Source organism: Chrysoperla carnea, chromosome 5 (assembly GCF_905475395.1).
Source record: "Chrysoperla carnea chromosome 5, inChrCarn1.1, whole genome shotgun sequence".
NCBI lineage: Eukaryota > Metazoa > Arthropoda > Insecta > Neuroptera > Chrysopidae > Chrysoperla > Chrysoperla carnea.
In genome coordinates, this window is record NC_058341.1 from 57388823 (window position 1) to 57460911 (window position 72089).

The following is a 72089-nucleotide window of genomic DNA, read 5'->3' on the forward strand; positions in this document are numbered from 1 at the left end:
GTGCAAGATTTTCTTATAATTAAAACAAACGTTTTCAAATCATTTGGTCGGTGTAATTTTAATATGATAGTAGTTACTTCATTCCGAACCGAGGTTATATAGAAATATCCCAAACACAACCTTCTTAGAATAAACTCTTGATTAAAAACTCTCTTACCATTTTTTAATACTCAAAACAGAGATTTCTAAAACGGAATGCGATCTTAGGTGTTAAGAAAGATTTTTTTTTTTGGTAAGGGATTAAATTTATATTAGAACGTTATTCTTTGTAACATAACAACTGTTTCGAACATATTTGGTTCAAAACATTAATTAAGTTTACAAAAAAATATTTCGAGCAAAATTTGTATTTCGAACAAAACTGTCCCTCACGTCCGTTAAGAACATAAGCTATTTTTTAGCCACCCCTACGTTATGTAACATCTACGACTGTATCAAATTTTGCATTTCACACATTGAACTGTCATTATTTTCGGTTTCGGTTAAAAGAGCAGACTGCATTCCGCTACTTGATTTTTTCTGTAAAAATCCCCCGATCTATATATATGGTTAACTTGTTGGTGGATGTCGGATAATATACCGACCAAACCGAACGATTCTCGCTTGCACAGTTGGAGATGAAAATTATGTACAGATGGGTACACAGATATTTATGTATATATTCAGATATCTCTCTGTACAGAGTTGTTTTTATTTTTTTAAATATTCATCGATCATAATGTCTGAAATTTTTTGTATTTTTTAGTTTCAAAGAATTATAATATTATTAATATATTATTTATATTGAAATCGAATCTGAAAAATTATTGAATCTTTTATTGTGTTACAAATCTAAAGAATTTTGCATTGAGGCTTAAACCATTTTACCATATAAGGTCAAGATTGTAATTGTATTTCGATTAATGGAATAATCAAGGATCGGACCAACTCTACCCAATACTGAATCGTTATTTAACGGTCTACTCCAATGGTGTAAGAGAAAGAAGATCTAAATCTGATTCGTACAAAGCCATAGATTTGTCAAGCATATGACTAAATGAAAAACTAGGTGCAGTCATAAAACTGATGTAGCCAGAACAAGAGATTTGATTGGGAGACTCCAGAAATCGCGCTACTAGTTTAATTTCACTCTTTCTCGACTTTCTAGTTCATCTCCCGACCCTTCGAAACTTTAAAATGGTGACCTTAGTGTAATCATGAAATGTGACCATTTGAAAACGACGGTTTAGTCAAAAACAAGGTTCTATCAAGTTGACTAAAAAAATTTTTATTTACAAAAAGAGAATGGGCCATTTTAATCTATAATGGCTAATAGCTCGTTTGGCAGTTTACCAATCAAAAAAAAAATAGTTAAACATATACTGTAGAGTTTTATGAAGGATCATGCTCGGACATCAGATTGGACCTAATTTTTCGGATTGCTTTCATAGATTCTAAATAGTATAAGAGATAGAATACCATTTTAAATTAGTAAGAAAATTCGAATATCGATATTCGAATATACGAATGTTTTCTATTGGCCTTGACAACGTTTGGCTAAAGCATTTTTCCCTAGTTTCGTGTTTTCTTTCGATTAAATGCAATAATGGCATATTTAACTTTCTAATTTATAGTGTTATTCTATCTCTTACCATTTAGGATTTAAATTGGCTATCAAAGATGTGCGAAGAACTAGGTCCAATATGATTTCAAAACATGATATCTCCTATCCAACTCTGGGACTTTTGTTTATGTTATTTTTTGATTGGTTAACTTCAAAAGGAGCTATTCGCCATTACAGATTAAAATGAGCCACCCTGTATATTGAAATTTCGACAATTTGTATTCAAATGTTTCCCAAAACTGGGATAAATTTCTGCGTGTGCAGCTTTTCTTTCCAATATCCAGCTTGGAAATGGTTTTCAGATTTTTAAGAAAAAAACAACAACTTAACAAAACAATTATTCCTCTTTATAAATAAAATAAAATAAGTAGTCATGCTTTAAAAAAAAAAAACATATCAATTCGTTTGCTTTTCGTAACCTAAGATTTTTGTTGAGTTGAATTATAGTTGGATTCGGTAATCTAATCATCGTATCATCATCGATTAATATAATTATTAGTTAAATAAATAAATTCAATCGGAAATATTCTTTGTAAAATCATTCTTTCATAAAAAAAACTTACTAAAATTCTAAATTCCTGAATCAAATAAATATTTATAGGATGCCCTTTACGTTTTAAATAAAATTGTTTAACCTTAGCCCTTGAAATAATACAAGTCATTTTTATACTCCATGCCTTTTAAAATTTGAAATTAAAACAAGACCATACAATATTCTTGCAATAAAAATACAATTGAATCCATTTGGATAATGTTAAAGACGTTTTTCATCTTCTTGATTTATGGGCTTGATGCTCTTAGACATCTTGAAAGCATTTGACCTGATTTCGGTTTTCAGAGACGATTTCATTCACAATAAGATATAAATCTAGGATTGTTGCTCTAGAAAACTGTGACATGTGGGATAATGAAAAACACTGAAAAAAAATTAAAATAATAACAATCTCATCCAGAAGTTGCGTTTAATATTGAAATAAAGTAAAAATACTTTCAATTTCCTAATGATTGTAAGTAGAGCTAAATGTTTGTATTTACAATAGAATGGGATTAAATTTAAAATATGAATTCATTGATACAAAATCACTGAAGTTAAATAAACAAAATTATAAATTCTATGAAAGAGATTGATTTTAGTTTAAGGGCATTTTATTGATGGAAAATAAAATTGTACTTCGTTGGAATATATAATCGTGTAAAAAAGGCAAATCAATGAATAAATAGAAAATTTCTTTGCGTTTGGGATTTGGTTATTATAGACTAGACATACACATGTGATTGTGTCAGATACATGAAGATTTTTCATCATTTTGTTAAAATATAATTATTATTAATTAGCTAGACCGGTTTCGATTGCTTGAGCAATCCTCTTCAGTAGCATTAAACCTCTTAAAATTAAAAAATAAATAAATTACAAAAATCCGAAAAAGACCGCAACACCCTGAAACAAATAATAATAAAATATTACCCTTAAAGTTAAAATAAGGTAATTTTAAGATTTTTTAATTTTAAGAGGTTTAATGCGGCTGAAGCGGATTGCCAAAGCAATCGAAACCGGTCTAGCTAATTAATAATAATTTTATAATTTAGCTAAATATTTTTACTGTGGGTCCTGAAGGGGACATATTTTAACAAAATGCATAGCACAGCCCACAGAAATGCTCATCTTAATTTGAATAAGATTTTTCTTACTAACTTCAAGTGAGTTTGAAATAAACCTGATCATTTTTCATATAACAACGATCAGTAGTGCATTCGTTACAGTGGTAGACTTAAGACACTAAAATCAACAGTAAACCAATTGTCGCTGGTTCAAATTCGACTTGAAGGAATCTATTTTTTTTAAATAAACCTATTAAACCTGCTCATGTGTTTATGACAATCACATCAGTATTTTGTTATAATATTTATAAGAAGTAGAACCAATCTAAAAGAGATTGTTTAAAAACTATGTTGCATTTCAAAACAACAATATTTGAAATTTGATAGACAGCATATTACCTGCATACGAACAACTCATGCGTTTGTGTCATCTTCACCATTCAATCCCGCACGGTAGTTGTATCACATTCATCGTCCCATCACTATATTTGATCTCGCGGTGAGGTTCAGACAACCTCATATCGGTTAATATTAAGAATTTTTTTCAATGTAGCCATAAATAAGCCTGCTAGTTTCTAAATCGTTTGAATTTCTGCACTCCAGATAACAAATTTTTTTTCATTATATTATAAATGGCATGTTCGCATTTCTAAGCGCCACTGTATGAATTATATATTGGCATTTATAATTAAACTTTGTTTGATTATTTGTGCGATATAATAAAACTGCTTTGCCCATGTTTTACACAACAACAAAAATCAGTTTCATAACAATTTACTATCAATAATTCGCAAAAATCATTAACGTCAAAAATTATCAAAATTCATTTTAAATAGTTGTAAAAATGTCATCAATACCTTAAAAAACACAAAATCCCTCGTGCCTATAGGTAATCCAAAAACATTTCAATACAAAAAAAGGACATTTTAAAATTATGTTCCTTGTCCATTTATGACATAAAATTATTAGGTCCTTTATCGCTCTGTTAAGTTATCAATAATTTTTTGACAAACTTCCAAAACGATAAGAATCTTTACATTATTGAATATTTTTGACGATAAATATTTTTATGTTATTGTGTTATCCTGCTGTAACTTAAAATGTGTTCGAAAATGTTCTAAAAATTATATTATTATTATTCATTTAGAGATAAATATTTTGTTTGGTTGTTTTTGTTTAGAAAAGGATACCTTGCGCCTTCCTTCGCTTCAATACAGGAATGTCACTAACAAACAAAACAAAAAAAGTCAAAAAAAAGATTATGATCTTTAAACAGTAAATTAAGTATACATCCAACCAAAAGAAATAAAAATATATTATATAACTTTTTAATATTTTGTTTCATTTTATATAAATTAATAATAAATATACATTTTAAAATGTTTGTTTCTCATCCCTAAAACAAAGTTTTCAGCTTGCAAACAGATTAAAATCTATTTATATAATGGGGAGGATTAGTAATCAGTTCGTTGAATTTTGTCGCCAAATGTTTCATTAAGCAAACATGCAAGGGTACAGTTTTGCATTAATTAAATTTAAAACATCCATATTCGTATTACAAATGTCTATAACATGATGAAAGGTATAGATGCCTATTTTTTGTGCTTCTGACTTGGAGCGGAAGAAAGTATACCAATTTTGGCTAGAATGAGGATTAATTTTCCAGTTTTCCAAATGGCACTATCGAAAAATTCCTTTTCTATTTTTGGGATTTTGTCAGGCCTTCAATCGAAAACAATAAGACATAATGGCTAAAGTGTTCTGCCAGTTGAAAGAATGAAGGTGAATAACCTGAAAAAGAACTTTGGAATAATAACTACGAATGGACAAACAACAGCCTGAAAAAAGGTCAACGAATTTTCTGATATTTTAACGACGTATAAAACTCGAAATTTACCTTCATTTCAATCGGCATTGAAATACTTTTCAGCCGCTCTGATTTAGTTAGTTAGCCGCTCAAATGTATCCCCATATTTTGCTATTTACGAAGTTTGTTACTACCAACGGACCGAAATTACCAGGTACCTAAACCAAAAATTATTTAAGGTAGTTCACTCGTAAAATTGCTTTTCTTTAATTTTTAATCAAAATGAGCATAACTAACATGGTGGAGGTAACCCGAATATAAGAAAAATCGATAGTTTTCTATATATCTCGAAAGCGATACTTACCATTTTTTTTTCAATAATAACTTATTGAAACATTAATTTATGATTATCTTTTGGTAACAAGAAAATGGTTCTTTGATAAAAAAAATAAGCAAAAAAATAAATAAGAAAACCAACTTATACATTTGCCGTTGTGAATGAGTGTATTGATTACATATGTATAGATAGAATGTCTTAGTATTTTACATTGTTGCCACAAATAGGGCACGAATATAAAATCCTGTTTGTATCAATAATAAGTAAACTACCTTAACATGTGTTAATTTTATGTAAGCTAAATCGAACTTATATTTAATTACTTCCACGTATTTTTTCTAACCAAAATTTTCTAGCGTTTTTCCCTTCCGTTTCTTATTCTTCCTTACTTTACTTTTCATTTTCATTTTTTTAACAAACATTACGTATCTTAAAGGAAACACGTCGAACGTACCCAAAAAATAAATATTATAATTTAATATAAAAATTAAATACAAAAACTTTCTTCTTAACAAAGTTATTCAAATCTTTAAAAAAATGTATTTAACTAGCGGGATATCTTATGGACTTGGTGTTATCGTTGTGCCTATGCCTAGATAAAAGTCTAGTAGAGAAAAATACTGGTACACGAATATGGTATTGTTTAAGGGCAGCTAGCTATAGCAGCAGATGTGTGTTCGTACCATATCTATAAAAGGCTAAATGCTTGCTATCATAAAGGTACATGTTTTTGATGAACTAAACGCAATAGGCAGTCACTTTTCAAAAAAAAAAAAAAGTTTTTTTTAAACATGAACACGAAATCAAATTGATTGGTACCAAAAACAGTTAGTTAAATTTACCTGTATCTTGTGTACATTTTTATTTGTGTATAAATCTTTAATTTAAATAAAGTTGAACCTCTTTAAAAATTTGTTGTTACAGGATATGATTAACAGTGCTAAGCTCTTTTGACATAGATTCTCGTCACGCTAGCTACAGAAAAACTTTTTTGCCAAAAGTTGTCAAGAGCAATAGAGGACATTTGCCTGTGTACATGAGTTTCAACTGAAATTCTAGTTTCAGGTCATTTGACCTTGGTCTTCAAATTATCTTGAAAATTTACCTGGACTTACAAATTATTAAGACAGACGAATGATCTTTATTTTCATTGATAAATTTTATTTAAATCATTTTTCTAAAGCTAGCGTATTTTCTTTCGAATAAATGCAATAATAACACCTTTTTAAGACGCGTTTCCTCCGAAAAGGTAACGATTTTCGAAAAATATTGAAATAAAAATGTTAATTTTTTATGAGGATCAACTTTTTAATTTAAAGTGTTATTCTAACTTTTAGCTTTAAAGATCCAAATTGACTATTTAAGCAGCCCGGAGAACTATAGATTCAATCTGATGTCAGAACATAAGATCTCGATCACACTCTGCAACTTTTGTTTTAGTTATTTTTCGATTGATTAACTAAAAGAGCTACTATCCATAATAGTTTAAAATGCCACCCTGTATAGATGGGAAATTATTTAATTTTGGAGTCTTATTGGTTTGAAACAGTAATGTATATCAGTTTGTACTAATAACCAATCGAAAGACCATATTCTCTAATTTTAAGGAATTTCTTCTTCAAGTATAATGAGTTATTAACTTCATTATTTCATTTTGCAAAAAATGTCTTACCTCTGGAAATTTTAATGTGTATTACACTGCATAAGGTGACATACCGCTAGATGATTTAGAAAAGATCGCTGATAAGAGCTAAGCTAATGATCTGGTATGCATAAATGGAAGAGTCATCATTGACAATAGTTTCACGATAAGTCACGTAGTAACCTGCAGCCTTTCAAAACGATACGAAGGGTGTGTGTTTCCCAACACAGCTCATTAAACCAACTTGCTTGTTTTGGCGAATCCTACCACCTTATTAATTACTATCATTCTAACGAGTGCAGTTAAATTAAAATGCATCAATTAAGTTATGATGGAAGCGTCATGCAAATTTAGTTTTATTTATACTCGATGCAATAATCTCTCACCAACTTGGAGAAACTTCTTATCCTTTAACTGCGATGCCACAAACAGATAAATAGCCAGACAAACAAAGAATAAAATCATTCACTTTTTTGCGGAAAGGTTTAAAAAGAGAGAATATAGTTTTTAAAACGACCAAATATTATCTATTTACTAATTTTTTTCGAGTTTAATCTTGTGTCAATCCAGTTTTTGAATAGTATGAAAGGTTTAATGAAAAATTCACTTTTATGGTTAAATAAAATTTGTTTCAGACCATCACCCAAATACAAAAATATTCCTTTTTATTTAAAAGCATAGGTATAATGGAAATATTGTATACAAGCAAGGTATTAACATAATCCTTATTATTTGAAAAGGATGTAATAAAGGATTTTTTTTGTATTCATTGAAAAATACATACGTACATACGTGCATTGAAAACAGATATTATTAGATTAGATAAAAAAATTTTTAGTTGCTTTAGAAATTTTTGTGAGTCGTGCAAAATTACATTTTTCGATACAATTATTTTTATTTTAAGTTTTGTCCTTTATGGCATTATATTTTCTGCACAATGAATTTCACTCAGGTAACCTTAAATAGGATTTAACAAATATTCGTATGTATTAAATTTACACTAGAGATAATAATGCACATAGAAGTTTGAGTTTTAATCTAGATAAAATGTATGAAATTACTAAAAAAGGAGAAAATACCACCCAGCGCTTCTACGTGTTTATCATTTGCCAAGCGTGTCATGTCAACAATTAGAAAATAAACATCCAACTGAAATATTCTAATTAAACTAGGCTTCAAATTAATAACAGCAACGATTATATAACAACGGACAACATAATTGTTTCATTCAGTACCGGTGATCATTGATCATTTATTCAGGACGTTGTTTTGATCCAAGGTAAGCGCTGGTGTGGTTCTTCAAACTCTACCAACATTCCACAGTATGCTTAAAACACTACTGCAATGATTCATGTAAAATTGGAATTCAAACACAATCAACAGTACCAAAAAAAGGAAATTCAAATTTTTAATTTTTATAACTAAAAAATTGGATTTTTTTACCCGACTGTCAAAGAGTGGTAATGTTTTTCGCGCGTATATTGTATCATCCTGTATATTTGTTGTAAATTTTGTATTACCTCGTATCTTCCAAACGCCACAATAAATTTTTAAGGTATCTTTATATTAAATATCTTAAAAATGCAAAATGTGTTCTTAGATAAGTGTTTAAAGAAAACAAAACAAAATGATGGATTTTTGTAGCGAGATAGTAATTCGTTATTTAAAGAAAATTAAAAAAGGATTACAAAAATGTATATAATTTATATGTTTTAACTTAATTAGGAATAATAAATTGGTTAAAAGCTTTAATATAGTATAATAAGAGAATTTTTCTAAGTGTCATGTCGGGACACTAAAAAGTCTAAAATAGTATAAATAATTAAAAAAAATAAAAAACCTGCCTGTTTTAAATAAAATCTGAAAAGAAAAAACCAAGTGTAGTAGTTTCCACAGCGACTTTAATAGTCGGAGCCAATTAAAATCTAGACCGACTTAAATCTTCCCATATAATGGGCCCCGACGATTAAAGTTGCTATGTAATTACTGGACTTGTTTTTTTCTTTTCAGATTTTACTTAGCGCTGTCGGGTTTCTTATTTTTTAATTATTTATTTTATTACTTCAAAATCATAGCCAACATTATTTCAAATGAATTCATCTCGGTGGCAAGTAAATTTTGTCATTTTATATACTCAAAGATTTGATATCTATTCCTGTCCTAGCCGGACAATATATAAATTTCTCGCCTCAACATTATTTCTTAAACAAGTGAAAACAAAAATTGACTCAGTTAATTGTTGAAATACCATGAATAGACATCTTTCACGTAATTTACGCCCTCGCGGGTAAGTAAACAATGATGTTTACGAAAAAATATTACAAAAAAAAGTTGTTAATTTTTTTATAAATTTTTTTTTTTTTTACATTGAAATTTTTCTTTTATCTCTAACGGTTTACAAGATGAGTCCTATGGACCCAATGCCGAGTTGACCTATGTTGCTCATTTACCTAAGCACGCTATAAAAATTTCAACTTGATATCTCTTTTCGTTCTTGAGTTATCATCTTTACAGACAGACGGACAACCGAAAATGGGCTAATTAGGTGATTTTACGTATAACAAACTTGGGACTAAACTTAGTATACCTTGATATATTTCATATATACATGGTATAAAAAGTGTTTCATAATTGTTAGTTATCTTAATTTATAATGGTTAGTCATTCTAGACTAAATTCAAATTTATAACATTTCAGGTATTTTATTAACAAATATTTTATAAGTAGCAAAAATATACCTCCCAAAACATAATTTCGTTGAAATATTTCTGACAGTAAAGAAAAGAAAGTTAATACTTTATTTTTGTTAGGAAAAAAATAGGGGTAGAGAACAATATAATGAAGTAATAATCATAATACTAAATAAATGCTGCAACATATCAGCTCTAGTCTATGGCATGTTGTGGGGGGTGTTACTTTTTGGGGGTATTATCGGTTGTGGTATTCATGGTTGTACATTTTTTTGTGAAAGGTATATAATTATATTTTATGATTCATCCATCAAATATATGTCAACTTTTATTACTTTAAATATTTGCTTTTCTTGTATAACTTTTATTTTGTGACAAGAATGTATATTTTGTACATGACATACACAGGCGATAATTGAATAATTGGAAGGTGACCTTCTAAAGCTAAACTAAAAAGGCCAACTCCTATAAATAAATTCAATCAATCATATCCTTTGCAATATCTTGTGCAATTTCTAAATGCCAACACGAGTAGCAAATTTATTACAAAGTCAATTAGTGACTCTATGGAAGATTATTCTAAAAAAAATTCTATCTTAAGGTATTTTGCGAATTATAATCTCGTCATCTGTGAGGTAATTAATTAGTTAATCAGAAATCTTAGTTTGTGATATCGGTAAAAAGAAATGCTTATGCATAAGTACAGAAATTTTTATATGAATGTATGGGTAAAAATAAATATTTATTTGTGATAAGTACTTTTCTGAGTGTTATATATATATTTTATAACTTTCAATTAAAATATAAAATTTTCCATCAAAAAATCAAAAAATTCTCTAATTTCTTATTCAAAATTAATCTTCTTTTTTTTTTTAAATTGCATACTTTTTTCTTATGAAAATGACAAAATAGTTTTGACCGTCGAAATTATTCCATAAAGCTATGTAAGAGTAACAAGGCCACAACTATAATTTTCACATTCATTTTCAGAAAACCCATCGGTAGAAAATTTGTTTGTCAAAACACATATCTTTCCAGATATGTGTTCATTAAATAAAAATCTAGAATTCTTTAAAATGTGGCGAAAATCTAATACAATTTATTTCCAATGCAATAAAACTCTCCGCTTATATAATAGATAATAAAATTTTCAATGGTCAAAACAAAGTAAAATGTTTACATTGATAAAACCAAATCGGTCCAGGTACCGATTTGCAAATTAGGGGCCATTCATTAATTACGTAAGCATTGGGAGCGGGGGGATTGTAATGGTTGTTTTTAAAAATCTATACATGCGCTCCCGTGGAGGAAGGGGGTTAAAACCCATTCTTACATAAGATTTTATAAGTTGAAAATATATCTGATAGCAATATCTGATAGCAATGAATGTGTATATAAAACCTAAATTACCAGTTAAAGAATAAATGTCTAATTTACCTACGTCAAACTATGAGTTCAAGTGTAAGTGATCCTTTTTTATCAACGTTTAATTATTCGCCAGAACGAGATTGAATCTTACTTAAGGAGGAGGAGGATCTTCGGAAAATCTTATCTACGCTTACGGGGAGGGGGGCTCTAAAATTATCAAAATCATACATATTAAGTTAATGAATGACCCTTATCTCATTTTGAAAGAAATATTTGACGTTTAGTTTATTTACAGTGAAATAGCAAAACCAACTGAGCATAAATCATCTGTCAGCTGTTAGATTGTATTCCACTAAAAACAAACGAGATTAGTAAATTCCATTATTTTCTCATCATGCCCGCTTTCCGCTTCATTCGTGCTAGCCATGATTCTGTTAGGCCGAAAATTCTATTTAAACACAAATGGTATAAAATTAACTTTCTTTTTTATATCATGAAAGATATTAAAAAAAGCATGCTCTCATTTAACAAATTTGCTGTTTCACTTCCAAAATCGTCTTTTCGTTTAGGGACACAGAAAATTTAAAAAAGAATATTTACTTTTAAGAGACTATATAGAAATATTTTTTTCCATTTTTTCTGGTACTTTCGCTCCGTTTTAAGTTAGTACATCGAGGCATATTAAACATGTTCAATGATAATACTTTATTCCCGACTCTTCCACCATTTATCAAAAAATCTTTATAAAAAGGAGTAAAACAAACAAAAAATACTACATAACATAATAATAAAAAAAATGAACTAAAAATATATATTTAATTATTTTTCACAAAAATAATAAAAAAAATTAATGAAATTGTTAAATTAATAAAAGAATAATAATATTTTTATGTTAAAAAAAATAATAAAAAATAAATATAAATCATAATTTAATAATAATAATTGTAGGTACATATTTTTTTAATATTATTATATAAAACTTTTTTGAGTATATATATAATATAAAACTATTATATTATATTTTTGAAAAAGTACGCGACTCTAATTCCAGTCCGATATGATAAACATCTAGAAAACATTCCAATACACATACTTATTACATATTATATTATATGTACACAAAGGTTCGTATTAATTATATTACCCTTTTGTTACTACATTATGGAGAATTTCTATAAACCACGCAATTAATCCATATACATTTTTTGTATCATTATATAGGTAAATATATTTATTTTAAAAAATGGGTATAGTTTGAATTAAAATTTTTTAAAGTTTGAATTGATAACACATATATGACAATGTCAGAATATGGCACACAAAAGTTGTCTCAATTTGGCCGGGTTTTCTTACGATATTTTAGGCCTTAAGCAAATTTCGAAAAATCAATAACACTTTTTTCTCTTTGATTTCCATAAAACTTCAGAGAGAAGGTTATATTAGTTCAAAAATTTTTGAAATATTCTGGCAAATACTACGAACAAAGTAATAACAAATAACGCGTAAATTAATAATCAAATCGTTCAATGGATTAGATTTTTGTATTCCCAAAAATAGGACATTCATTTTTCATTTTAATTATGAAAAATCACAACATATCATATTTTATGCCCCACATTAGAGAAATTTTGAAAAACTATTTTTAAAACCCTCTAATTTTCGGATAGTTATAATATTCAACACAAAATTTAAGAAAAAGAAAGTTTTTCCCATCTTTAAATTGGGCTCAACGGTTGTAAAATATTTTGTTCCATATACAAAAATTATCATGAGGAAATAGGATACAAAAAATTAGATATTTTCGATTTTTAACCGACTGCAAAAAAGGAGAAGGATCTCAGTTCGACAGTATTTTTTTTATGTTTCTTACCTCAGTACTTTTGACTGGGTAAACCGTTTTTGATTATTTTTATTTGGAAGCTGATGCTTCCCGTGTGGCTCCATTTCAATTTGGTCCTGTTCTGAGATTGGCATTCATGAGAAAACCATATTAGTCTTAAATTTACATCAAGTATGTGTGCGACAAATGGGCGAATAACTCCATATCACCCCAACTGATTTTGGTTATTCTTTATTTAGTGAAAAATTAGTGTACTTCAGATACTGATAAAATTCACAAAAAGAAAACTTTAAACAAAAAAACACCCGATTTGAAACAAAAAACTATTCCAAAACAAATTAATATGCACTAAAAAGTAAAAAAATAACGATAATATAATGTAGTAAAATTATTGCTATTTTTGAATTAAATTTTTTCTCAATTTTATGGAAATTAAAATCAAAAGCATGTTTTTTTTAGATATCCATAAAACTTGCTTATAATGTCATTTCAAATTAATAAATTCAAAAATTCACTCAGTTGTACGGTTTTGCTAATATTTCTTACGATATTGCTCTAAAATCTTACAAACAAAAGATTCTCAAAGCGATTTTGTTGGCTATTATTTCAGTGTTTTCAAAGATTGATATTCAACTTAAACTCAAAGTATTTAAACAATTTAAACAACTGTTACTTGTTTTATTTTCTTTGAGAATCTGCTTTTTTAAATATGATAAAATTTTCTAAAGCCACTTTGTAAATCAATTCATTTGACTCAGCAGTATATATAAAGTACAAGTTTATAAACTTTAAAAAGTCAACTCTCAGCGAGTGAGCGCGCTATATACTTATACAATAACATATTATATATTATTGTAGTATAATATAGCGCAGTATTTAATAATAAGTATTGCGTGCGCAGCGCACTCTCAAAAAGATCTAAGCTGATCTGCGTGAGATGTTGTGTTATGGTTTAAAAAACTAAAAACGTTACTACAAAGCTAAATAGTTAAAACAGTTAAAATTATAGTTTAACTTGATTTCTATAATTCGACTTAAAAAACACCCCCTCTATAAACTTCTATTCAACATTTGGAGACAACTTATTATATTCCTAAAATACTACGATATAACAAAATTATCACTCTTGTTTTTTACTTTTGATTATAGTTTGGCAAATTTTTGCAAAGTGTAGGAAAAACGTTTAAGGTTTGGGTTTAACCACAGTTGAAATCCATCAAATATGATGATATAGTTATTGGAAATAATATGAATAATTTGGAATAAAAGATAAATGTATTGAAAGTTCATTATATTCTTTGAAAGTTCATTTTCTCTTTTTTGAACCAATTTTTATTTGCATGTATAGTCATGGTACTCATTACTAGTTTTACAGCTTAAAGGGTAATGTGGCAAAATTATGTATCAAGTATCTACTGAATAGGGGATAGGGATGATTTTGTTTTCGAAGGTTGGTTTGACGTCATTTAAAGTTGATAATAGCGATATATTAATACAACTGTTGACACGGTTTTATTGTCATTGCTTGTCGGATTGACATCACAGATCACGTGTGCGGTGGAGCAAAAAAAAACGTTTTAAAATAATTCAAAAATTGTGACTTTTTAACAATTTTTTCATAGTGTTTTTATTGTTAAAAAAACGTAATTTTTGAGTTGCTCTACTCGACCTATATTTTCATAAAAAATTATCAAAAAGCATTTCTGTTTTCATGAAAAAGGTCTATTAGAGATATGTAAGCATTTTAAACTATTAATTAGACGGATAGTAAACAGAGAGATCGTACATAGGATTTGAAGTCATACGGTTTGTTGCCATAAGATCTTCATGCTAAATTCTGTTTTGCTAGAAAGAGGTACAAACAAATCTTTAATTGCTGGTATTTTTGTTGTTTTAATAGTTATTCGAAAAATAAATTATTTTCTGCTGTTTGTACATTTACATATGAATGAGCATTTATCAAAGCAACAACAAAAATTATTGATATTTCCTATTGCAGTGGACCATCTTAAATAGCAAGCATTCCTAAATAACTTTTCTGTAAATGTAAAAAAAAAAAACTTCTGAAGTAATTCACTTTGCTAGGTACAAAGACGGCCATTTTAACATATACACTTTAATATCTCGTTTTTTAGTTAACGAATAAAAAATAACTTGAACCAGAGTTACAGATAGACTTTGTTGGGGGACATCACGTTCTGATATCAGATTGGACATAATTTTTCTTCCGGTTCCTTTAGTATCCAATTTAGATTCTAAACGGTAACAGGTAAAATGGCACTTTTAATTATTATATTCTCATAAAATATGCCATTATTGCATTTAATCGAAAGAAAATACTTTCAATTAGGATCCTAAACTGTAATAGATAACACATTAAGGGGACTTTCCACCAAGACATTTTTGGAAATTGATTTTTTTTTACATAAATAGGTACCGTTAAACCATAGCATTATTATCCTAAAATTTCAGAAAAGTATAAAAATATGTTTTTGAGTAAACATAATTGTTTTCTCTTAAATTTTGGCCAGTCATTACCTGCAAAATAAGTAATTTTACATTATTTTTGATTTTATTCTTTTAGATCATCCAAAATCGAGACATTAAGAAAACCGTAGAAAAAATCCTTTTTTGCGACCTCTACAGGAAAAATATGACGATAAAATCTCCCAAAAAAATTTTTTAATCTTCAAAAAAAAAAAAAAAAATATATATATATATATAATAAAGAAGACTGAATATTTATAACCATTATCTGTTTCGTTAAATTCAAACTCAAAGTTTTCCTTGTTTACTAGCCAAGGTGGAAGGTCTCCTTAAATTAGAAAGTTGACCCTCATAAAAAAGCTAACAATTTTTTTTTTCATTTTTTCGAAAAATGTTAGCTTTCAGAGGAAATGCGACTTAGAAATGCATCATTATGCAGTTTAATTAAAAGAAAATACGCTTAAAACTTATCGATAGCTGTAGGTTAAAGTCATGGACAAAGGCAAATGTTCTCTTTTATCCTTAACAACTTTTGACAAAAGCATTTTTCCGTAGTTTTAGGTGTTTTTATCGATCAAATGGAGTAATGACATAGTTTTAAGTCGTATTAAAGAAACTCGAAGAACTAGGTCAGGTCCAATTCGATATCAGAACATGATGTCACCGATCAAACTCTGCAACTTTTCTTTAAATTTTTTTTAATTGGTTGACAACAAAACCAGATATTTTGGTGTATAGATAAAATGGTCCACCCTCTATATTATAACAAATCTGACGCTCTTATTTGCAAACCTTTAATTAATAACATTAATTAATATTTCCTGCTTTTATGCACACATTTCAAAGCTTTGCACACATTTTCTACGTATCATTACATAACACACGTCATATTTTACCGATATATATGGAATAGAAGTAATAAAAACTATACACATTTACATTAATAATTAATTACAAACACTTATAGTAATTATAAAATTACACAACATAAATTAAATTTAATTGATAAATAAAATTAAAAATAATTTATTTCAACAATAAATTATCAACAACAGTTTATAATTATCACAAGAAATTTAGAAAATCAATAATAATAAATAAATAAATAAAAATAAATGCAAATTATTATTATTGTATAAAGATTTATTTGTGTTAATCAAATCATTATTTCAAGTTCAATATGTGTTTTTAATTTTAATAATAAATTTAATATTTTATTATACAATTTTTTTCTAGTCTGGGTGCCCGTTAGCAAAAATAAACTTGAAGAAACTTTTGTACATAGCCCTAAAAGATCTTCTTCTACGATTATTCACGTACATAGGCTGTGTTTCATGGAGCCCGAAATTTTGTTGATCACAAGCTTATTGTTGACGAATATTCATTTTTTTAATATGAAAAAAAATCCAAATGCAAAAAACGTTTTGTCTAATTTTCGATAAAAGCCTGACTAACATCGAAAATTGTTATAACGTGTCTGTGTATCTGCGGGTCTGCTCAAGGCAGCATAGTAAAGTAAACGGATGAACCTTTTTTAATTTTTTTTTTGATAAGGTTGTTAGATCAGGAGTGTGCTAAGCTGCGTTTCAAGAATATCTGCTCAGCTAGTTAGAAGATTATGAACTTTTTTCCAGTTGTTATCAGATACGAAACCCTAACCACGACTCTGAAACAAAGCTAAGAACACTCTCAATCAAATCACATTTCAAAACAAAATAAAATAAAATCAGAATCAGTTGATACGTTTAGAATATAAGCTGGTTTTGATTGGTTTCAATTTAGAGAAAAATATTTTATTAGAGAAAAAATAAATACTGAATTATTCGTTAAATTTAATCTAGTGACGAAATAAAAATGTTCCGAATCTCCGTGATTGACAATGTCTCACTTTCGGCAATTTTTATTTAAGAAAATCCCAGAATAATTTCTATAGGTATGTATTTATAAATGCTGAATCATATGCTGACGGCCCTGCGACTATTATTTTTATATTAAAACAATTCAAAAGTAATAAAATTTGAATTCTTCTAGATGAAAAAATATTTGAAGTTTATGGTAAAATTTAATTCAGGTTTAAATGTAAAAGTTGAGGATTACTTTGCCACATATTATAAAATGCACCGTTTTCAGGAATATGATTAACCAATTACAACGAGAGATGCGCCCCACTCAAAACATTAAAACGAAAAATCGTGCTATCGTTAAGTAATTTAAAATGGTGAATACGTTTAAGAAGGGAAAATTACAAAATAAAATACACAGTGAATTTGGTTTACCAGAATTCGTTTTATTCATACGCGTAACAATTCTTTTATACTATAAATGTGAAATTGAGTTTGCTTGTTTTACGCTTTAACGTAAAAATCGTTCAATTGATTTTAATGAAACTTTACAATAATATAGCTCATATACCAGAGCGTTGCTCTCTTTTGAAATTTGCATTAAGTCACACGTTTTATTTTATTGGTTTAAGTTGTTTACATGGAATTGGGGTAGTTAATATCAAATAAAAATTAATTAATAATGACAATATATTAAACTTATTTTATGAGAATTTGCGAGAATAATAGACGAAATTGTATACATTGTTTTTTAATTAACTTATGAAAATTTAATACTACTTTCTAACAAAGTATTCGCTTCGTGCATGAGTTTTATTTCAGGAGTTTCCATGGTAAGCACTACTACTTTATTAAGTCTATGTTCTGTATACATATATATACAAATAGCTTGTTAGAATTTTTCAAAATGAATATCTGTAGTAAGAATGTTGTGATATGATTGATATTAGTACTTCAACTGTGACATGTACACTTAATGGCGCTATGCTACGCTCTAGTCTAAGAACGCACGTATATTACGTGTAATCTTTGATAAATAAAATCAACTATAATTTTTATACAATAAAATGTAGTTACATACATATTATACAAAATGTACCTAAAGTTTTATCAATGTTATATGATATACATAACTTTTTATAAAAACATACATACATACATACATATACAAACATAAACGATTCTTGTTGTCTTTGTCTAGACCAATAATATTTATTGAGTATTCACTGTCCTCCATCTTAGACAAGTCCCCAGCACGGAAAAAAATCGGGACGCTGACCTGGACTAAAAAATATTTGTATAGCCTATTCTGAAACTCTAGTTTAGAAAATAAAATAATGGTAATATCCTTCCAGTGAATTTCATACCTTTTTATTTAGTGGCAATAACGAAATGCAAACATAAAGTTCTTTCATTTTTATTACGTCAAGGAATCAGCTAAATAAATAAAAATAAATATTAGTATATTTAAACTTTGTCATGGCTTTAGATAAAACTATAGCACAACAACATTTATGCTTCTTTTTCCTAGCCTTTCTGAAGCACAACATACCTTTTAAGGATACTGGGACCAGGCCATGTCAGGTAATTTTATTGCTGGACTATTTTAAGGGACACTGACACAAATAAAGACAAGAAAACAGCTAAGGCGATTCATTTTTAATATTTTGTAAATGTTGTTGTAGGTATTTTTTGTAAATAAAAATAATTAATATTTTGGAAACGTGACGTGTTAAATTTTTTTGGAACTCACTTGTTAGGACAAAGTACTTTTCATTTAAAGAAACAAAAACCATGTTAACTAGTATAATTTTCATTCACTTTAACTTTGAAAAGAAACGACTAAATGATTGTTTTTTTTTTGTTATACAAATTAGAATCCGTTTAAATTTCAATTAAATAACTAATACACAAGTGATGTATAATGAATTTTTTGTTTTATAATTACATACATGTAATTTTAAAAAAAAATTATTAGAGTAGGCTGGAAAGGTTTTTGGGGGATTTTAACGATTGATGTAAGTTTCGAGTAGATTCATATTTTAGAATAGGGTATGATGTATCTAATAATACTTTAAAATCTAATGTAAATGCAAAAAACTTTTGGTTTGACATGATGGCATGGAAAAATATACTCAGCTGAACGGGAATCAAACTCGTGTTTCAGGATAGCTCTTTAACAGTCACAAAAAGTGGGAAGTTTATAAATGTTACATAAAATAACATTTCTATGAGGTGCATTACAAAATTATGTAAGTAATTTTTTCATGGGATTTTTAACCAATGAACTAATGTTGATACTTTTTCATTACATTTTAAACATCAATTTTTACGAAAGAACATAAGTACATTGATATTTAGAAACATGCGCACTCTGTGTCACAAAAAATGTACGTATATTACCATTCTAAGTGATATAGCTATAACATTATATGTGAATGACATGTACTGTTTTAGTAATATCACTACAGAATAGTTTTTACTTTTTCGTTAATTTTGACTTAAAGTGTGCATTAGGCCAAAAATTACGATGAATCGATTTACAATGGAAATGTAGCGTAAACATTAAAAAACGACAATGCACGAAACTTTTTATCAAATTATTTAATGATGTTTTCTAGAAGAAAATACTGGTGGGCGATGTACTGCATTGATAATTGTCATTAGCTAAAAGCCAACATATTGCGTTGGTGATCATTTTCAAACATTAACCCCAAAATACATTCAAAATGTTTGCCATAACGGATCGATGTTTCTGATGCATTTACATACTCAAATCCACTTTTTGTATTCCACTAATTGCAAAACACATGGATTTAAAACTCTCTAACATTCGTAATGGCAGGAAAAAAGTTTATTACCACCACAATTTCTAAACTTCTTGACAATGTTTTATTGATCCTTTCAAATTTCGTTATGACACGAAAGCTCTTTCCAAACGTTTTTTCAACAAGTTTCATTCTCTCCAAATAAAAACACTAAAAATAAAAAAGACTTTTTACATACTAGCTATAAGTTTTTGATTTATTTAGTTTAATAAAATAAATTGTATAATCATTTAAATAAATCCAGGTCAATTTTTGATATATACCAGAGAGTTTGGTCGTACTACTCCACTACTACTACTCATAATACACACTCTCACACACTCACACACTCACACACTCATACATTTTTTATTTTGGTTTGTACAAGAAGTACTCTTTGAGTTTTAGAGTCTTTGCGCTATGTATGCTATGATGACTGTGTGCTATAAATACATATATTTTATATGTATTTAGTATAGTAATAATATAATACTACTATGGAATCAAGACCCAATCAATACCTATCAATCAAAATTTCAAAATGTTGTTTTTATGTGGATGGAAAGTGAGTTTGTGCAATGTTGAAGGTGTGTAAGGCTTTTGTCAGACTGACTACTTAGATACGTGGTACAGTATGAAGCAAAATTAATTCAAGATAAATCTGTTTTATGGCTATGGCCATAAAAATTCGTATAAAGTTTTATCAGGTATTTTCTGCTATTCATTTGCTTCTTCAGGTAAAGACAATGTCTTAGAATTATTAAAATCCAACCATTTTTTTAGAAAAGTGTGTCGACTCTAGCAAAAGGTGAGTCTTTCCAATCACTTTATTGTGTCTATTGTCAAAACACATGTGAACAACGCTTTCTTTATATTAAATTGACCTGTACATATATCTATTATGGCACCTAAGTTTGGCCCTAGTACATGTTAAACAAAAATTTTTTTACTTACCCCAAAAAAGAGATGTTACAAGTTTGACTGCTATGTGTGTCTCGTATATATGTGGCACCATAGCTCTTGAACGGATGATCCAAATTGAATGCGGTATTTTGTGTGTGGAAGATAATTTAAGAGGGACAGTTCTTAGCTATGTTTCTAGAAAAACAGGGGAAAAATATCGGTATTTTTTTGTAAAATTAACTTGTTAGTCAAAATTCAGAGGAAATACTTTTGTCACTATTTCTCGGAAGTTTCAAAAAATTTCAATAAACCTAAAAATATGATTTCTTGATCCGCTATTCCAAAATACGATCTTTCCACCCGCATTTAACTACGGGAAGAGCAACTTTTGTGGCTTATATTTTATACTTCGGTACCATACCAACACTCTATCGAACCACAAAAGCCGCTTTACAGAGATAAAAGCTGCCAGGAAGACCGCACTTGCGGCTAGCGGATCACGAAAAATAATATACAGCCCACGGCATCAACTTCACGTTGGCATATACATCCGAGAAAAACTTCATCTTTTTGGTCTAAAACCGTAATATTCCTACTATTTAATATACAAAGGCGATATAATTATTGATTAAAATTTACATATTAACTAGAGGATCCGACAGATGTTGTCCTTTGGAAACGTAGCTCCAGTTCATTAATACCTATACTAAGCCTGCTTAACCTGCTCGCTAAAACCCTTCCCGCTAAAGTCAAATTTTACTCCCATTTATTGAACAGGCCATGGCTTGACCTTCGTCCTTTAGCCTGGTCTTCGGTCTGGCTGAAGCCTTCGGGAGTGGATCTCTCTGCGCTCTCATATAGTACTAGTAGTAGTAAATTGTAATAATAATGTAATTTTAATAATAAATAATACCTCTAAACTATTAAAAATACGTAGCTATAGTATGTTGTTATATAAAGTAATATATGATTTATATGCGCTCCCACCATTTAATGAAATTACATTTTTTTAGTGTGGAACCCTCAAAAACAGTTGTAGTGGACCGAATGGTAAATCTAAACGATTATCGGATCCACTTGAACACACACTAAAAATTTCATCAAAATTGATCGGTCCGTCTAGGGCGACTACAGTCACTAACGTCTACACACTCGAAATATACATAATAGATTTGATCAATATTTGACGAGCTCTCTTTATAGATACAGATTAAAGAGTACTTAAAATATAGATTTAAGTTATGTGACAAAAATATTAAATACTTTTTATTTTTATGGGTTTTGGAAATTTGTTTCTTTATGAAATGAGTATGGTATGTTTTTACTTCCTGGAGATATCAATATTTTAATTAAATGAAATAAAAAGTTTTTTTGTATTATTTAATGTTGGTATTATATGCGATACAGAGAGAAAACAAATTATATTCTACATTGTAAATTTCAAGTTTCAATTATTACTAAAATAATTGAGAGTAGACATTACCGAAAGTTTTTGTAAAATCGAAGTTCAACTTGCTTTAAAAATATCAATAGATATCAAAATATATAGTATAAAACTGAAAAATAAGGCAAAAAAACTGGCAATCTGTCTAAAAAATCCTAGTGATGTTTTTACACCGGCATTGTGTTTATTATGTTGTAAGAAATGAATTATGAAAAGTCCATTGCACCAAAGTCATGTGTGCAAAAAAATCATACGTTGTCAGAGGTAGAACAAATAGGTTTTTCTCCAAATATCTCGTAAGCTATTAGGCTTATGGCACTTTTAGCTACTATAAAATTTGTTCGTTAGTTCGTTTTATAGCAGAAAGACCTTTCTATTCCTTTGCTAGTATATTAAAACAACATATCAAATATTACATTTTTTGCAATTAGATTGTTTTTGTGAGGATATTTTGAACAGGAATCTTTCTAAATAATTGGGGTTAGACCAAATGCAATATCCATTTGGTCAGACTCTTTACAACACAAGGTATTGGTTCACCGAAAATTGAATGTTTTAGTGAGGTTTTTTTCTTCCTTTTTATGTTCTAAGGCGGATAAAATGGTTTTTATAATTTTATTGTCTCCTTATTAGAAAAAACTTCCTCAACAATTATTTATCAATTTTAAACCTAGGGCCCTATTGAAAATTTTCTAGGCCACTTAAAAGAGAAATAAATACTCACTGAAAGAAAAGTTTTGTAGAAGAAAAAGATGTAAGGTGTGGGTAAGTAGACTTTTAATTCTCTCTGACAGCAGCCTAAAATAACAACTTTAAATATTCGAATGCAATTTATACAATTTCTATTCAAATAAAACAAAGCAAATTAAATATACCCAAGCCGAACACAAAATCTAATTTGTCTCAACAAATTGGATCTTCTTTAAACAAAGTTCCCAAATTATTGTCTTAATTCTACAATATTTATTTAAAAAATCTAAATTTGAACTTTTTTCTCTTTTTTTTTTTTGTGGTAGTTAAACAAACAAAACTATCTATCACACACTAAACAATAGAAAAAAGGATGAACAAAACGAAACCTTATATCCTAAAACTGAATGTACCAGGTGCAATTTGATAGATGATATGCAATCGTTTAAATAGTAAAGAGTTTGTAAATTATTCAAGACAATATTCGTTAGGTATTTACGTTCGGATAGAAAATTATTTCTTTTATTCATTTAATAGTGGCCCAGTTGCTTAAGGCGTAACCAATTCCGTAGTCGAAATGCCTAGGGTAGCAACCAATAACGTAGTCGAAATGCCTAGTTCGATTACCGCAGTCACAACAAAAATTAATTTGATAAATAGTTGCGATGGGCGTGTGTTTCATGAGTTTCTGCTTTTAGCTTTTGTAGGCCATTGTGCACCTGCATATTTTTATAAGTTCGTCACCATATTGTTAGGGGTCGGCCTCTTTTTCGAGTTGACTGATATGGTATCCACACGGTGGAGCGTAATGTCCAGCGATTGTTTATTATTTGTGCTACATGCACAGCGCAAAGTCATTTTAATTTTTTGATTATGAAGGTCGCATCTTTTATTATCGTTTTAGAACGTGTGATAAGAGCATCTTATTTTATTCAACCTTTTGACACCAAGCACAGTTCGTTCCATATTTCTCTGGCAGACATTTGGTTTTGCTATATTCTTTTTCGTCAATGGTATTGTTTGTAGTAGTCTGTAGTCCATATAATTTTTCTTTTCAGAGAAATTGGAATTTTGCTAAAATGTTCTTAAGTGACCAAAATCTCCTCCATGCATTGTATATTCGTTGTACTGCTTCAATGTTGAAATTCCCATCAAACTAACTATTTGTTCCAAATATTTGTATGATTTTACCCCAAAAAATTGAGCTATCGAATACGATAACAAAATTTGGACACGAAATAAGTTATTATTAACGAATTACCAAAAAAAATTAAACTTTCCAGTCAAAACTTTTGAACTTTTTCCTTTTAAAAGCGCATTCGTTTTATAACAAAAACTTAAAAACCATAAGAAGACACTGGGTAAATAGAAACTTGAAAACTGCTTGAAAATCCACAAGAAAATACTTTCTACAGATTACAGAGCTTTTTTTCCATATAATCATGGCTTTTCTTGTGTAACAAAGTCAGTAGATTTAACGCACACTGTGCCACTTGTACAAGGAATCAGTAAATAATTTTGAACGAATGGACTCAACTGCAGTGATTATTTTTCACATATCATGTTCCAATCACTATTAAACATAAACTGTAAAGAAAGTTACTGAATTAATGTAAACACGTTTATTTGAGTGTTGATGTTCTTGTAACAAGTTATTATTTCTTGAGTCAATGATCTCAATATTTAACTCGCGAAACTAAGTATCTGCCTACAAAACAATTAAAGTCTGCCTGGAAAAAAATACTTTTACTTTATAGTTTCTAATTTATAACTATTAAATTCAATCTTCAATAATTTTCAAACCCTCGTTAGCGTTACACTATAAATATAAAATTTTGGTAGATTTACAACGTTAGTCCTATAATAGGAACAATTGTCCTTAATGATTTCCACCCTCCCCAAAATAATAATAATAATCATCAGCATAACAAATAAATAAATAAAAATATTTTTTTAATTTAATAAAATACTTCAAAAAATTATATGCTTTGTGTCGTCCAAAACACTCAAATAAAAAAAAACCCTATAACTTTGACAATGAATCAAAATGAAATAATAAAAACGATCCCGACCGACCCACAAGACAGACACATGGACTTGATTGTATGTTATGTTAACGTTGTGTTTAGGTCGACTAAATTCGATAGAGGAGAAAAGATTCACTTATCTTATTGATCGATCAAAAACAGACGTATTATATATATATATATATATATATATATATATATATATATATATATATATATATATATATATATATATATATATATATTTATTTTTTTAGTTTTTAGGACTAACACATAGTTCAAAAAAAATAACTAACATAAGAATCGTACCGAAAAAAAGACATTTAAGGAGACTGTGAAATGGAATTTTGACATACAAATCACTGTCATAAGATTTGGGGGCCCCCAACGCAAAGAACAATTCGGCCTACCATATCGATTTCTTTTGAGATGAGTTTTTAGCGTATTTAACAATTTTGATGTGATATCTGTAAATATGTATTGTATATACGCCAATAGTTGGATGAATCTACCGGATTTCGATAACGAATTCGAAAAATTTTTGCAAAGGGCTAATTTTTTTAAATATGTTTCTTTTGTTGTAAAAAATACAGAAAGGGAGTTTTGCCCGGTTCCGGAACGATCCGAAACAATGTAGAGGTAAAAACCGCGTGCAGAAGGTCGCGCGGTTTGTTCCGGAACCAAAAAACTCCTGTTTTGTATTTTTTACAAAAAAAGGAACCGATTTAAAAAAAATTCCCAACGTGCAAAACTTTTTCGAATTCATTATCAAAATGCGGTATAGATTTATCCACCTACAAGAAATGTCGAAATAATTAAAGTCTCTAGTTGGGCACGTTCATTTTGTATTGCCATTTGTATTGCGATAATCGATTTGAGTTATTTCTGAAATAAGTGAGTTATTTCTGGACTGTTGGAGCATCTAGTTGTGTCCAATTCGATTAAGGTTGGACGCATATTTTAAGGTCGTATTATAGATTTTCTCCATTTATGAATTGTATATAGTATTTTTTTGCCGGTCTCTCTCCTTTTCCAAACAAGTGAAAAAAACAATAAAAATAATTCTTCGACAGAAGAATTTTCACAGTGTCATACGAGAAAAAATTTTTGAACCACCATCGAGTTGGATAAATCATAAAAACTATCAGACAAGGTTTCAGCTGTCGTTTAATAATGTTGTTTGTCCAATATCCCTTTTTTTAAATTTATTTTCATGGTATAAAAAAATCATTATGGTATAAAAGCTAGCACCATTACCAAACCGTTACGGCAGTATTTTGGATATTTAATTTTTTTGAAAGTAGAATAAAATACGCCTAGATCTGAGAGCGGTTACTGCGTTTACTAGCATTTATCCCCGAGAAAAGCTACGAAAATAGTAAATAAGTATTAATTATAATTGTGAGACAGTTTTATCGTTGCTAACACCGTGCCAAATAATATTCTAATAATATAAAATATTAAAAAAAAATTATGGCGACTCTTAAATTGCCAGTTGTTTTGGTTTTCGAAAGCATTTTCTAGAATTTTTGTCGTTTTTCGAAAATCTTTCAGAAGACCACAAATTAAATCGACCTGCTGGCGTGTGCGTACGCGTATGTTTTCAACTCCCTATCTCTCAAAGTTTTGGAGAAAATGGATACCTAAGTTTGGTCCTTATTTACGCCTTCATGGGTAAACAGTGAGATTTACGTAAAAATGTTTCAAACAGAAGGTATACTAAAGTTTTGTTCATTGTTCTCTAACAGTTTACAAAATGGGTCTAAAAGACGCAAGATCGAATTGGATTATGTTGCTCTTTACTAACTCAACTCTTTTTCTACGTCATTAGATGATTTTATGAACACCTATACCAAAATTCTCTTCGTTTCATCAATATTTCTAAGCGTTACAAACTTGGTACTAAAATTAGTATACCTTGATATATATTTCATAGATAGACAGTGTTTAAAAACTATTTTTTCTTTATTTAAGTTTGACTGTAATTTTCATATGATTTAGTTTTACAGGATATTCCAGAAGTAACGCACGCTCTTATTGCATCACTTAGAATAAAATACGAAGGCGAAAAGTCATTTTTCATTTTTTGATCCGATGCACTTACACTCGCCCCTTTCTACACATTCACACACTTGAATACATTCGCACAACACGTACACGCCAGCGTAACGTTGAAGCTCTCGTGCCTTACTCTTACCGTTTCTGACAATTTTCCCTCCCTCTTGCTGTCTTCTCGGTACCTATAGTGCGCTTCTGATTGGCTGCCTATTTTAATTAATATCTAACTATACATGCATCGGTTTAGAAAAATTAAAGAGGACTTTACTTTCTACCTGATGCAACAAGAGCGTGCGTTACTTCTGATACACCCTATATAATTAAAGAATGTAATTATTATTTTCCAGACTGATATTCAAGTGCTTTGATACGCGCATCCAACGTTAACGCCATCGCTTTCAGGTGCGAGGCGTACACAATTTAAGTTATTAAATAAGACAAAAAATATACAAAATTCAGTCGTCTTTAAATAAAATCACGAAATAATATAAATGTCCTTATATTGTTCAGTCACCTTGAGCACTTTTTACGACCATACCTAATACTGTAACCCTGTTAATAGTCTCCTTAAACTATTTGTGTATAATATATCAGAGTGATATTGGAATCTCACAGGACTAAATAGAACGTTTTTGTTATATACCTATACGGTATAAAGTGTATAAAATTCTGTGTGTCGTTATAATAATATCCTGCTGTGGGTCTCTGCTGTGTGTTGTATGTGTGTGGATCCACAAAACTTGAAAACTTTAAAATTACCAAAAAAAAAATATCTTCACTCTGACAAGGATAAACTGTATACCATTGTAAACGTTTAAATATATATTTATTATTTATTCTTTTTGATTTTTATTTTTAACTCTTTAAGTCCCCGCGCGTCATGTCATACGACCATATTTTTGGGTAATGGCTATCATACACTATTTGTAAAAAAAGATGCTAATTATAATGTAAACTACCTAGTTAGCAGTATATTGGCTTTACCTTTATTCGCATATAGTACGGGAGCTGGCTAAGTTTATTTTAAGATGGCTTTGAACTTCGTACATTATTATTCATATTGAACATTCCTTACAGAAGCGGTTGTTTTTAACCCAATTTCTGTCTAGCAAAACAAAACTACACTCTTTAAAAATTATTATAAAACTTATTGAAATTACAAGCATACTAAAATTATTTCAAAATATTTTTTTTAATATTTAGAATCATATCTGGCCCGGAGCCTAGCTACGATACAATTGTCTGAAAATTAATTTATATTACATCTGTATTGTCCTCAAGATATTTTCAAGTCAGTAATTTTCGAAAGCTTTTTTGGGAAATTAGCACTAGTATATGCAACCGCTCTCGGGTGCGTGACCTTCTTCATCCTTAGCTAATTTCAATAGCAAAAATAATTTCCTAAATTCAACCGTCTTGAAATGACCTTTTTCGCGACAATAATAATACTTTTTCATCCTTGCGCCTTTGCCTTTGCCTTTATATATTATATATTGAAGAATAATATTTATTATTTTCTTTAAAATAACAGCAAATATGATATGGTTACCAACTTTCTTGCAAATTTATAAAATAATTGAAAAATGCATTCGGATTAGTCGAAAAGGATGTTTCTATTGAAACATGAAAATTTAAAATTTTCTATATCGTGATAATTAAGCAAGTATAGGATAATAATTTTTTTGTGACTATCACTATATCAGTATCGTTGTGAACGCCATATTGTGTACTATGTTGAGAGAATAGTAGCATTAGCAATAGTTATGGCGGACGAGTCAATGCAGTATGGGCGTCTGGCACAATACTTCTGGTGGATAGCCCTTTTTCAAAACTGTAATATTACTTATGCTAATATAGGTACTAGAGTATCTGACTCTATACCATACCAGCATCGTAGTACACGCCATTCATTTCTCACAGAGTTGATACAAAGAGAGGGATGATTCCAAAATCTATCCTTAATATTGGATTTAGGTCTGCTTGTTGGCCAGTTTTTGAAACAGATGTTCTATTTACGATATAATGTATGTTTTTGTATGTCTTTGCATGTTTTTTTCTATTTCAATTTCCATCTAGCATCCAAATTAAAAACAATAGCTAACAAAGCCCTTATTTGTATCCAAAAATTGTAAAAGAACTTGCTACGCTTATAGTTTCATTCACTACCCATATCGTGCGATAGATAAGATAAATACGGGCAGTATAAACCTCATCTCTTGGAGTTTTACGAGAATGTGCAAAAAACCGCATCCCGATCCAAACATCGCCAGCTCACAAAATCGGCAGTTAATCGGTTTTTAGTGCTTTATTGCATCCTCTATAATCCAATCTATTTGTGGTTATTTATAGAATTCTTTCTTGTCCGATCGCCGAGGTTAAGCGACATTGGACAGAACTACTACTTGCATGGGCGCTCGCTTGAAGACACCGTGTGTTGTTTCTTTGTTATTGTTTATATTAGTTTTTCATACCCACGTTAATAATTACAACTTTTAAATTCTAAAATTGTATTAGAGGATCGCACTAAATTTTGGTGTGTTGGTTTCAAAAAATAGTAAAAGTTGGTTTCAAATATCTTTACTAGTATGCAAGATATGAGCGTCTATTGACGTCATACATGGGTACTGCTATACAGATTACATATAATTTCTTTGTTTTTTAATCAATTTTAATTTAACTTTCAAATTTCATGGTATCAAGTCTTATTTTACATTTTAATGGGTAATATGGCCAATTCGACATCAGGATTATCTCCTTTTATTCATATTATAATTAATTTTTAAAAAAACATAGGGTTCCTATTAACTTATGGAAACTGGAAAATAAAATTTTTTAGTATTTATAATATTTTTGTGGATCAGGCATTTATAAAAGGAAACATCCATTCACGAAAAAAAAAAAAACGAAAAAGAAACCCCTCTCCAAAAAATATATACACAAGCATACCTACAATATAGTCACTATGTGATTAAAACTGTCATATGATTGATGAATTTTTAAAATATGTGATAGGACACAATTGATCCTTGTCTTTGATTAGATCATCATCGAAGAAATAAATAAAAAATTGAGAAGAAGAATCAAAAAAAAAAATTATTATTATTGATCACAAAAATTCCACTATGGAATATGATTGATAGATTTTTTATGAGTATGCCACCACCAAAAAAAAACACAAAAATCAAAATCAAATCTCTGATTAACCAAACAAAACCTCATTGATGATGACTGTATCGTCAAATATTTTTTCGATATATTCCCACACTTGAAAAAAATAAATAAATATTTGAGCCAAAAAGTAGCTAAACCGTAGTTAATAAACCGGGGCTCCCCCCAACTGAGTTAATAATTTTTGTTTAAGACAGTTTATTGTGTATATAAGTTGTTTGTTTTTTTTCCGTACAATAAATACGACACACACTGCACACACACACACACACACACACACGAGTTTATGGCAAATGACTTCTCTTTGTAGAAGAATATTGTGGCAGTTTATTTACATTTGCTGGCTGCAACTAAAGAAGAACAGGATCATAATTTATAAAATTGTTATGCAGCAGTTAAATATTTTAATTTATTAATTTAATAATCATATTTAATTTTTTGTTTGTGTTTTTTGTGGTCCAAAAATAAACAATGGTCAATGTTTCTTTTTTTGCTGGATTGTGCTGATCTATTTTCGTATTACTATTAATAATCCAGTAACCTTGTCATCTGACAGTACGGGGTAGTTTGGGTCAAATTCAGTAGATATATTTTTTTGCAGTGGGATGTAGGTCTAATGAATAATCAAAGTTTGTGACCTCGAGCGCCGAACGCAACTCTGTCAAAAATCGAAAAAAACGTGAAAATTTCGTCCTTTTCAGATTTTGGAGATTATAACCCTTAAGAGCTGGTTTTGGGTAGTAACTGGAATTGTCTAGTAAGAATACAAACAAGACAAATTTCATTAAGAATTTGTGCTCTTTCGCAAGAAATGATATTTCAATAGTCTCAATTTTTTAAAACCTTTAATAAAGACCTTTTTTCTAACTGAAATATAAAGAATTAGGACTATGAACTTTTTAATAAGTTTTTTTTAACTTTTTATCAAGTGCAAATATAAAAAGTTTTCTTTTGACCTCATAAAGAAATCAGAGCCTTTAAAAACATTTCTTTAAAGAGATCCAAGTACCAAGTGTCTAAAAATAAAGAAACATTATTTTTTGTTATTGCAGAAAAACTTTAATTTTATTTCTCATTAATAAATTTTAACTTTTTTTTTTTTTTTATTATAATTATTTCCTTGATAAAGATGCCAAGTGAAATATCATCCGTTAAAAGTGGAAGTACTGAAGTATCATGTGATCGCAGTAATACTTTTCATAAAAATATCAAATATCTCCGAAATTCGTTGGGAAATACACTTTTTTTATTGTTTTAAGCTTATTATGTTTTCAATCATATTGAATAAAAAGAATATTTTTTACAATTGTTATTCATATTGAATTCATAACCAGAGATTCCAATTTTCAAAACTAATGATTTCATTAAAAGTTCGTGAAACCACACCAAAAAAAAAAACAAATGTTTTTTTAAAATTTTTTTTAATCATTAACTAACGTGGATTTAATTTACAAATTTTTATTATAATAGTTCTAAATGACTTGATATTTCACGTGGATCTTTTTTAAATTTCAGAAATCCTTAAAAGTGTTGAAAATAATGTACTGGAGTAAAACTAAGCAAAAAAAGGCTGTTATATGGATTAAAAGTTCGGGCGGCGAAACTTTGGGGTTTTCCTTTGTAAAAAATTTGCTTTAAACCATATAAACCTCTTTTAAAAATAGCTTTCTGAAGCCAAAGCCAAAAACACCCCATAAAGACAGTCCATACACCCCCCAAACAATTATTTCCAGAAAGTGTTAAATTTTCCGTTTTTCGCAAAAATATGTATCAAGAAGTCATTTTACGGGTAAGACACTTATTATAAGGTTTAATGTTTTAATTATAGCAATAAATTTAACTAAAGTTTTACTCTCATTTGAATTTGAAAATAATTACGTATCACTAAAAAAATATAATATAACTAAAGTGGTACCCACCCGCTTCGCTGGGTTTAAAAGTAAAGATTGATAAAGACCACCGTGTTATAGCTTCCACCTCTCTTGCTCTTGCTTATCCCCTTTCTATAACACTCAAAATAATGGTAAAGATTGTTTTACACAGGCTAAACACATTTATGGTTTTCTATTTTTTTTAATGTAAAATTGCCGTAATTATTCATTTAGTATATTAGAAAAGATGGTCATGGAATATTTTAAATTGACTGTTTTTACAGAAATCTGTAATTAAAATTAATTTTTAATTTAAAAAATATATATTTTTATAAATTATAGCTCATGTGTTCTAATGTATGAGCTATATTATAATTAAGTTTCATTCAAATCATTCATTAGTTTTTGCGTGAAAGCGTAACAAACAAGCAAACAAACTCCTTACTTTTACGTTTATAATATATAGGGATATGTGTATTAGATATTTTTCCAACTAATTTCAATAAGGTTTCTTAGTTGAAATAGCAAGGAGAAATTTATCAACGAACATAACAATTTTTGTAGAAATAATTGGCTTGGCCTCAAAGTCAACCTTATCATTGCTTAGGACGATCCTGAGTAGCTACTACTGTGTGTTTATTCCTGAATAATAAAAATGTGTTAAGTTAAATTCATCAAACGTTATACCGGCTCACACGAATCAAGAATTACTTTAAAATTAAAATTTTTTGAAGTTTTTTGTTATGAACGTTTCTCTATGGTTTCACAAACTCTCTGTACAGTAATTATATAATGATTTATGGCAAAGAAATTAAAATAAAAATCATGTAGAAAAATTAAAATGTCATTTAAACATTTTATTTTTATAATTAATGTTTTCCTTGTACTTTTAAGAAACCCTCATATTTGAGACGTTTTAAAAATTAGTCATAATCCCTTTACGGAGAAAATTCATAGACGTATATAGTTATACAGGGTGGTCCAAGTTATAACAGCAGAACTTCATCAAAACGGTAGATAACATCAAAATAGTGACAGTTTCTTCTTACACTTTTAGTCCGAAAAGCGTTGTTTTAAGTTTTGAAATTTACGAAAATTAAATATTTTAGTGAATATTATAGTCTTAGAGACGGTTATAAGGTATGAGGTCGATCTTCATAAATCTGATATCCGGACGATACATACTTTTTATGAAATTTTATTGATTTATGAACTGGCATATAATAGATTTTCTACTGAAACGTGTTCATGATCAATTCTTAATAAATTAATTTTAATCAATTTTTTTATATACGGTTTTTTGCAAACAAACCTCTACTAATATTTTCATAATTATATTATCTTTCTTCTGATACGTACGAACCGATCTAAACTGATTATAACGTACGAACAGATCTACACCAATTTGTTAACCAATCGAAATTAGTTTCAGAAAAAAGATAATTTAATTACGAAAATAATGGTTTGTCTGCAAAGAACTACTCATAGAAAAAATTAATTGACATTAGTTTAATTAAAAATGCCATGAACAGTTTTTGATAGAAAGGCTATGATATCTGGTTATCAGATTTGTGAAGTTCGATTTTATACCGCCTGTTGTACTATTATCAAAATATCTGCTGAGAGAAATTAGAAATTGGGCATATAAAGCTTCAAATAGGAGCCATCGAATAACCTTATTGTATTCGCAATAGTCAGTGGCGCTAGCGATTTTTTTCTCGAAACGGGCTGATGACAAATTCATATACTTCACCTTTAGTAATAAAACATGAAGGACCCTTAGCTGGTTTTGTGAAATTTACTTTTTACAAGCAAGCTTTTTGATTCACAAAAATATTTATTTTCTTCCAAAATTTCAACACCCTATAACTAGAAAAGGATACTTTCCGGCTGTTTGCAATGAGAAATTTATATTATTTTAACGTTATCTACCTTTCGATGAAGTTCTGCTGTTATTACTTGGACCACCCTGTAACTTTAGATACTATTAAGTAACTCTCATATTAACAGAGATTTTTGGGATTTTAGAAGTAAACATAGCAGTTAGATCCATATAATTTTGCATTCCTTAATTTTGTAATTAAGAATCCGTAAAGTTACCTTTTGTAGCGATATGTAATTTTATCCAAATTAACACCCTCTGTTTTGTTGATATTTATTATTGAGGGACAAAAATTTTGCAAGTTTGGCCTTTAACAGAATAATAAAACTGTAACATTATTATTCACATTATTATTTTTTAACTGTTAAAAAATGTTTTTGTTATAAACATATATAATTGTTAGACATAATGTTTAACAAATCTCAGATATTGTTTAACACACATAATTTTGATATATCTTTAAGTGTGTTAAAATTATTATTTGTGTATTATGTATGTATGCATGTGTATATGTGTTAAAATATTATAAAATATTTTTGACAATATTTTTATTGGACATTAAATTTGTGCAAATCAATTGAATGTTTTTAGTTTAAATATTAAAAATATTTTTAATAACTCTCCATACCATATTTTGATATTTTATATTAATAAAATATACAAATTACAAATTTTATATCAAAATTTACGTTTTATATACATTTTTTTATTTTAAATATATATAATACATGTGTGTATATGTGTATTTTATAATTTTACTAAGTGGTCTGTATAAACTGTACACGTAAAAATATATCCATGCTGAAGTCAATACCGGTTATAACGATATTGTTTATTGCGGCGAATCAGTTATAACCTAACGACGAAAATGAAGGATCCTGACCGAGTTCCTAAATAAATCCATACGTATATGATTGTATTGTGTATAACAACATCGCTTATAGAGACATATCCTCTATATCCATAGCCGGGCAGGCTTTGACTTTGTTATACTCTTTATGACGACTTTTAACAAGAAATATATGTTCCGAAGTGAGACGGTTAATGTTAAAAATAGTTTAAATATAGAGTGTCTACCTGTTTAAAATCTAAACAAAAAATAGTTTACTGTTGTTAAGAGGAATTTTAATATACTATTCCAATGCCAATAGTAAGGTTTGGGAGGTGCGGATAATTTTGTTTAGTTTTTCATTCATCTCTGAATTTCTTCGAGGGTCCCTTTGAATTGAAAAAGTAAAAAGAATTTTTTTTTAAAGTGATTTTAATAATGGAAAAGACCATTGCTTTCCAGTCTATAAAAAGAATTAAGTTTATATTACATTATTATATTTTATCCCAGATAAATGTTTAAATTTAAAAAACAAATAATTGGCAGGATACTCTGTATTTAAAATGAGTGAATTTCACCTCAGAACATACTTCTCATTGGAGGATACGAAAACTACCTGCAGAGCTTACTGAGTAAATAAATAGAGTAACCGATGCCCAGCTATGGTCTAGAGTCTATAACGACAAACATTCGTTGAAATTATAAGCAAACATATCGGCAATAGCGACCAACCCATTTACACACACCCTATTGTTACATGAACATACTTTTTCAGTTAAATAAAACGCGCCATTAGATTTGACTTCCGGGGGTTTTCTTAAGATTCGCGTTTATATAAACAAACCTGCAACTTTGGAACACCTAACAGCTAACATTTGCCAAGTTATAGCAGTAGAAACACCCGGAAACTTGCAAAATGTAATTGAGAATTTTTCGAACGAATGAACTGCTATAGGAGGTCAAGATTTGGTTAACTTCATTGTAATGGAGTATACTTAAGGACATATGCAAGGATTGAATAATACTAGGGATTTCAATAATACTTTATAGATACATTTTTTGATGAACAAAGTTTCCAAAAATCACAAAAAATTTCTAGATCATCGGGCTTTTTATTATTATTTTATCGTTCAAAGTTGGCTGAAAAAGTTATGAATCTTATAGGTTATTCTTTTCAATTGGATATTTCTATATCAAAAAATCTAGAGAGTGTGATAAAAACCATCTAAAATATTTAGACAATCTTGTAATTTATAATAATACCATAAAAATATAAGATTGCCGATGATAGAACAACAAAATTTTAATTTAATTATGAGTTCATCGAAGATCCATCGTTTGATGAACAGAGACTGCTATAGTTAGAGTATTGATGATTGAAGAGCGATATCTATATTATCAAATTTATAAGCCTCACTTGCACACAATATATTATATATTTTTGTAGTTGTGTGGTATTGTAAAGCCAAAAATATCTCATTACTTGACTACAAAGCATGTATTTAGTTTCTATGTATGTACCGTGCAGTAAACCAAAATTACAATACATTTTGTGTGTTTTAACAAAAATAAAGTTTGGAAACACAAATTGGATCATCTTTTAGAATCTAATTTTAACTTTTGTAATATTGAAGATAGTTTTTCTACGCTCAGTTCTTAAATCAAAAATTTATCCTAAGGCAAAGAGTCTATCTAACGATAATCAATTTGAGAAATAATTAAATACAAGAAGACGACCGAGGCAAAAATTGAATCAATTAATATTCTACAAAAAACTTTTTTAACTATTCCATTATATTTCCATAGCACATGTCCCAATACTGAGTTCGAGAATTTCAATTTTCAGATGAGGTTGCGATAAAGAATTAATAATGGTAATGGTTAGAGTCTAAATTTTCATGCACCATATTGTATTTATTGAATGAATCAGACTATTATTATTAAAAGAGAGAAAAAATTTTATATGATTTAATATTATAAAAATAAATATATCCATCTTTATTTAACACACACATCACACATATATGTATATATGGTACGTCGTATTATTATAAACATATTGAACCCTACTCAACTCAAAATTCAACTCAACTACTCAAAAAAATCAAACTCAAAAATTCACTCTATAACATACATACATACATACCATAAATATACACAAACGAACCACATATTTCTTATCGTATTCTCTTTAATTTATTACATTCGTAATATATTTATCTTTATTTTATAATACATTCCATTGTATGGTATTGTTATCTTTGTTTTATAAATAATATATTAATATTATACGTACTTTGTTTATTTCATATCATCTGTCTCGTGTGACATATTGTGTATGTGTTAGGATTCTTAACCGCTTCAAATGCTTTAAATATGTTTTGTATATATTGGTATGTGGAGACTTCAATGATCGATATGAAGCGAAACTCTATTTGAAAGTAATGTTTTAATATTTATTGATTTTAGGAAAATTGGTGCGTTTTTTTGGCATTGTAGATTAATTAATTAAAATATAAATGAGTGATAAAAGAGAAATTACTAAGATCGGTAGAAGTAGTTAAGTTTTTAGCAATTATTTCAAAAATAGACGCATTTTAATTTTTGACAGATTTATGAAAATTTTTTTTATATTTCTATGAATTTTTTAAACTTATGGCTAGAAAATTTTCATGATTCTTTTTTGACTAATTTGGACCAAGTCAAAACGATGCTTTGGCCTCAAACTTAGTCCGGATTGAGATATGAGCTTTGGGACGTTTGAATTTAAAATCTAACGTATGGAAAGCACTAATATCTCGAACTAAACAATTACTACGTTCAAATAAATACGATTTTCAAGATTTTTAGGTCAAAGTTGTCTAAATATTAGAATTTTATTACATTTGGTGACAAATATATTTTTAATTTTTTTAGAATTGAATTACTATGCATTACCAAAATTTAAAAAATCTTAAAATTTCAATAAAAAAATTTTTAATCTTAAAGCAAACATGGTTTGAGATTAGTTTCTATCTTGAAAAAACGATGCTACCGGTTAATATCCGTTCCAAATTATGATGTTCCATATATCAGATTCATGGCATTTTAGATTCCAATTTATTGACAAGATTTTAACTTGAATTGACAAACAATATGCTCAAATAAATCCAATTTTCGTACTTTTTTTTATCAAATTTACCTTAATTAATGATTATCAATAAGAGATAAAAAAGTGTTAAATTTTTTAGCATTTTTTCTAAAATTCGATCAGAAAATTTTTTTTTCTCAAATGTTAACTTTTAGACTTATTTGAGTCACAAAAAAACGATGCAACTGGCTAAAATTCGTTTCGAATTATGCTTCACGAGATATATATAAGCTTTACAGAGCTAAAATTTTAAATTTAAAGATTTGATAACAGTATATCTTGAATCTTTCACATTATTTTGCGAAAATAAAACATAATTTTGCAACGAAATATTTAAAACTATATAAAACCTCTTAAAATTCCTTAACAATCTCATTTCAAGTAATTTTAAGAAATATGTGCACATTTTTTTCTGTCTTAATGATTCAAAATTGGAATGTTTAACGGAACAATTAAATTCATCAAAACTATTTTTTCCAAGAAATCAATTTCCACCCCACCAAAAAAAAAAAAACTATACAAAAATGATGACTTATGGGAATGAATCCTACCCTTAGACAAAATAATAAATTTACTTGAATTTCATATGGGATCTCTCCTAGTATAATATTATAACAAATACTTCAAAAAAAGAACAACCTATCACTTTTTAACCTGAAGAATTAATATAATAAATGTTATCGCTATCCTTTATTAATCTCCTCAATACCATAAAATTTTATAAAATCATTCAAGTTTCTTTGATAAATGAATGTCTATCCTTATCTAACAAATAACTAATAATATTATATAAAATATATTTTAACTTTATTTACCTTACGGCAAATCATGTTTTATGTACCTTGTCTAACACATATGACTTTTACGAGAAACATACACACAGAAATAAACTTTATAATAATTTTTCCCGTTTTACTATGTTTAACTCCGGATAAAACATCGTATGCCATATTGAATAACAGTTGCGATAAAATATCCATACAAAATTGGAAGTTTGAAAAAAAATGTCTTATTCCCAAAATCTAGTTATTAACCTAGGATTTTTAGATCGGGAGAGGCATATTTTGGTACGTCTAGCGGTTATTTCGACATTTGGAGCTCTTTCAAGAGACAGACAAATTTAGTAATACATTCCCAGTGAATAAAATGAATCGATAAACGCTTGATTAAATATTGAAAACTTATCGGCTAGGTGGCTGAGCGAGTGAATGCTCAATTGCTTTTAACCGTTTTACTACTTAAACTGGGAGATTACGGGTTCGAATCTAGGCAGCGAAAGTCTGATCAATTATAATTCGTGGGGCGGTAAATTAAGCACACTGTCGTCGCTTGGATAACAACGAAGTAACCGACTTCCCCCACATCATAAATTTAATTGTATGTATTCGTTAATGATTGAAGAACGGAGGTTAAACCCCATTATTATTATAATTAAATATTGCAAACTTATTATTGAGAGTATTGGAATGTTCAATATTTAAATCAATCGGACTACTATTTGCGAAATTGCAAATGTTATGCTTACCATTCAGAGACAATTAAAGCTTTGGACTTACTAAAAGGACCCAAATGGACTTACTAAATAAAGCTCAAACCAAGTAGAGGCTCATACCATTAAAAATGTACTGTTCATTGAGTTGTTAGAATGAGCTCCTACATATACATCCGAGGCAATAATTTGAATTAAATGTTATTCCTTGCTTAATCAGAAGGTTTACTCTTAAAAATAAAGTAATAATCATTTGGAAAAATTGGTTTGCAATACCTATACAAAATCTCAAACATATCGTTAGCTCCTTAAATTCTACAAGATCTCAATAAAAAATTAGTCATCCAGTACGTCGAAATCTGACCTGCAAATTTTTGGTTCATAAAACTTCAATTTTTCGATGATTCTTTGGAGAAAAATAAAAGTTTCATTTCCAAGTATAGATTTCTGTAGTTTTGTAATTTTCCTATCAAAATCAAAATCATCCATGCCAATTTGAACCTGTTCTTACTTCTGTTCTTGGTGATTTCAACAACAAAAAAAGTTGAATTTTTTTACTTACTCTAAGCATTTATGTTGTTTCAGCAGTGGTTGGATGGAAGAACTAAGAGAGTTTCAGTCAGTTCCAACTTAAACGTTGTATCGTGCAGACGTGTTTCAAATACTGCTCTTGTTCAACATTCAGCATTTATGAATGCGCTTCGAGACTGTAATCGATATAACAAAATACGTTCGATCTCTGTTCGACAACACATTTGCTATAAGTGTTTGTTGTTTAGCTGGTGGAGAGTTCACTTTTTGTGTATATAGTTTGAGTTTCAAATAATATTTTTATAATTCCTTATCGCTGTTTTGATCCGTTCATGCACTGTGCAACAAGCGGCAACGAACCGACGTTTTTTTTTCAAACAATTCGTTACGTATGTTATGTTTGAGCGCAGCAAAGAAATATTTCGCTTTTATATTTAAAGAAAAAGTGTTTTGTGTGAAATTTTATATGTGTGCTTAAAAAAAGTGGATTTTGATTACACAATAACATCAAGCCATAAAAACCTACCAATCGATTCAAAGATATTAAATTCCTTTGCCAGCAAATGTTGTGTCCAAACTTTTTAAAGTGTGTGTAAAACAAAAAAATTGATCTGTGTGAGAGTGTTATGGAAAAATAATGTTACGCGATTTTCTGATAAGTGTCTTCGAAAAACCTCCTCAAAAAACTTCAATCAATGTGATTATGACAACATCACCAAATCATCATTTTCAAGGAGGAATAATGGCACAAGAAAATTTTCCACGTCGATACCATAAATTACAACCAATGAAATTCTTACAAACAAATTTTTGTTACATCAGTGTCTTTATTGCGTTTATATTAGGCCTAATCATTGGAGTTTTTATTCCAATTGTTTACTTTACGACTAATTCCACCCTTAACAACACAACCGAGCTTAAATTACGATCAACGCGTACGACGTTAAATGACAGTGACCTAAACACACAAATTTTACTTAAAAATATCTTTATTAATAATAGTTATAGCAATTTAATTGGAGTGAATAGTTCCGAATTCGAATCAGAAATTTCTTCCGTAAAATTCATCAATACAAGTGAATCAATCGTATTAGGCCATAATCAAAATTGGAATATAATTAAGGATAATATATATTGGGGTGAAGGTATTGAATCAGCGCTACCACGTGGTTTTCGTGGGGAAGCAAATACACAATGGAAAAATTACATTCAAAATGGTCAAGGTGTTGCTGTACGTTTGGAAATGGGCTGTGGTCGTATGCAAAATCGATTAATCACATTCAAAGATGGTACACAAGCATGTGTACGATATCGCCAGAATACGGATCAAATTCAAGGTGAATTATTCTCATTTTATTTGGGTCAAATATTACAATTACCAAATCTAGTACCATCAACAATCAGTATTATTGATACACAATCCCCATTATGGTCAAATTTAGGGATTGATTTAATATCCTCAGCACAATGGAATTCAAATCGTCCCGTTGTTCTGACCAAATATATAAATGATCTAAATTCTGCTCAAATCCCACAAATTTTCAAACCAATTGATCGTCATTTAAATGTAAACGATATTAAAAATTTAACAAATGGTTTAAATTTTAATCAATTGTCACAAATGAAGCGTGATCAATTAATTGAGCTGGCTCAATGGAGTGATTTAATAATATTCGATTATTTAACAGCGAATTTAGATCGTATTGTTAATAATTTATATAATTATCAATGGAATATTAATATTATGGATGCGCCTGCGCATAATCTAGCGAAAAATATTCATACAAATTTATTAATATTTTTGGATAATGAATCGGGATTACTTCATGGATACCGTTTATTAAAAAAATATGAAATTTATCATAAAATATTACTCGACAATTTATGTGTTTTTCGACGTCATACCGTAAATATTATACGGCAGTTAAAATTTGATAAAAATATTGGGAAAATTTTAAATGAAATGTTTAATATGGAAAATAGCTTTAAAATCAAAGATATTTTACCAACATTACCCGATAAAAGTATAAAAATATTAAATGAACGTATAACGCATGTTTTTAATCAAATTGAAAAATGTAAATTAAAATTTAATAGTAATCATAAAAATAATGATTATTTTAATTATCAATTAATTAATGGAGATGATAATACTGAATATACGATCACGTGATATAATATTTTAATATAATTTATTAGATACTTTTTAAAAGAAAAAAGGAAAACTATTTTCTTTTTAAAATGTCTTAAACAAATTTTTCTAATTGTCTGTGATATTTTAACTTTTAAGTAATTTAATAAAAAGACTCCAAAATTGAACATAACATAACCCCAGTTTAAAAAAGTGTAAATTTAGTGATAATTAGTGGTGTGTTGATCGAGGAAATCTTGGAAAATTTAGTATGAAAACAAACTTTTCATTACATGGGAAAAAATCTGTAATTAATATCAAAAATGTTAAATCAAAGAAAATATTTTTTTATTCCGCTTAATTAATTTCAATTTTTCATGGAATTATCGAAAAATTCTTTGTCACATATTAATGGATAGAAATCGCAATTCAATTTTTATAGAAATCATTTTTCAACGTGAAAAATTGAAATAAAAATTATGAGAAAATATTTTCCATAGATATATTTTGTTTTGAAATCCATGAAAAATTGTTTAATCATTAAGGTAAATCGATGATACTTGAAAAATCCATAAAGATTTTTAATTAGTTCGAAGACGTTGGTGTACTTTCTATGAATTTTTCATGAACTTAACTAAATGAAAAAAGTTTTTGTAACACGTGGTAAAAAATTAACGAAGTAAATTGTCGTATTTACGAAATGGCACGTAATACGCACATGGCTCTTACAAAAATCTACGATTTATATTCCACGTTTACAAATTTCATTCATGTGAGTTTTCTAATTTTCGCACCACTAGAAACTAAAAATATGTTCATATGTAAATAATGATTGCACAGGCTGTTTAAGGTATGGTCAAATTTTTCAGGAAGATAGCAATTGATAATTTTGAAATGAAAAGTACCATAAAAACATTTGACAGACATGAAGACATTTTTAAAATGTTTCAAAACAACCTAATTTTTATTTGAGTCACTCAAGAAAAAGTGTGTTTTCTTGACAACAGAAAATTAAGAGCTTAATAATTAATCATTGCGAGCTTTACTTCATTCAAATCTATAGAATTAATTAAATTAATTTTTCAGTTTGAGTCTTAAAATGTCTGTAATAACAAAAGCCGTTTAAAAAAACAATATTTAAAGGCCAAAAAGTTAAACTTAAAGAATGGTTTAATCCGTTTTAAATATGATAAATTCTTTTCCAAACTCTTCTTCATGACACTTCTTTTCATTCAAAATGTAAACATAAATTCTTTCTTAAAAATTTACCATCCGGTCCAAAACACTCTATATTTTGTATAAAATAAAGTAAAATAATTTTTTATATTAAAAGAAAAGAAAATGATGATTAACTCTCTAATTTTAGAAAAAGTTACTAATTGGTGCTAACTAAAAAAAACAAACACTTTATTAAAAAAAGTATACGAATTTCCAATTCTCGTAATTCGATTATCTAATCTATAATAAATAAAAAATCGTCACATTATCGTTGTGAATAGGTATTAAAAAGATGCGAGTGAGTTCGATATATTATTTATTTAAATTATATTTAAAATTTTAAGAAAAACAGTTTTAGTGTGAGAATTTATTTATTTATATTATATATATATTTATTTTTTTAAATATTAAAAAGTATTTTATATGCGTCGCTTGTTACAAAATGAAACATTCACATTACTACAATATGAATAAATAAAAATGAAAAAAAAAAAAACAACTCTTTCACTGATCATTATGAATTGTGCCTACTATTCACTTAACGATGAATGATTTGCTAGCTGAAAATCGTTCGATTAAATTTTGTTAAGTCATTATGACTTTGTTCTACACAGTAAATTTAAAAACTGATAATTTTAGATTTTTGCCCCAATTTCCTACATCAGTTCTTTGTATTTTATAAATACGTATTTTGACTACCAAGTAGTCATCATCAGTAAGAATTAGCTAGTCGTGATTACTCTTATTATGAATGTAACTCGTTGCTAATTTGGTGGCGGACTGCAGTGCAGTGCTTTGAAGACCTTTGGTGCAGTTCGCCACCAAATTAGCAAAGAGTAACATTTATAATGTTACTCTTGTAAATTACATTTATTCTTTACATTATTCGTTGTAAATTACATTTATAAGAGTAATCACGACTGGCTAATTCTTACTGATGATGACTTAGCTTAGCTTGGTAGTCGAAATACGTATTTATAAAATACAAAAAACTGGATCTAGGAAATTGGGGCAAAATCGAAGATTATTTTGAAATATCCTAGAGTTCTCATTTATTATCTTCGATAATATTTATACTGGAAGCGATTGTTATAGTTTCCAAAGTTCATACCCGTATTACCGCGCAAAACTGACACCACGGTGCTATTTACTTTGGATATTGGAGCATCTTTTTCAACATGAATCCTAGTGGATCACTTCACACATTTTTTAAAATTTGATCATGGGCTTATAGTCTATCAGTTACTACTTCTGAGCTCAAGGAGAAGGGAATATTGTTATCTCGAAACAATTCGAGATTAAATTTTACTACAGAGATATTGATTTAGAACAGCCTTGAATTTATTTTGACTACTTTCGGCATAGCATTTGTGAACTTATATAAATAAATGGCTGTACCAGGATTGACCATCGTACAAAAGATTCGTTGAGAAACCTAAGAAGGGTCAAATAACCTCCAGCTCCTACTCTGTGAAATATGAGTGCTTTGATAGAAAAAATTTTCATATCGGAGAAGATGTTACAAAACAGTTCGCCTAAGATATTCAATCTTTTCAATACAAAAGACAAACAGCGACAAAAAAGATGAGTCAACATTTCCTCTTCTTCCTGGCCTTGCTTCAGTTGGCTTTTTTTGTGACAGTATCGTTAATATGGATCTTGCAATTCACAGAATGTTTCTTAGATATGTTTCAATTTAGCAGCGTAAAGGTATTTCTTGTAAGCTTGGCTTCCCTTAGGATACATTTTACCTAAAAACAATTGATTTCTTGCAATAAAATCAAAATTTATTGAAAAGAATAACTCTTTTCCATAAAAAAACAAACATATAAATAAAAATAATATACATTTTCACGTATGGTTCAGACTTTTGATGATTATACGCCTTTAAACGATGATCAAAAGTCTCTAGTGATGATGATAATAATAATGGTTTGTGTTCTCTCCATGGTTTGTGTTGTACTTACGTGAGTATGAGACTATGGATGTGGATGGTGTCTTGTGTGAGACTAAACTTGCAAGTTTTAATATCTATTTGGTTGGTTTTTATAATAATCTGTATATTTATTATATAATTATCATGTATGTTCCAATCCTCAGTGTCTTTTGTCTTGATGAAAAGCTTTCAAAATCCCCGAAATTGTTTTGGAGAACTTTTACCCAGCCTTTCTAGCCATTTTATCTAGACTCAACAAACACTGATTCATGAAAACGTAGTTAAACAAAACTTTTTTGTCTTATTGAACAACATTTGCCATCACTTATCCCCGATAATTTCTACGCCTTTTCAACCCCGTTTGGCGATGAGTTTCAATACAATACGAAATACATCTTCAGTCAATTCTGTTGAAGAATGTTTGTGCAGAGTTTGAAGTAGATTTGCTCCAGGAATCACTCTGTCTCATACAAACTCTGCTCCATTTTTCACGCCCATAGGGGTAAAATATCAAAAAACCCTCCCTTATCGGATGCCTATTTCATACAAAGAATACTCAAAGTTTCCAGTCTCTACAACCGTTTTAGAACCACAGACAGCAACAAAAGATCTAGACAAATTCAAAAGATTCCTAGAACATTCCAAGTCATTTTATATCAATATTTAGAGTTTTCTAAAACTCCTTTAAGCAGAATTTCTCTAATAAAATAATTCGAATTAATTAGTAATTTTATTTCGAAAGAGCACGGAAATCCTTTTTTAATCAAAAGTTTTGATTCTATTGTCAGAATAACTCGAAAGTACACCTTCGGGAAGCATCAGAATTATTCTCGTACCTCAGTAGACACACTTCTAAAATGTGAAATTTAAGTCAAAAAATGGTGAAAGCGCAATTAAATTGTAAAATATATGAATGCTTTATATATACTATACATTTATTTGCGCTCCCACCATATTTATCAAACTAACTTGATACAAAAAAGATACAATTATTAATAAGCTAGGTTTGTCATGTACTTAGCAAGGTGTTGTAGGAATGAAGCGTTACAAAACGCTCGCAGAACTTTGAAATAACCCAATATGCAGTTTTTAAAGAATATATCAATAACCCAAAATTGAAAAACTATTGCTTCAAATTAAAAATTTCAATGGAAACTGTCCTTGTATGATATATCGTTAGAAATAGTTTACAAAATAATAATTTTTACGCAACTCAGATATCGTAACAACCTCGAAGTATTGGAAATCAAAGTTTGAATGAATTCATTATTAAAAACTCTTAACTAAGCGCCGTTTGAATACAGAGGTTGGCATTTGGAATGAATTGTATATAAACTGTCAAGTGAAAACGCTACTGAATCCATAAAGAGAGTATGATTGTAGCCTGTTAACGTTTTCAACAGGTTTCAACCGAATAATAATATAAAAAGGTATGTTGACCTTGAAATGATGATCATTTTTGATCGGTGATTTATTAGATAAATTAAATATAATTATTATTTAGAATAATATTCGTATATTTATATAAAAATACTGAGAGAAGAAAAAAAACTTTAAACTCTTAAAATGAATACTCACAAAAAAAAAGTTTATCAAGACACGAGTCAGGTTAAATATTTATTGTGAGAATTAAAAGTAATATTCCTGCAGTGTGCAGATTCTAAATTGTACTATTATGAAATTTTGGAAACTTAAATTAAATTAAACGGAAATGTAATTAAATCGAAGTTTGTTAATTGCGTGTCAATTAATTCTACGGAAAGAATTATTTTTCCTCAATTGACGCTTCTGTTTCAATTTTTCAGTTTCTTGGGAATCTTAATCAAGAAAACCAACTCAGTTTACTCGATTTAAAAATATATTTTGTACATATAATTACGTACTTACAATCTTTCAAGTCGTACAATCCTAAAAAAAGCGATTGTCAAATATTTCAAAATTTGGAAAATATTTGAGTGAGTCAAGTTTTGTTTTTAGTCGGTATTATACAGTCCTTTAACATCTCCTAAACCTTCACTTTGAAGGTTGGAAATCTTTTCTCACTGAATTAACATATTAATAAAATCTTGAATGTTTTTCTAGTAAACTTGTCAAGGATTGCTGAGATTTTGAAAATATCAATAACCAAAGAAATTTAAATCAAGAAAAAATACAATTATTCACTAGATCTGAGATTGGTCTCGGAACACCTGTTAAATTATCAATATCTAGCTAAATTCATCATAAATTTCTCAAAAATCACAGAATTTTGGTTTTTAGGTTCCATTTACATTTTTTATAAAAGTAGAATATATGACAAATAGAATTTTTTGTACTTTTCATTTTATCACACGACTTGGGCAATTCAATCATATAAATGTCACAAAACTTCATGAGACCAATCTGCCGTACCTTGAAAGAATGTATCTCAATAACATCTCAATAAAATATAGTTTAAGATAAAATTTTGGAGATACACCGTCATATCTTTTATCAAGATATGACGGCAATACTAATCCTATAAATATAGTAATAAAATACGTGAATTATCGTTGTTAAAAGATAAGAGTATCTTTCTTCTCACTTCCTCAGTGTACATCGTAATAAACAAACACATACATATATACAAAACATGTACACTTTAATACCAATACACACGATATTTGTTCTAACTTAATTTGCACCCTCAGGGGTAAGTAGTGATGTGTACGAAAAAATGCTTCAAACAGCAGTTGTTTATTTTTTTATTAGGAACATTTTTTCATTCAAACTTTTGTTCAATCTCCATCGGCTTACAAGATGGGTCCTACGAACCCAAGGCTCAATCTAATCTACGTTGCTACGTTCTGAGTCCTTTTTAAATATTTTTGTTCGATATCCCTTTTCGATTTTGAGATATCGTGTTCAAAGACAGACAGACAAATGGATAAATTAGGTAATTTTATAAACTCGTATAAAAAATTTTGTTCGTAGCATCAATATTTTTAGGTGCTAAACTTTGAACTAAATTTAATATATCTTGATATATCTCATATATACATATAAAAATGTTTAGTCTTGCTGAAAACAATGAATTTTTCATGAAAATGACATACGAAATTTTTAGAAACTCAGAAATAATTAGCCTGTGTACCACATTTGTGTGATTTTTCACGCATTTTCAAACTACAAATATTCTTCTTTGCTACGGAACCTTATAAATATCAAACAAATAAACTACATAACAAAAACAAAAAAAAATTTTTACAGACTTAAAGAATGTTGAATTAGTAGACAAGACTAATAATAATTGGTGTTTTCCCCCGCATATCTATCTTAAACAGCCGTCATAACTCAACACACACACTCCATATTCATAGGTCTCATAGTTACTAAGTAACAAACAAGAAACTAACATTAAAAACATCAAACACCGGATCTAATAATAAGAATTACAGATGAAAGATCAATAGCTAATAATTATCGATTATTATATTATTTCATATATAATATTATAAATTTTTGGTTATTTATTTTTATAATATGTCTGTGTGCTGTGCTTGTTTTATTTAGGTCTAGTGTCGGGTGTAGTATTTGGTAATCATTTCATGGTATAAGTCAACGTCACAAAAAAATTTCTTTAAAAACTGCTGGATTTTAGAATTTTCATTTCTAATTGAAATTAGGTGGACATAAAATGCGCCTGGCACCTGAAAGCTTGTTTACTTTGATTACTAGTGCAGATTCTCGTAAAAATAAGCTGCAAAAATTGTTAATTTTCAAGTAATTTCTATTTTTTTTTAAATCGTTTTCACATCTTTTTGCAATATAAATGATGCTTACACTCCGCTAGATATTATTCTAAAATTTATTTAAAAAAAAAATAATCAAAGAGTTTAGTGTGGCTATAATTTTATTAGAATATAATTTTTATAGTTAAAGAATGTCATTTTAATTAACCAGAAGGAATAAGGTTGCCTTACTATTAGATACAAGAAGTATTTCATTCCTACTTCAGTTTAATGAGGAAAGAAATATCCGAAATTCATTCGACTTAAAAAAAAACTATTTAAAAGGTTCCAGCTCTCGTACCATCAGTATTGTTGGAAATTTGAGAAGGCTGTTGATTTTACTTCACGAAATATTTCAGAATCGTTGTTTTCTCTTTAAGTGGGTCTAGAAAAATTTTAATTGCGTAGAATGTTTATAATTGATGAATATTATTTATTGAAGTGGATATTAACGAAATAACGAGATGTCCGACCTCCAACATCTTAAAAGTTTCAATTTTTTAAGAATATTGGACAAGATAATAATAAATTAATAAGTTATTGTAGACAAAGAAACCAAATGAAAAATTAGTTAAGTTCAAAAACTACATATTGTGACTAAAGTACGTATGGCCCAGTTGGTTAAGGCTCTTGGCATGAATCCAAGAGATCCGGGTTCGACTACTGGTATGAGTAATTACTATTGGACAAGATATTTTGTGCTTTCAAATTTCGGGCAATATGATTTTTTTCCTTTTTTCTTCAATCTTATTTCAAATTTTCGTATAATAAAAGTTCTTAAACGCAGTCTTGATAACAGTTTCTCAAATGTCTAGCCATTCTACAATGACCTTCAAATACTAGGCTCGTCCCCAGACCTAAAGATGTGAGTCTTTAACAACAAGTGTTATTTTTATTATGTTTTTTTTTTTTTTTTATAATTTTAATTTTTTATTTCTATTTGTCTGTCTTCAAATTGAATATTATTCTTCTCTTAAATGTTTTATTATTAACTAGTTAGAAATAGTTAAAAATAAAGAATGAAACATCGTTTAACTTCCATATGCTATATAAGATGTGTCATATCTTTTAAACAATAAAATCTTTTCAAAAGCATATGGCGAAAATGATTTACACAAAGAAAATGTGTTTATTCATAGGCACTAAAATCACTGTTATATCATGGATCCTGCTAAAACGACCGAACATAAGGCTGAAAGAGGTAAAAAGGCTTAAAATAGTTGTCTATATTATTAAATAAATCAATTTGTACGATAATTAATAGATTGTATCATGTTTCTTCACTTTTCTTTCCTTTTTAAAGTACAGTACTGTTTTGAAAATTCCCAAACAAAAAGGGAATAAAAATATTCCTTATTTATACAACTTTTGTGCAAGAAATCTCAATTTTTTCATTTCATTTTATCAATATCTTCATACATTACAAAAGTTACATATGTATTGAAACATTGAGGGCATTTTTTTATTATAATTAGTTTTTCCCATAGAATCGACGCAATATGAAAAGGAAAGAAGAATAAAGTTCATTCATTTTTATTCCGCTCAGGTATTTGAAGTACAAACGCTTTACTTACGAAAATCTTACGAAATCAATCGATTTAGAGCGTATAAATAATGATTTAAGGCTAACATCAATTAAGAAATAATTGCGTCAATCAAAATAAGGTATTGTTCAGTTTGAAAATAAAATAATCATTATCTCTCCAAAATGAGCTATCGCTTTAATTTCGCAAAATTTGGTAGTCATTACAGTTTCTAAACTTTGAAAAAACTAGTTTATGAATGTATGATCTATGAAAGTGTAACCATTCCAAGAAAATGGTAATATTAAAGGGGACATCCGGGTTTGAACCGGGGACCTCTCGATCTGCAGTCGAATGCTCTACCACTGAGCTATATCCCCTTTTTTTGTTATCAAAAATCACTAAAACACACACAATTTAATAATAAATCTCACACGTAACATTTATGTTATTAAGTACACACTGTATTTAATTAAATATTCATTACTTGTAACAAATTCGTACAAATAGGTATTTGTTGTTTCATATTTTTACAAGGATTTTCTCACAATAATTAACTGTGTTCTGTTCAGTGATACATAATAATATTTATAATTCATTGTCTAGAATATCCTCTGTTCGAATTTTTCTCACACAATCACACCTCATAAAGAGGTATGTACACAATCACACCTCATAAAGAGTTATGTAAAAAATTTGGCAAGATATGAAAAGATATATTATAGAAGAGACAGGCCAAAAACAATTCGTTAAATTTACTAAAGCTGATCATTTGAGGTTTGGTTATAGTAGTTGTGTACACACACATACTGCGGTCAATCAAGTGAACGATAGATCAAGGGTCAGATATATGCTATCGAAACGGTGCAGTTTTACGTGGTACTAAAATTGTTATACGGATTTGTATATTGCCAATAAATAACAGTTATGATTGTCAGTCAGTTAAGTGTTTAAACAGGGCTGGTCTGTCAGCCCTTATTTATGAACAATAAATAGATTAGATTCATTTATGAATTCCGTGGTATTTAAATGAATTTATTAGAGTTAAAACTTGCTATACAGCTTGAATATTGCATATAAAAAAAGGAATGACTGTCAGTCAGTTAAACGTTAGAACAGGGCTGGTCAGTCAGCCCTTATTTATGGACAATGAATACACAAGATTCATTTATGATTTCGTGGTATTTAAATAAATAAATTAAAGTCGAAAATTGTTATACAGCTTGTATATTGCATATAGATAACAGTTAAGACAGCCAGTCAGTTAAATGTTAGAACAGTGCTGGTCAATCATAGTTAGTAGTCAAGTTAAATACATTCTTACAAAGGAAAAAACGCAGAAAGAATCAATTATAACAAACTTTATTTCCTTTACAGTTTTGTATTTTGTAAAAATTTCTATTTAACTTAATTAATTGAGAAATTTTCAAATTTATAAAACAAAAGTCTTCCTGTTTAAAATTTAATTCCCTGTTACTCTTCTAGTAGTATGTAGTAGTTTTGGCACATCATATATACAGAATACAAAATGTCTTGAGATCCAAAAAAATGAATCCCGTTAATTTTTCAACCAGTTTTCATACTAAACTACACGTTATTCGAATAAAAATATTAATATATAATCCAAAAATGGCCTTCTAATTTATACAAAAAAACTAAAATACATAATAATTGTAATCTATATATTATAGTAAAACTTGTTTTTTACGATCATAAATTTTTTTTTTTTAATGTTAATTCACTTTTAATTTACAAGTGTACATTTATAAACATTAGAATTTTTGACCTAAAATAAACTTCTCCTTGTGGTGTCAAGTCACATGGGAAAGTTGACGAAAATAGTAACTGTTTTAATTAAAACATCTTGAAATACTTTTTTTATACTAGAAAACTGGTCGTAAAACAAATAAGGCAATCAACAGTCATCTTCTCTAATAATTTTTGTGGAATTTTAATGCATAAAGTTATTTTTTTGTGCTCCAATTGTCTATTAAAACAATTTTCATTCAAATTAGTGACTCTAAGTTTTGATAATTTTTCAACAGCCATTTATTTAAAGTTTAAAATATTGAGTGAAATTTTGCTTAAAATTCAATTTTTGTATTCATTTTGAATCGTAATTATCTAAAAAATGATTGTAGATTTTTTAATACAAAGTTTTTTCTCAAAAAAAAGAAGATTGGTTCGAATAATTTCATGGATTTAGTTTCTTATTACTTAACGGCATTAACGGCACTAAATACGATTTTAGTTAATAGCAACGAGTATAAATACATGCCCTCAAAAATATTTCTAGTATTATTTTGACAACTGTAAAGTATTATTTAAAAGATCATCAAGACTTTTAAGGCCTTAATTTGCACTTGTAAGTTTGAAATTAGTCGAAAATATTGATTTATTTATGTCATCAATTTTAAGACTGCAAAGTTATTCTATTACCAAGACCAAAAAAAAGATATTATTTTTATTTCTTCCTGTAATTTTGTATTGCATTAATATTCAGAAATTTCTCAAAGACTTACTTTCAAATTTATATTATATTGCATCCAGGGACCTTATCAGAATTAGCAGGATTATTGTGGCTATTACAGGACATTGGTTAGGTGGTAGGCACGCTTAACTTTAGTGAATCACGACTATTGCCGGATTTGTCCCAGTGGAGAGAAGGAAAAAACGACGTTTTAATCTCTTTGTCACTGTCCAGTTCTTGCCACGAGGAGATCACTTGAGCCAGCCTTTCTTTAACGACCTCTCCAACTTTAAAAAGTCAAAGCACTACTGCAGTTCTCAAACAGATCCAAACGGTTCATTGAATAGGAACCGTGGATGAACCAACCCGTTTTTGAAATCACGAAGGACCCTTTAGTCTAAATTATCCCTTCCCAGCACAGCTACTCTAACCCTACCTAAACTACTTTCAAACTTTCGAAATCAATTGGATATTAAAATTAATGTTAATGAAAATTTATATAAATTGTTTTAGATGGGACTTTCACAGGAACATTTACTATTTTCTTGTAGGGCACATTTTAGAATTTTTGTAACCCAATTTTTTAGGGGATTAATTGAACAAATATTTATATGTAATTTATAACAGCAACATTCTGGGGTCTTATAAAAAGAGTTTTTCTCGTTAATGATTTCGATGGGATTTTTTACACTCGATAATTAAATACTATTTTCATGGCAAGTCTCACTATTTTCTTCACAATAATACAAAGCTCGGGGGACATTTAATCCACAAGAAATTCATGTATTCTTTTTAAGACTGCTTAGAAATGGCCGTTACAGAAAAAAAAAACTAAATTTCATATTTAATATAAAAACGTAACCAAGTAGAAAATAATTTATATACATTTTTTTTTATAAAAAAGAAACCTTATTGGTTCACCAAAACTAAAGAGTCTAAAAAAACAACAACGTATTATCAAGTAGCCACACTTGTGTTCACATATAAATATGGTTTTGTTTTTTTTATAAATATTTAATATCACCACCAATCCTCCAATTGAAAGGTTTCACACACATACACACAAACACACACAAAGTAAAGTTAAAAGTTACCTCCGTTTACAACTTTTAAAATTATTGTTATTATTTTGTTACTAATTATGTGTTTTGTTTAAATAATATGATTCGGGGGTCTTTTACTTAAGTAAAGTCTATACTTAAGTTATTAACCAAAAAAAAAAAATTATATAATACCAAAACGTTTTTATATTTAGAGAGAAAGATACAATGCTTAAAAGGTAATGCGATCACGGTAGCTATTACAAAATTAAAGATTGATTTTATTTAATTTTTTTATGATTTAAGTATGATTCAATGTGTTAGCCAATTTTTTTAAATTATAAATCTCAAAGATTGAATAATTATTCAAGAATAATTTTTGTCTCTTATGGTTTAGATCAATTGATTAATTAATGTATTAAAAGATGAAAATGGTACCATAAATTTGAAATTTTATTTATCAATTAATCATCCTTTTATACGTCGTTTGTGAAAAATTCATATCGATTCTCTGTAAGGTTTATGAGAAATTAACTATCAAAGTCAGTGTTTTTACCAAAAGTTTTTCCTTTTTTATACACAGTTCTTAACTTTAGTAGGATTTTAAGGCTTAAAACTTGAGGAATATTGAAAAAAGTTTTTATGTAAATGGTAACATTTTAAAAAAGCACTTATTTACTATAAAATCATTTATTAAGACTTCTTCATCTACCATCATGTAAAAAGGGCTGTTTTTAATAATTAATTTGTCGTAAACCGTACAGAGAATTGACTTGAAATTTATATAGAAAGCGTATTAAAAACTCATGATATTGACAATCAAAATTTCAGTTTTCTGATAGCACTTTGGTTTTGGTATCAAAACGCCTAAATTCAATGCTTTTCGTTTGTTTTCGAAAACTTAACAAAGATTCCATTTGACAAATAAAAAAAAAATTAACAAATTACTGGATTGAAGTAAACGCGTTTACTTGGCAGTTTATGTTCTTATAACAAACTAATATTTCTTAAATCAACGATCACAATACTTAATTCAAGAAAATGAATATTTGACTGCTAAAGAATTAAAGTATAGCAAATAGTACATTTTTTATTGTGTAAGAATGTGAAAATAATTCCGTTAATAATTCGTTAAAATTATTTAAACTAACTTCGAATGGTTAGCATGAAGGGATATTTATTCTAGTGTAGGAAAGAATATGATAACAAGAAAATCGCATTTGAGTTTATCCGGTTAGGATTCATTTTTTCTTCCGGTTTACTTTAACCCGACCCCTCGCTGAAACCGCCAAAAAGTTTTGTCTGTCACTATTTTTCCCGTTTTTTTTTTTTTTTTTTTTTTTAAATTGGCTGCTTTAACTTACCGTAGCTTCCAGGCGGTTAGAGTCAACGTTTTCCCCAGATTTGTACATTCCTCCTCTATCTCCAAGATGGCCATTCTGCCATATACATACCCTATTAGAGAAAATGTTCCACATCGACTCACGGGCTTATTGACTACGCGGCAGAAAGTTAGAATTTATAGATATCTTTACGTACCATATCCTAGAATAATTGGTGTCATCTTCAAACTATGCATAGGTACTTTTCCCGTTCATTGCGTCATTTTCTTATAAATCTGTAAAAATTCAAACTAATATGTTACAATAAGCTAGTTTGGCATTATTTGGCAGGTTTAAAGCATTATTAAGACCACAATCTTTCATTTTTCTCAATGAATATTGAGAACTTTAATTTCCCTTGTTTTGAAGCTGTTTTCGCGAACTTGAGATGCAAATAATAAATAATTCACAATCAGTACATAAGAATAAAACTTCATTGATGTAATTTGAAATTATGTTAGCATGTATATATCGCAAGGAAAAATAACTGACAGCATTTAACGATTTTGCCATTTGCGAACGGTTGTACTTAGCAGGATAATTATTTTTATGTTTTATGAGTCGTAAAATATCCATTTTTAGCATATTTAGCGGATAATTTTAGATATTAAAAACTAATAACTACTTTTGAACATTGCATCATCAACTTTTAACTAAAAATATTAAACAATGTTTCGTAATAGAAAAACTGGATGTTTTTATTGTTCTATTGAACCTTTATGGTCCATAATTGTTTCACCGATTGAAGTTTTTTTTAGTAAATAATAAATTACGATAATTTATCTACCAAATTATCAATTTATAGTAAATATCACCTTTTTTTATACGAAATATGACAGCTAGCAATTCGTACATCTATAATTATATATTTGAAACAAAAAAATTATAATTGGTGTTCATTTTTTAACAAGGCATGGTGTTCATTTTTTAATCGTTTACTAAAAAATTCAAAAAATGATTTTCATGAAATGATTTTCCTATATACTAAACAATTGTAATTTACTCTTCTCACTTTTGCTTTAATGGTGTAAAATATCGATATTTTTGGAAAATAGACTTTTAAAAAGTCAGTTATAAATGTCAAAAAAAAACTTAAATATAACATAAACTATAGATATTAATTGGCAGTGTAATATAGAGAGTGCACGCTTTGACTGATAACAAGCAAGTAAAAAACACTGTTGAATAATTTTTATATTATGTGAGTTAATTTTCTCAACTAAGCATTTGAATGTCAATGAAAGCGTTATTTTATAAATGAAATTTATTTTACAGTCGCCAATCCACATAGCTCAAGATTTTAAACTTACAAACAAAATTTTCCTAAAAATTAAATGAAAAATTTACAAGAGGTTTGCTTACACTAGCATTAGACATTTTGATGCAGAATTTCATTATCAAGGTGTGACTTGCTGTCAAGCCAATAGGGTATTCTACTATATTTGAAAAAGTACTTCAAAATGTTGATTTTGCTAATAAAAAGCCACCAAAAATTTATGTCGGAAAAATACGCAAGCTTTCTTGCCAAAAACTTAAATTAAATTTTAAACCTTTTTTAAACTGTCAAAAACGCGGGCATCCAATTTGGTGACGTAATATCGGTATCATTTAACGAAATAAAACAGATAAGTTTGACAGATATATTCATAGACAACCAATTATAATAAATATAAATATTTATTATCTATGGATATATTATACCCAGCTGTCTACACTGAACTGACTGATGGTCTATGGTTCATTCCGATATGACATCACACCAGGGCTTGCCCGTGTTTAAGGTCACGTGACATACAGTTTAAAAATTTCGATTTTTAATTTTAATATTATAAATGAAAAATGTGCTTTTATGACTCGAAATCAGAATATTTTAGTATATTTTTACATTAATTTTAACTTTTTTCAAATTTCATAATTTATTTTTCACTACCGAAAGTATCCTATTGAATACATCATTAAATTGTTCATTTAAGCTCGAAGTTCAACACTTAGTGTAAGTAGAAAAAGATAATCTTATTAAGCCGTACAAAACACTATCTTTTTTTCCTTACACTTCCAAGCTTAAAAAAACAAACTGCGTATATCGACACAATACCAAGTCATAATTTGTAAAAATTATATTCAACATAAAAATATCAAATTGGACACTTTTTTTTTAGTATGTAACTATATCTATCTCACTCGCACTTTTGCCGTATCAGGTGAAAACAACAACAAGAAAAAAAAAACACAAGTCGTTAAATATTTTTGTGAATAAAATACCGTTCAAAATTTGTATATGTGCCATTTTTAAATATAATATAGTATATATATTATAATATACAACAAATTTATTATTTGACAGGTCAATGAAAAAAAACAATTGAATATTATTATAAAAATAATATATACATACATACACTACATACTGCATATATATATATATATGTATATTGTATAGTGAATTCTATATGTTGCACCTTATGCACTTCAAAAACACCAAAACAAAACAACCATAAATAACATCATACTAAAAATGTATACTTATTTATAGTAAACATTAATGTCTAATACATAAACCTAGATCGAAAAAACTTTTTAACTATCATAATGTGCTTATTATTGTTATTTTAGAACCAGTAACATAAATAATTTTCGCACGGAAAATGTTTGCAGGACCACGTTTAAAAAATGCTCATGAATGTAAAACTGCTGGATGCTGGTGGGATATCCGAAGGATATATTTTAAAATATTATTTACCATATAATTGGGGTTATACTTAAGAAAAACTGTACTTAGACATTTTTCTATAAACCCTTCAGTTTTCAAATAAAAAATTCGTATAATTTAAAAAACCCGAGTTTACGATTTTCTTCCCTCAAATAATATATGAAAAAGGAAGATGTATAAAATCTTTATTTGTAATAAAAAGCTTGCTCAACAACATCCCGCAAAAATTTTTGGGACTAATTGGCTTAATAATTTTTTCCAAAATTCGGTCAATATTATTTATTTGTTAAAAAAAATGATTAAACAATATCCTACCGGGATACCGACCGACAATCTGCACTTTTATGTTCAGGAGCATTTTTTAAACAGGATCCTACAAAAATTTTCCATGTGATAATTATTCATGCTCAATGACAGATTTTATCGGATCTATTTAGGAGTTTTAGTTTGTACTATTTAAATAAACATCTCAAACACCGAATTTTAATTGTTCAATATTACTGTTTGATTTTCTGTATTGATTGATTTTGTTTTAAATAACTCGTTTTTAACGATTTTAACTGAAAACATGAATGATTCTGCGATCCATCCTTTTGAAGATAGTTCTTAAAGCGAATATTTTATACAGCCATCGGTGATACATAACGAAGAAAACCAACAAATACTTGATGTTCCTATCTGATAAAAGATAGAAAGAACGTTTGTTCGAAACATTTTCCCTCCAAATTTATGGGAACATATTTGAATAAAAATTGTTTTTAATTTAATCAAAGAATGATATTCTAATAGAAATTTGATTCCTCGTTGAGTACTTTACCTAGATTGACTAGTATTCCAAAGAACATTCCATTTTTCTGTTAAAATCGTCTATTTAAAAAGGATTATTAAATGAATAATGAGCATAGTTCTTTAGAGGAATAAATATGAATCTAACACACAATAAGGGTACAATTTTTAATAGCGATTTAAATTTATGTATACATATTAATGATGTACCATAAATTATACAAATAGTTGGTTTTTTTTTTTATTTAATGATGCAAATACCCATAGAGAAGAATAATTAAAGAAATATATGTTATTCATTATTTTCTCTACCACATTTTCAGATATCACACATATAGTTTTTGAAAATATGGAACACACTTGTTGAATTCAGAATGTATATTTATTGTTAGATTATATTGTGAATTCAACAGAATTCGTAGGTTTATAATTTATTTTGTAATAGTTTTGAAACTATCTGCAATGTTTTTGATGTATTTTTAAAATATACGGTGTTTGGCATGACATTTCTAAAATACAAAAAAAAAATTAAAATAACAATTGAAATTGTTTTAAAAATTTGTTTTTATTTTAATAAAAAATTTTGTTCTGGCAACATCGAACCGCTACAAAGCTACAGAGATCATGTTCATTTCATTATTTTTTTAAATAAAAAACATATTTGTTAAAAAACTATTGAAAATCATATCTTAGATATGTATTGAATATCCGAATATTATCTATGATCTGCATTAGAAATTTTGGTGAAATAAATGTATACAAATCACTATACGTAACCACAGACCGTAACAGGATTATCGCTTTATATTTTTAAAGAATGCATTTTTGTAATTCGAAATATTCTCAGTAATGGACACTTTTAGTAAGTAAAATTAAAAATTAACATTCACAAAATGAACGTTAAAAGTATTAATATGAATATTAACGTTTAATTAACCAAATAACTACAACTATTCAACAATGGTCAATTATAATTCAAATAAGAATAAAGCGTACTTAAAGTGTCCATAAAAAATTCAAACACAAGAGTATTTCAAAATTCATTTACAATCTAAATTTTTAAAATATAAGCATTTTCCTTACTTCAGGCCTGTAATAACAAAAATAACTTATTTAACCGACTGGAAAAATTAACCGCTTCTTGCTAGCGGTTATTAATAAAATTAATAAAAAGAGTAAATTTTAAATGCATTTTTTTTCTTAATTTTTACAACTTATTGTGATAACAAATTTTTGTATGTGCCGTTTTAGTTTTTGTAAACTTTTGATACAGTTTAGTTATATACACAATTTTAGAAATTAACTGAAATTTCTAGAATTTGCTCTGTCGTATGAAATCATTAATTGTTTTTATGATAATGTGGATTATGCCGGATTGTATGTTGTAAATAAACAAATTTATTTCTTCCTTGCGCTTCCGCCATGAAAATAATTAATAATTTTTAACCCTCAATATTCAAAACGTTAAATGACTTTACATAGGGATTTTTAATCCTTTCAAATTCCCATTATATTTTGTATATAATAAAATACCCAATTTATTAATAAATCTCGAAAAAAATTAATCATTTTGTGAAATGTTTTGCACTTTTGGATTCAAAAATGTTTAAGTAATTAAAACATCTTTGTATTTCAAATATAGTAGCTAACATTCTCCCTCGATTGTAGTAGATTTCATTTTAAATTGAAAATTGAATTTGTTATAGTCAAATTAATTTAATTTTGGAAAAACTATTTCAATAAAAATATATTTATTAAAAACAAGTACAAGAATGACAGACTTATTGAATAAATATAGATCGCCAATACATTAACTTTGAGTATATTGAAAAAAATTACTTCAGTTATGATGAAAAATGCGGTGATTTTATACAATGAACCTTAAAAAATAGTCAGTATCGTAATTTATTTTGAAATTTAAAATTCTCTCAATTATATGTACTTTTAAATTTCAAAATCCAAGAATGCATTCTTAATTCAAAATAAATTCACTCGGCCAAAACTTTTAATAGTTGGGTATTTGTAAGATAACTAAATAAATACTGTCATATGGATATCTGAGTTCAATACTGTAACAACTCGAAATTTTACAATTTTTTATACAAAAGCCAAAATATTAGGTTTTACTTTTATATACTTGGGTTTTCGACTTGTTACAGTTGTTGCACTAAAGAATTAATGATCGTGTAATGAAGCCAACAACATAGAAGTAAATTATTTTATATGTAAGACAATATTATCAGTCTATATTTAATATAAATTTATTATAGTACACAAAATGGCGGAATCTAAAACATCAGTAAAAAATTGCTTATATATCTAAACTGTAACTTTACTTATTGTATATTAAAATGTTGTAAATAATATTCTCTTTATTTTTGTAAATAATTTTTAATATTTTTTTTTTTTATTATTATTTCATATTGTATGTAAAATATTATTGTTAATATTTATCATTAAAAAAAAAAACTATGCCCAAAGGTTTAAAAATTTAAGAATTTTTTTTTTATTATTGAATATAATTTTATTAATATAATAATTTTTTTAAGTAAACTTGTCATGTGTTTTTTTTCTCGTTCGCATCATCATCATCAATAAGGGAAAGTGTAGTACCTGGAAATCAAATTGACATATGCTTTTTAAAGCCATTTTTATAAATATAACGATAGAAAAAGCGTCTCTTTACAGCACGATTACATTTTAAATTTTTTTCGGGAATTTAAATGTTAAACAACTATTCATAAAAACTTGCGATTCATCGTACACGATCATAATGTAGTATAGATCAAACCTTTATCCCTAACGCATCGATTGTACAAGAGTTGATTGTCTTCAACGTGTAATCTTCACAGCTCACTCTAGGGAACCGAAATATGTAAAATAAATGATTATACTGTAGTTTTACTTCAAAGCAAATGGGCGTATAATCATTCTCTCCGTTGCTTAATTTCTACCTCAAAAATAACATTATCTGTCGTGAACCATATAGAATGATTCAAGTTACATTGTGACCGAGGTACTACACATGATCTTATTATTTAAAAACAACCTTTATGCTATAATTATTATAATTTAAAAATTAAAAAGAGAAGAAAAAAAAATTTTGTTATAAAAAAATTTGGTTACATGGTAAGTAGGTATGAGGTATGTATTTATTAAATCTTTTAGTATTTTGTTGATTTGATTTGAAGATTAGAGGAATGTGAATATAATAATTTTTTCGGTAAGTTTTCTTATCTTAATATCATTATTATTCAGTGATGTTTATAGTATAACCTTTCAAAGGTATAACCTAGATTGCTGCAGTGAAATCTTCAATACAAGATTCAAGGAATAAGCGATAGCCACGTCAAGAAAAAGTTTGTTTCAAGACGGCTGGATTTTATTATTTCCTTCCGTATTGAAATTACTTAGGGATGATGTACGCCTGGTCATGTCTCGCCATAAATTAAACTTTACGCTCAATTAATCCATAAAACCACATATCCGCTGCTTCCAGCAGTTTTTCTATTCTTTGTGGTACAGTCCTCGATTTGCATGCATACACTAAAACAGGATACACATAATACTTTAGCACCCAAATCTTTGCTCTTTTGGTTATGTTTTTGTTTGGCAGTAACGACCTGAATTTATTAAAAGCTACCTTTGCGAGGTAGCTATTCCTTCAGACACAAAAATGTTACAAAAATATGTGTTGGGATTTGCTTTAAGGTCAATAAATGGAAAGATATTAATTTTTTAATAATGAGTTGAGGTAAAAATGAAAACTTTGATGAGAAGACTTTCCTATTAATATTAATATCTCATTTTTGGAGATAATTTTCAAGAGATGCATAGCAACCATTTTTTCAGTATCGAAAGTAAAAAAAAGTCGATAGTTTTGCCCAACACAAATGTTTATGTACCGGAAATCTGTCCAGAATATTCGTAAGGATTCGTACATAAGTTTTGTATATACCATAAACAAGCTTCAGCCAATCGTCAAATGAATCCGATTTTTGATCTTTTTTAGTTTAATGCCTCTTCCACACTTTTGCGAAGTAGTACGAAGTTGTACGAGTGATGATTTTGACAGCTCGTCTGCCCTCGCCTCGATTTGGTTTGATTTCAATGAAGGCTAACGCAGCAGGTGTTGCCACTTCGATGCCAATCATAGCAATGAGATTATTGCGAGGTCAGTGTGATGGTGAATGCTAATTTTGGCGGGAATCTTGAAATTCAGACACGAACACTTGTTTTATATTTTTCGAATTTTTTAAAGGGTAGTACCCTTAAGAAAACTGTGAAAATTGACAAAGGTTCAATTTCGATAAAACTCGGTACATAAGGTAATTTAATACGAAAATTTATTGAATGGATCCATAGTCTCTGAAATATCCTACAAAATTCCACACGAAAACTGATTTTTCGTGTCGACATCAGCTGACATCTTTGCCTTACAATCACACGGATTTTCGTGACAATAGAGTCAGACCATATTTTGAGTTTTAATTTTATCAATTAAATCGTTAAAAACATCAAGGAGCTTTCAAAGTTGATCAGAAGAGAAGAACCGCTACAAAGGTGAGTAAAGCGAAAGAAAAAATTTATTAAGATAAACTTTTTTCAGTGATTGTCAGCACTCTATGCTTCATATAAACATCCATCTTATGACATATTTGTGAAGGCACTGAATTTTTTTTTGAAATATTAACTCATCGATTTAGATTTTGATTATTTTAAAATAAAATTAAGTATTTTAATTTTTGTGTAGGTAAGTATGAATTTTTTATACATTTTTTTCCGAAATTTTGTATTAATAATAAATAGGTATCGGTCCATTTCCAAGATAAAAGTATGGCGATAACAATTAAAATTGATTTATTTTTTAAATTAACCAAAAAAAAAAGTAGCTATTTCGATCTTAGTGCTATGCATAAAATTTTGTTTAATTATAATGTAAAATTAATTTACTGCAGGACAAAAAAGCAGAGACATATCATTGAAACGATCCAATGACCTGGTAGCTTGCAATTAACACAAAATACGATCAAATAATTCGATATTTTCTTAATTTTCGGATTCAAATTATTTGCCCGATTCTTTTTTGCGAAACTAAGTATTGTATGAAGTATCTTTGACAATTAATAGAAGTTTCGTCGTTTTTCTTACATACCTCCTTGTCAAAATCAGATTTTAGGCGTTAGTAGTTTGCGTATTTCTAAATATTTTCAAAAAGCAACTTCATTCTGTACGTGAAGTAAAAATTATGTGTTAATAACTTTATTCATCATCCCTGTTAATTTTTATTCAATTTTTTAGACCGCTAAGTATTATACATTATTATCTCTATCTCAATATATTATAAATGCGAAAGTACGCATGTTTGTTTGTTTGATTGTTTGTTACGCTTTCATACTAAAACAAGCGAATGGTTTTTAATGAAACTGTACAGCAATATAGCTCATACTCCAGAATAACACATGATATATAATTTATAAAGATATATTAATTAAAAAAAAAAAAATTTTAATTAATTTAATTTAACATTACCATAAATTACAGATTTCTGTAAAAGTAGTCATTTGACATTACCATAAATTACAGATTTCTGTAAAAATAGTCAATATAAAATATTTTACGGCCATCTTTTTTGATATACTCTAATGAATAATTACGACTATTATACATTTAAAAAAATAAAAAACCATACATATATATATTTTACCTGTGTAAAACAATCCTTACCATCCCAGCGAAAGTGTGATAACTTGATTGATTTTAAAGATGAGGAATACAGAATGGAACTTTAAACAAGTAGAAATTGTATTATGCATCTATATATTTATTTTCATATAAGTAAAATAGTGAGGAAATTGATCAATACCTTTTTATCTGTTAAAGTCACCCCAAGGAAGATATTCAATGTCATAATAATATCAATTGAAATTTGCGTAAGAAAATCATTTTTACCCGAAATTTTCTGTTTACTCGAAGATTTTTACTTGAGAAAATATGCAAACCCTTGGCTGTGAATACCTTAGCTTAAGTCTTTAGAGAGACGAATTGTTTATTATTATATGGCCAAAAAATGCTAGTTATTTTTAAGAAAGCATACTTTGTACAAAATCGGAGGGTATAAAGATATTTTAAAAAATCGGAAAGTTGCGAACAATCGGTTTTTTGGAAAAATAACAAATGAAAAAGCATTTTGATGAAAAAGTAGAGGATCAGTAGATATATAACTATACGAGATTAATAACTATACAGAAGTTTTAGGGCAACTCTTAACGAAGAAGGATTTTCCGAAGCACCCAATTTGAAAGGTTTGCAAATTGTGCATAAACCTATAAGCATTATCTAAAAGCTACAATTTGACCACTCAACGGATTAAATTCTAGCTAGTCTCATTTTTTTCGTTTTTTAGCTCAACGGCCATCTATTTTTTGTTGTTCTGCTAATCATCCAGTTGAAAAACATCTTGGTTAATTTTTTCTGCCGTATTTACTACATTAATTGTAATTATTGCATTAATAAATTAATTAATTTTATCCCTTTATTCAGAATATAATATAATTTTGATTTTATTCTCAATACTTATTGAGCAGCAGCGGAATTATGTGAGCTCTTTATGCGATTACAATTGTGTAAATTTAGGACCTCGAAACCAGGCAATTCACCTGCATAATAAATTTATAAGTTGTAAGACAATTAATTCTATAATGGAGAAAGATAGATCGACTTTTATAACTGAAATATAAGTGAAAAAGTACTTATTGACTATTTGTCCGTATTCTCTAGACGAAGTGTTGCTATGAGTCTTAGACGAGATTTTGTTTTTTAATATTTGTTATCTATTGATACAAACATTTTGTTATTAGGTGAAATTGCTTTGCAAAATGTATTATGGATAGATTTATTTATTTATAAGTATTTTATTGTAAGGATTTATATTACTTAAATATTTGACTTCTCAGTTGAATTGATAATTATGAGAACATTGAAATTTAAATTATACTGGTTTCATTTTAAAATAAATGAATTTCTGTTTTTTTTTTTTAAGTATTTATTTTTATATGTATTATAACATATCTATTCAATGGAGAAAATATTTTAGTTAGACTTATGTAATTTACAGTTAAATTTTTTTTGTACTTCATCTAAGTACCACTTGTATTCAAAATCGTTAACCGAATGACACTATGAGTGGTACTCGGGAGGCATTTGATCTTTTAGTATCAGATTCCGGCCATCATATTTTTGGTTTTCTATTAGGTTTGCACGAGGTTAATGCCGGGATAGTTCCTAACAAAGTCATCCATCTACATTCCTTCCCCTTCCTTTCTTTTTCCCTATTTTTTTAATGACATGTTCTGTACAATATTGTAGTGAATGAATAAATTGAATTTGAATTTGAATAATCTCAAATTTTTTTATATTAACTCCAACTATTCAGCTTTGGAGAAATGTGTTTAATTGTTTGTAAGCATCCTGTATCAGACATATCTAACAATATTGTATATACTATTCAAATTTCCATTTAGCCATGTGTAATTGATTAGTAAAAACAATAAATTTTTATTTTTCAAATAAAATTTAATTGATGTATAATTTTAAAATTATTTAAAGTGATTTTTATGATTATTTTAAATAATTTAAAATATATATTTACATTTCCAATTATTATTTATATAAATATTCCAAATTTGATTACATCCAAACTAAAATGTTTTAAATTGTTAGTTGTGGACTCTGACCGGTTTTACCCGTGTAATAAACTACAAAGTTCTATCATATGTTTGGTCAATGTCACGGTTAAGCAAAGCTGATGAATTCCATATCGTCTTCACTAAAAAATCTTATGTTTTTCACCTTCACTACAACAAGCTAGCTTAAACACTAAGACTCGGCCGGCATACTTTTTCGAGATGAAATTAATAAAGAGAAAATATTTTGAAACAGTGCTGGCGAATTTTTAAAATTTAAATTGAAATATACAAGCAAAAATCAAAAGACCTTTTCATTTTAAAATCACGATTCACTTTTGTTTCGGATTAAATAATTTATAACTAATGTGATAAAATGAATAACAAATATATTTGATCTTAGTCCAACTTATTGCTGTCAGTCCGAAAAAATAAACTCAGCACTTGCGCTCGTGACATGATGAAAAGGTCTATTGCCATGTGAAAAATTTTAAATCTTTATTACTTTCTTGTGCTAGACAAACAAACAATTTTGATTGTTTCTCCAATTAATTCAGACTACAAAAAATGTTTTCCTGTATTATCAAATGTACAAAATCTTTACAAAAAAGAACGAGGTAAAAGAACCAGGTTTTTCGGCTTAAAAAATGTTTCGGCTTATTTTCCGCAATCTTGTACTATAGACCAAAAATGGTAATTAACTTTATTGTAGATAATAAATTTTGTATTAATTTTTTTTGTTTCACTTGCCGTTTAGGGCTTATAAGACTTTTTCGATTTATTTATATAAACTTTTTTCTCTAAAATTAATAATTTTGAAGTTATTACGCCCTCAATGTGGCACTACAACCACAGATAATTGATCATTTTTTCTTATATTAAATTACAGGAGTTATTTTTTTCTAAAAATAGGTTCATTATCACGTATTGAATGTAAATGCACAAAATCCTTACAAATTTGAAGGGTGCCATCATTTTGAAAAAAGTCGCTTTGGCCTATATCCCCTAACCCGTGCTTTTTAGGCCACAAATGCTAATAATCTCTATTGCAGAAAATTAAATTTCTTTGTTTGTCAATTTTTGTTTTAATCGGAAGAAAAATTTCAGTGGGTAGTCGCTGCTTTTGCAAGCAAGAAGAAAAAATTATTTATTGCTAATTATGTCAGTATCAGTAATATTTTATATATATTTATTGAATTTTCATCATAGCATTACAAAAATTTAAACATTGAGAAAACATTCACACCAGAAAAAATCGAAAAGGTGCGAAAAACCGGTTTTTTCGAAAAATAACAACTGAAAAAGCATTTTGATGAAAAAATAGAGGATCAGTAGATTTAGAGAATAATTATCATTTTTCTTTGCGTTTGGGTAGTTTCATCTTTCATCTACGAGATTAATAACTATACAGAGGTCTTAGGACACTTTTTAACGAAGAAATGGATTTTCCGAAAACACCCAATTTGAAATTTTTGCAAATTGTACATAAACCCTTAACCATTATCTAAAAGCAACAATTCAAAAAACATTCTCACCAGAAATTTTCAATCAAATCAACAAATATTTTAAAAATTCAATAAAAAAGTTATTTCTCTTAAAATATTATTTAATAAATTTAAATTTATTAAATTGTAAAATGAATTATTTGATATTTTCTTCTTAAAGGTTAATCAACGTTAGGTTTCTATAGCTAAAATTAGCTATTATGTTATAGATTTTTATGAATGTCTTAAGGGGGCAAATAACATATATGAACCAGTTTATTGATTAAGATCATTGGGAATTGAAAACAAAAAAAAAACTGAATTTCATTACTCTTTAAAAAAAAAGTTCATGAAATTTTATATTTCTTAACGTACTTTGTATTAAATAAAAAGCCTAAATAAAGCCATCATTTTTAACGTTTCAGTCAATTTTATTTAAAGCTGCAATAAATTTTTAACCCCCGACTAAAAAGAGGAGTATTATAATTGTGACGTGTCTATGTACCTGTGGCACCAAAACTCTTAACAGACGAACCGATTTTTAATTTTTTTAATGTTTCTGTACCCGATAAGAACTAGAAAATAGGTAAGAATCTTCAAACAGATGAGCAAATTTTCTTGAAACATAGCTAAAAACACTCTCGATCAAACCATGAAAAAAATAGGTTCATCCGTTTAGGGGCTACGATGCCAAAAACAGACCTGATTTTGTGGCATCATAGCTTCTAAACAGATTATCTGATTTAGATTTTTTAATGATAATTTGATCGAGAGTGTTCTTGGCTATATTTCAACTGCGAGTTTCGGATTCCGTACCCGAAATAACTAAAAACGGCTGAGCAGATTTTTTTATATAATTGCACAGAACAAAAAATCTTCTTTAAATTTTTAATTTATGCCTTATAATATAGATATCCTCTGCTACCTGCAAAGCGTAGAAGTTTTAAGAAGCTCTATTATTCCAAGAACTTTTGTAACTTCAAAACATCATTGTCGATATTATTCTAAACAAGATCAAGCTATCTAGAATTTACTAAGAAGACAGCGAGGCAATTTAATTCAGTTGAGAATTTAAACGAGCTATGGACAATTCGTTTTTAACACAAAAAATATTGTAACAGTCGTGCTCTTTGTGAAACGGAAACGACAAAAGCCATTAATTGCCCGTAGTGGAAGAATGAATCGCCTACTTTATCTATGTACATTTGTACAAGCTGTTTCAAAAATAATTATACTAATTTCGGTAATGGGTTCCTAACATCCAAAGAATCAAATTAGTTCACATTTATATATTTTTCCTCGTTTTTATGGAAGAAATAGCCTCAAATTAAATTTAAAAATTATATACGTTGTGTATTTTAAAACATTTAAGCGTAAAATGTCTGTTTAAATATTTAAATTTAATTTCGTCTACCATGAAAATTCAATTTGTCCAATATCGATCGAGAAGTTATTCTCAAAAATAAGCATGTATAGTTGTAGAAGCCTATTTCGTTTAAGATTCATCGGATCACACGTAGATATATTTATTTACTTAGAAATTCGTCCTTTATGTTACATTATCACAGAATGCTGTCGTTATGAGACAAAAATGACCACAATCATCCATTATTTCAATGGTAATAATGAATGACGTAAAGATTTTTAATATTGTTCAATTTTAAAAGGGTAAGTATACGCTTCGACTTTAAAGTGAAACTGATAAGTGAGTTATAATTTTAATTAATATATATTCTTTAAAATATATCTGAATAATTTTGGAAATCGAAATTTTTTTGTATACAAATTTAAAGGTAGAAAAACTTGGGAAATTAAACCCACTGTTTTCATAATTTGCTATACCAAAACAGTAATACGTGATGAATATGTATGAAACAAAAATTTTTAAAGAAAGAAAAACTATCAATTTTTCATTTTATTTTTTATTTTAAGGAACATATTAGCTTAAAGACGTATAAGCATACCCGGTACCCGAGGCACTTCCCCCGCCTATTTTTGTAAGGATTTTGTGCATTTACATTCAGTACGTGATACTGAACATATTCAAATAATAAAATAAGACCTGTAATTTAGTGCATTATAGACAAGAGTAACTTCTATATTACCTGTAGTATTAATAATATTCAACGAAATATCACTATAATATTTTAATATATCAAGTCGAAGGTAGTGTTTCGAAAGAAAATTTTAGAGGCAATATTGCAGTGAAATAAGTTCATAATCATGGTAGAAAATGTATATTGTGTATTTTGTGCATTTCACCTTCTACCGCGTCTGGGGGAGAGTTAGACCCTTCGGATATGTCTGGCCTTTTCAATATTGACTTAGAATGGTCATTTGAACACTCTGTGTAAATTTCAGCTTTTATAATTTAACGAGAGAGAGCTCAGGTACTGCGCCCCTAGATTACCTGATACCTACCGAAGGCACCGTTAGTCAAGATTTGTAATCCCCAAACATTGTTCCCTACACCATTCCCACTTGTTCCCCACTTTTATACTTTTTTATACGTCTGTCTGGCATTCGCTGGCTCTTACTCTATTTATTTTAAGTTTTGAACATATTTTTTTTGTAAAATAATAAATGAGTACAACTTGTCTCTTCAATATTTATGTAAAAAAACTTTGTGTAAAAACGAAGTTCTTAATTTTTTGCCTTTTCATATCTTTAAACGCAAAAATTGCTTGTTCCATAATTTTTCAGATAATTTTTTGATTTTACCAGTATTTACTCATCTATAATTGATAGTTTTAGTAATATAAAAGAAATTATAAGTTATTTCAAGAAAGAATACAGCCTCTTGTCGTAGTTTTTTTTAACTATGAACTTTATGAATCACCAAATTTAAAATATAAAAAAAAATAAATAATTTTTATATTTATTACTTATTATTAATATTATTATTTTAAAAACAGTTACAGAAACTCTATTGTTATATGTTTATATAGGTGTATAATATGTATATATATATATAGAGTTTGAATCAATAGAAAAATTAATAAGATATTTCGATTGGTTCAATAAGTAATTGTATTATTAAAGTAGTTTTAGGCAACAGAAACAGTGATTACAGTTCAAGATATTTAAAAAAAAATATTTCAATACATACATTATACGTAGGTACTACGTACACTGATCGACTAAATTAACTGATCACCTATTTATCTCACATGGTATCTGATGAACGGAGCCATTATTCAAGGATTACTACAAGATACAAATTATACTTTTAATTCAAAGAAAACCATTTATTAAAAAAGATTATTTAGCGAAAATTTCACTTTTTGAGAACAAGGTAAACTTTTGGTAGCATGTAGAATTTGATGAGTAAAATCGAATTAATTTACATCTAAAACGTGGGCCAGGCATACAAATTTTGGACGTTTTCTGTCCAGAAAAACTTTGGTTGTTGATATTTTTAAAACTACAAGATAAAGTTCTTATAAAAGGACTTATTTTTCGTATTTTTCATAGAACACGAGAAAAACGCGAACAAAATTTTGAATATTTTTTCGTACGTATAAGATGGTTAATTTAAAGTCCATGAAAATATTGTGTGATCACCGTTTACAAAAACTCTCATAGCTTGAAAATGAAAAATTAGCCCAAAAAAGAACTATACATGGTGGACCATTTAAATCTAATGTGTCTCATAGCTCTTTTTGTAGTAAAACAATCAAAAAATAACTTAAACAAAGAAACAGAGATTGATGGGAGACATCATGTTCTAACATCCTGTTCTGACATCAGTTTGGACCTATAGTTCTTCGGGTTTGCTTAAATAGTCAACATAGTTCCTAAAAGGTAAGATAATAACACTTTAAATTAGAAAGTTGATCCTCATAAAGAAGACTCAAATTTTTTATTTATGATATTTTTTTTCGAAAATCGTTAGCTTTCGGAGGAAATACGACTTATTGCATTTAATCGAA

At 28.2% G+C, this 72089-nt stretch overlaps 1 protein-coding gene and 1 non-coding gene across 2 annotated transcripts; one reads left to right on the top strand and one right to left on the bottom strand.

The window, feature by feature from the left end:
- Positions 1–40746: 40746 nt before the first annotated feature.
- On the top strand, positions 40747–42129 carry LOC123301258 (extracellular serine/threonine protein kinase four-jointed; the record flags this gene model as incomplete). The annotated part of the gene is made up of 1 exon (XM_044883994.1): positions 40747–42129. A coding segment is annotated over exon 1 (1383 nt), but the record flags the coding sequence as incomplete, so codon positions are not given.
- An 8779-nt stretch (positions 42130–50908) lies between these two features.
- Trnac-gca lies at positions 50909–50980 on the bottom strand. Its single transcript has one exon. It is a non-coding gene; the product is annotated as a tRNA-Cys (tRNA).
- Positions 50981–72089: the final 21109 nt, after the last annotated feature.